The sequence below is a fragment of the Passer montanus genome, unplaced genomic scaffold, assembly GCF_014805655.1.
Source record: "Passer montanus isolate IOZ18808 unplaced genomic scaffold, ASM1480565v1 scaffold216, whole genome shotgun sequence".
NCBI classification, from domain to species: Eukaryota; Metazoa; Chordata; class Aves; order Passeriformes; family Passeridae; genus Passer; species Passer montanus.
This window is the reverse complement of record NW_024366770.1, coordinates 23,778-91,732: the sequence shown is the minus strand read 5'-3', so window position 1 is coordinate 91,732 and position 67,955 is coordinate 23,778. Positions and strand designations below refer to the sequence as shown.

The following is a 67,955-nucleotide window of genomic DNA, read 5'->3' as shown; positions in this document are numbered from 1 at the left end:
GCTGCCGCCGGGCCGCGCTCCTCCATGGCCTCGGTGGGCTCCTCTGCGCAGCCCGGGGTTACTGGCAGCCGGGCAGGGTCCGGGAGCGACCCCGCGGTCAGAGCCCGCGGGCCGGGGGCGCTCGCAGCGCCGGCATCGCCCGCGGAGCGCCGCGCTCGCCCCCTCCCCGAGAGCCCGGCGCCGCGCCTCCCCGCGACCACCCCGGGCTTGGGGCGGTAAATTAAAATTTATTTTTGAAAGTGCAGGATTGGGAGAGACACGGAGAAATCCCAAGCGGTGTAAGAAAAATGGGCAGAGGGGAGAGGCAGATGTAGCACCTCGAAGTGCTGGTTAATTTCTGGGCCGTCCTTTGCCTTGCAGCGCTGGCCGCCGGAGGGTCCGGCCCGGCCGGCGGGGGTCCCGGCCGTGTCCCCCGGGCAAGGGGAAGAGACCTCCCGGTCGTTGTGGATTGCGGGGAATGAGAAATGACAGGGAGGAAAAAAATAATAATAAAGCCCAGGCGTTAAAAAAAGGCAAATAAAAAGCCAGCGGAACCGCGGGAGAAGTTGCGAAGTCCTGCCGGGAGGGCGAGGAAGAGACCTGCGGGAGAAACTTGAACGTAAGCCTGCTTGGGAAGAGAAACAGAGGACGAGCGAAAAGGGGAGGATTGAGGATTTCCCTCCTGAGCGCTGCAGGGAAAGTGTTGAGCTTTACACGGGAAAAGGGGAGGATTCCCCTCCTGAGCGCTGCAGGGAAAGTGTTGAGCTTTACACGGGAAAAGCGCTGCCCAAAGCCCCGCAGCAAACCTGCACCGGGCAAGCGGGCAAAGCCCGGCAGCGGAGCGGGCTGTTGGAGGCGGTAACGAAGGAGGCTGAGGGGAAAAGCGGGGGTGCTGCCGCTCCCGAAGCCGCCGGAGCGAGTCCCGGGGAAGGGCAGCCCGGCCCGGCCCCGAGCTCCCCTCAGCAGCTCCCGGCCCCGGCCGCTGGCAGCCAGGGCATAAATCCGCCTGTCAGGGTGGGGGCAATTACGAGGCCGTAAAAGAGTCAGGAAGATGGATGTTTATGAGTGATTACTACGGGTTGTGTTGTTGTTTTAATAGGAAGCCCGAGCTGGAATCCCAAAGGCAGCGGGCCGCGGTCCTCGGAAGCGTTATGGGTTTCCAGGCTGTAGCTCCATCCAAAAGCCGCTGTTTCCTTCCCCAAAACCTGCCTTGCTCTCTGCTCGGGGCAGACTCCGGCCCTGCCCCTGGGCTGCCCAAAATCCGTCTTCACACGAGCGGAATCAGGTGCAGACCAAGTCTGTGCAAAGCCCCGGGTGTCCCGAAGAGCATGGACTGATGTGTTTAGCACTTAATATAAACCACGGAGAAATACAATCACCAGCTGTGAAGTGACAGAGCATTAAGAGTCAGGAAACGAACAGATTAGAAAACAGAATTTTCCAGCCCTCTTTCCCCCTTGCACATCTACAAATCACTAATTTGAGACAGATTTATAGCCTTTACATATTTATTGCTGCATCTATCTGGATATCGTGCCTATCATCCGGGATCTGAGTGTCTGAAATGGTAGCATTAGTGAAGCATACTTGGGATTTTTATTAGAAATGGGTCATAAAAACTGAGTCTGTCTTAAAATAATAGGTTTCCAGCCTAACTATTATGGAATATGGATTTATTAGTCATTTTTATGTTTGAAGCTTGGTTTGAAAACAACCTAGATATTGTTAGCAAAGTTTGGCTCGGAGGAATGGAAAGCCTCTGGTTTTTTTAAAGGTTAAGGGGCCAGATTAAGAACAGCTGGAAAGGTTTGGAGTTTATTCTGGTGAGACAGCAATCAGCAGGTTGCCATACACATCTAGAAAAACATAGCTGGTTCCATCTACCCTAAACATCAACCTCCCAGAGGCACAACCAGTATCCAGACAGTAATAATTACGTTACTCTTTTTCACTTTTTAAAAAAATAAAAATATGCATCTTTCATGTGTTTCTAAGTCTAGATGCATCAGAACAAAATGCAAGTAAATGGATACTGCAATACTGGATAACACACATGCAGCAGTTGCAAATCAGATCGAGCAGACTTTTGACCTAATACTCCCTACCAAGTAGCATTTGCTTACATCTTATCTCCACTTTGTTACTTTACACTTACACCTCCTGATACCAGAAATGTTGACACTTTAAATAAAATAATGAAAACAAAAAGAAGGACTAGAGGAATAAACATTCCCTACCTTAATTTCTTTGCTGCCACCCCATTTAGAATTATAATACATAGATCAGAGCAGATAATTGACTATATTCTTTTAATTCCTTAAGCTAAAACATTAATTATTCTGTTTAGATTAAAAGCAGCAGCATTTTTTTTTCTGGACATATTTTAGGTTCTTTCTAGTCTCACGTGAAACAGACCAGACCTCCCCAAGGTATCTGCCACTTTCTGCACTGAAGTTGACACAGGAAAGTCAAATTAAAAGTCCTTTTTCCTGGTATATCAATTTTCAGATCCTGCATTAGGTAGCATGATGGAAGTCAAAGCTCACAAGGTCAAGGCACAAATTCTCATGTATTGATCAGTACATAGGAAGATGAACTTTGCTGTGGCCTCTACCATGTGGGATTTGATAAAAATACTACTTCTGCATGTTTCTGAATTAAACAATGTTATTTTCAGTTATTCACCTACTATCTAAGGGTGTTTCAGGTACCTAAGTTGTGAAGATCTTTCACAAAAAAGGCAGCAGTAATTTAATTTTAGAGTCTTCATCAAAATCACTTCCAGGTGGAAAAGCATGGTGGGTGATGAGCCAAAGAGAACACGAATGCACAAAAAATGAGAAATAATGACCACTGAGGAGATTTCCTGTGCAGGGACACACAAAAAAGGAGGGAAGGCAGGAGGGTATTTGTGTTATTTCATTCTTCAGGATATGATTCCACTGGATTAAGCTGTCTACAGCTGATAGCTACTCCTTAAACGGTATGTTGAGCATACAGTCACCTAAAAGTTCTGTCTTCCTTCTCTAGAGAAGGGAAATTCTGGGGATTTCTCTTATTCTCTACCCCTGCAAATAGTCAACACCTCAAGACTTCCCTGAAGTTCTGGTGCCACATCTTTTTGGCAGTGGCAGACACAGGCTCCTTTTGATGAATAGGTGTCTAAAACAACCCAGAGAAAATAGGAACCATTCCATCTGGTGAGGTCACTGTATCAGTCATTCACCAAGAAAACTGCAGCAGTTCATACTGCAGTGAAAAACAGAAATTACCCCTTCTAATTTCCTCTTGGAGCACAATCTTCCATAGTGATGGTAGAGACTTCTTGGCGACTGCAAAGGAGACAAACCCAGGAAGTTTCATGGGTTACTGTCTCAGAAAGGTCAGTAAGAAAATAAAGGTGAACATCAAGTTAGTTAAAAAAGCTGAGCTGGCTTTAACTAAAAAAAAAATATAAAAATAAAGCAGTTTGCTCTGGACAACAAAGAGAAGGAAATGGATAGTGAAGAAAAGGAGGTGTAAAGAATTTTTGTTCCCCAAGACATAATCATCTCTCTCAGCATCACTTCATCCTTAGTCACTGGTGCAGAAGATGAAGTGAATTTTACATGTCATTGGTATCAGTACTTTTACCTAGTCCTCTCAGGGGACTCTACATGAGGCGCCCACACAAACCACAATTCTCCATCCACAGGGAGAAACAATGATTTCTCTGACCGTGAGGAGAGATCTCACAGTGGAAATGTTTAGCTCAGATATCCAGATCAAACACCCAGCACTTGTTTTGTGTTTGGTTTCTCCACACCTCCCTGCAGTCTCTTGTCATGCTACTGCTGCTTTGTGGTCACAGCTCTGGGAAACCAGAAACATGCAGAGCCGCTTCCCATACCAGATCCACACCTCCCTGCAGTCTCTTGTCATGCTACTGCTGCTTTGTGGTCACAGCTTCTCTGGGAAACCAGAAACATGCAGAGCCACTTCCCATACCAGGTTACACTGTCTCTGCCCCAAAAACTGTGGTGCAACACAACAAAAGTCCCAAATCCTGCAGAAATGGTGTGACTGAGCTGAAGTGAGATGCTCTTCTGGGGGTAAAGGAGCAATAGTGAAAACGAAGTAAATTCTGCACCACTCTGAAGAGTGGCATGGGTGGGGAAAGCAGAAATAGAAACAGTCCTCTTCATACATTTTCAACTTTACCACTCTTGGTCTATACTTATTCTTACATTTTAATTATTCTTACATTTTGTGGTTTTTTGTTTTTGGGGTTTTTTTTCTCTTATTCCTTGTCATTAAACTTTCCTCAACTTCTTAGGACTTTGCATATGGATAATTCTATATAGATTTTTATACTAATACTACTTAATATTAATTGACTGAGTAAAGTTAAGTTTGCCTAATTTGTGAAATGTATTGTGATTAAAGCCTACGCATGGTGGTAATGTGCTGGATTTTAATGCTAGTTTTCTGTGTTAGGATCACAAATTATTTTACAACATTTCTAAGTCATTAAAATCCTCAGTAGTTTGGGTAATGACCAGCACATTACATGACAGATTTATACATCTGTTTACTGGAGCACTTAAAAATATGCTTATTTACAAATATGAGCATTTTTTCTGACTTCAGTAGCATTTCACAGACTATCACATGAAATTCAATTGAAAGTTTTGAAAATTACAGATTTTTCATGTAACTTATTAAGCATCCAGAGTAGTATGTAGTACAAAAATTAATGTGAATTATCTCACTGATTCAATGATTTCAATAGAGAATGTGTCATTGAAACATATTTACTGTGTGAATTACATTATTTTTATACCATTTTCAGCAAAGAAGTAGTAAATAGTATTATTTTGGAGTTGAGTGCAGGCATACTCACAACACCCACACTGCATGTGCCCCATTTAATTCACAATTTCAAGGTTTTCTTCATAAGGAGAATGTAAAATACATTACTGAGGTATGTAATGAATAAAAATTAAGTCCTATATTGTGGAGAACATCCACTTGATGACAAATCAAATCAATTAATTTATTTTTTCTTCATAAGGAGAATGTAAAATACATTACTGAGGTATGTAATGAATAAAAGTTAAGTCCGATATTGTGGAGAACATCACTTGATGACAAATCAATTAATTTATGAAAATTTCCATTGCCTTCCATTGTGGCGTGCACAGAAAGAATTCCAATTACTGTATTAGGAAAACAATTAGAATCCTCATGCACTGTAAAGAATAGGATGATTCAGATTTTTTCCAAGCACACAAGTGAGTTTTCAGTCTCTAAGTCTGTTACACTTCCACTAGAGACATTTAAGAAAGTACAAACTTTATATTTCAATATAAGGATTGTTCAGAATGGAATGGATTCCTTTTAGCTTACATGAATGATCATGCTAAAGAGTAAAATTCTGATTTTGGAGAGGAAAGAGTGTGACTGGAGCCTTTTATAGGTTATCTTTTATAACTTTTATATATATATATATTTGCCTATTTATCTTTTGTCAGTAGAATCATGGAATGGTTTGGGTTGGAAGGGATCCTAAAGGTCATTTCCTTCCAAGCCCCTGCCATGGGCAGGGACACCTTGCACTACCCCAGGTTTTTCAGATCCCATCCAGCCTGGCCTGGAAAATTTCCAGGGATGGAGCAGCCACATCTTCTCTGGGCACCCTGTGCCAGAGCCTCATCACCCTCACAGTAAAGAATTTTTTTCCTAATATCCAATCTAAACCTACTCTCTGTCAGTTTGAAGCCATTTCTCCTTGTTCTGTCACTCCAGGCTCTTGTAAAATACACATGAATGGAAATTTTTTTGATGATGCCCATGGAGGGATTCTCATTTTCAAAGAGTGATTCCATTTTACTGCAACTGAGAATTCACATTATGCAGAGGTTTTTACTGCAATAATGAATCCTGGTCTGTGGAAAACCTGTGCTTTGGGTTGTAAAACAAACTTTTAGCAGTGACCTGTTGTTTTGAAAGAAGTGTCCTATAGCAATGTGATTACAAGCACTCTGGTTTTTGGGTTTTTTCTTAAAGATGCCAACCTTTATAATACTTCAATGACTGTCCCAAAATTAATTATGCCATAAATTTATCTCATAAATTTAGGTTCAGGAAAAAAGTAACTTCTAAAAATTCTGTATGTTATAATTTTGGAGCCACCTGAAGAACTGGTTTTGAAAGCAAATATTCAACTTCTTTTAAAAGTAATAATTACAAGTACACTGGCTGGTTCAAATCTGCACAGGACCCTCTGGTTAATTTGTGCTTCAAATAGTGTTTAGTGTTGTGATTACTGACTTAAATTTAACTCTTCCACTATTCCTTTTAATTTTTTTTAATATTCACTTAAAACTTCTCACTCAACAAATTTAAGTGGACACATAAATGTTTGTTGGATGGAGCTCTGTTTTTCATAAGCTTCCATTTGACTGAACTATCCAGTTCCTTGGTCCCTAAACACCAAATGTTCTCTCATTCTCTTTTTTTTATCTGGTGGTTGTTTTGGGTTGGTTTTTTTTCCTAATTCTTACAAATATTCTGTAGAAATACAAGGAAGTCATAAGTTCCTCTAACAGGAATTTCAATGCTTTTTCATATATGTTTTGTTACAGTTCTGGGAGACAGCACTGAAAAATCTATTTACTAACATGAATATTGTCTTTGGTGTCAGTTCCATTTTATCTTGTGTTCCAGAGCTAACAGTACCAAAAAATGTCAGCAAATTATTCTTATTTTTAAGTAGTTCTGTAAGCACACTAAGTTTTATGCTTTCTGATTTTGTGATTTAGAATATGCAACTTTTTTTTTTTTTTCCTAGGAAATGAGACAGATATTTTCAAAGCATCTTTTCCTAATGAGACTAACAACACGAGTTTTGCTTAAACAGCTGGGAAACAGAAATGTGGGCTGAAAGTGAATTTTAACTAGTGTCTTCCAAGGAAAATGACCAAATCTCTGAAAGTAAGTGAAGCTAAGAGTGAATACTTGTTCTACTGATGAGCCAAAAAAATTAATTTCATTGAAACAATTCTCACTTGACATGTGATGTACACAATCAAAGGTACAGGCTCATTAATAACTTATTAATGACAATCCCCCTCTGAGCCATGTTAGGAAGTTTCTTTTAGAGTGAAAAAAATGTAATACAAAGTCTTAATATTCAAGAAACAAATTCGATTTGGAATCAAATTATTATAGTTAGATAAGTATCTAAGATGCAAATAAGTATTTAGTGGAATTTTCAAAGATTGTTTACCTTAATGTGCCTGCATCCAAAAATTCTTCAGCTACCTCTACAGTGCTCTGCTTCTAGTGTTAAACCAGGTGCTAAAGTTTCACTTCTGGGCTTGTTCAGGAGTCTTGCAGTGTCAGCAGAGCTGAATTTTCCGTGTCTAAGTCATGCCTGGAAGGATTCTCAAGCACAGTTCCTCCACCTGTGTCACCTGAGGAAAAAATCCCAGAGGCATGTGGCGAGCACATGGAGCAGCTTCCCAAAATCACCAGTCACAAAGGATGGAGTGCTGGGTAGCAAATTCCTCTCATTCTTCAACTGGGCTTTAAAGTCCTGCCCGTGGAATATTTCATTAATCTTGCCAGCCTTGATGATGAATCTGTTTCACTTTGTATAAATAAATAAAGAATATCTGTGGTAAAAAGGGAGAAGCAATGAGTATGACACCACAGCCTTGTGGTAGGAACATTCAGTGAGGGGCACAGACACCTGGATCCCAGCCCCTGTTCCAGAGGCTGGCTTATAGAAGATTTATAGTGTAAATGTTGAAAATAATATTTAAAAAAATATTTAAAATACATAAAGTAACCACTGGAGTAGGGACAGGTGTCTCCACCATGAATATCCCTACTTTTCATGGCTGCCAGATTCCATAGCTCTATGAGCTGTACACCCAGACCTTCCCATGGCCAGAAGCCACAATATACATTCTTGCCCCATGTGCTGGGAAGCAGAAGCCATCAGCAGGAACTGCTTGTGGCTCCTCAGGAATTCCACCAGCCCATTTCCATCTTGGGCTGCATTAGCCATGCAGCTGAGCCCTAAATCAATGTTCTATCACCTTCAACAGCCTGGACAGATGTGCTCCACCCCACAACACAGAAATTCCCTCATGCTGCATCACCTTCTTGGGGATTTGGTCCCAAGTGGCTTGATGAGAAGCAAATATATCAAAAATACCTGTGAAATAATTCTGGCCTTTGACACTGAGACTCAGCAGGAGCTAAATCTTACAATGAAAGTTAGACTTGTGAACCTTTACAGGCTCCCTTTGAAATGTCATCCTAGATCCTGAAATCTTGATGTTTTTAATCAGTTCCTTTTAAGCACAAAGAGGATATAACTGAATCTATCACCAAAATATAAACCATTCATCCATTTTAATATCAGGTGGCTTTAATACTATCTCCCCTACCACCACCACAAGCAGCAAGTGGCTTTATCCATTTCCAAGACTGTGTGATCCTGTGCAGTATCAAAACATTTACGGATATTATGCAGTGAACATGTACAGATATTAGGAAATGTACAGATATTATGCAGTGAGCATTTACAGATATGAAATGTACATGTACAGATATTATGCAGTGTACATGCACAGATATTATGGAGTACACATGTACATGTACAGATATTATCAAATGTACAGATATTATGCAGTGTACATGTACAGATGTTATGGAATATACATGTACAGATATTATGAAATGTACATGTACAGATATTATGCAGTGTACATGCACAGATATTATGGAGTATATGTGTACATGTACAGATATGAAATGTACATGTACAGGTATTATGGAATATACACGTACAGATGTTATGGAATATACATGTACAGATATTATGAAATGTACATGTACAGATATTATGGAATATACATGTACAGATACTATGAAATTTACATGTACACATATTATGGAATATACATGTACAGATATTAATGCTGCTCAATCTTACACCTCTCATGAGATGATTTTCTTGGGGAAATGAGGAACTCACCTGTATGCTGAAGTGCCTTACAGACACATCACAGGGTAAGCTTTAGGCACTCTCATGAGATGATTTTCTTGGGGAAATGAGGAACTCACCTGTATGCTGAAGTGGCTTACAGACACAAGCTTTAGGCAGAGCACAGGTGGGTTTGACCCCAGTAAAATCAAGTGAACTGCAAATTCCCATCTCAGTCTGACCTGTCTCACTCAGACATTCACACCAGTACAAGAACACGAGGAATTTTCACAGCAGCTTTGCCGAGCTCAATGAAATTAATTTCCCAGTCCCACCAAGTGCTGCAGTTTGTTTCCAGGTCCAGCACAAGAACCATATGGAGGGAGGCACAGAAAAGCAGTGGGCGGTGGTGCCGTTGCTCACCATCTGTGCAGCAAGGCGTGCAGAGCCAAGGCAGGAGCAGCCCATGGCTCACACAGGCAGAGCCTGGCACAGCCAGCGTGCCCCACAGCAGCAGGGCACACACGGGAATGTGCTCCTGGAGCTGCCCTGCCAGATGAGGACACCAAAATGCCTGAGAGGTGAAAGCCTGTGTTGAGAGAAGGGGTACAAACTGCCTGAGTGGTGTAGATTGTAGAGGCATGAGTGATCCAGCAGCTCAAGATGCTGACACGGAGGTTTTTATTGCAATAGAAAGCCCTGTGTTTACTAAGAGCTGGAGATTTTGCCCGAGGCTTCACAGCCTTATAATGTAACATTATTCCAGCTGCTATTGCTTTCTCAGCAAAAAATTATAAAAATATAAACACATTTTAAATCCTATGGCGTGTGCAAGATTTATAGGTGAACCTATCCACTGTAGAGCTGTGTTCTCAGAGAACCTGCCCTGCACTTCCCTGCACCTGCAGAGGGCTGGGAGGATAATTGTGAGCATTGAGAGCCTACACCAGGTGTTCCAGGAATGCAGAAATTCCATCTTTGTTTGGCTGGCCTGGGGAGGCAGGAAAGCAGTGAGAGGAAGTGCTTGTGTTTGAGCTGGCATGGCCAGTGCCAGCCCTCTGCTGCTGGCAGCCTCCTTGCCCTGCTCCTTGCCCGGGGTTGTTGCCACAGACAGGCAGAGGCAAACACAGAATTTCTGGGGAAGGCTGAGGAGCTGAAGGAAACAGGGTTGTGGAAGAGGAGTGCATGCAAATCAAGGGAGTCCGAGGCTCAGAGGACTTGTATTTCCAACTCAACATGTTCCAGAGTGCTTCAGAAAGATTAGGTGTCACTTCTGTGCTTGGATTGTGAAGATTTTGCATTTCAGATTTTTATCATAAAGAGCATGCGATAAAATATTCAGCAGGAATGTTAATGTTTTGTGTCTTAGTGTTTTGCTGCCAAGAGGATTAATAATTTTCTTTTTAAACAAAAGGGACTAAATAATAGTTAGCCTTTATCCATTAAGTGACCAACTTTGGACTTATGTTTTCCCAGTATTGGAAACATCCATTTCCACATCCTCTCAGCATGTTAAGCAATACCAGGAAAGCAATCTTGCTTACAATTTACAGCAAGAATTTTCGCCTCAAACCAGAAGCCTTGATTCTTACAATTGTATCCTGTAGATTGAGGCACAGAATAAATTCTAAATCATACATTTCAAGAGCTTTTTTTCAGTTCCTTCTTCTCTTAATTTTCTTTTCAGAAGAGCAACATGAATACATGGTCAGTTTAAAAATAATAAATAAATCTTGGTCAACCACTTCCAAGTTCTTTTTCATTAATTCATACAAAACTGTCAACGTGCCACTGACTGCAGTGCTTGCTTTCAAAGAGGTCTGAAGGAGGGAGGAAAGCATTATTGCAAATATATTATTGAAAGCAGGAATATCTCTGCTGAGTTTCAGAGAGGCATTTTAAGATTTAAATAATGAATCCTCAGAATGAAAGGAAGCGCCTGGGTGACGCAGCAGTGACAGGCACAGGGACTGTTCCTGCCTGGGTGGCTTGTGCTCTGTCAGAGCTCACTCCTTTGCACTCTGATGTGGAAAAGGAGGGCTTCTTTATTTTCTGGTCTCTGCTGATCCCCAAGCAGTGCCAGCGAATGAAATGCCACTTGTGAATAGGTTTTCCTGAGTGACAATAAAGTATCCCTCCAGTAACAGTTAATTAATTTAATTAAATAGCAATTCCTGTGACATGGAACCATCCATCCCTTCTATCCCATGGGGGCAGCCTCTGGAGCTTGGACTGTGGGATACCCAGGGCTGCAGCTGTGTCTGGGCTCTCAGTGGCACCACGTCCCTGTCCAGGTATCCCTTCACTCCCAGACATTTGAAGGAAGATTTTGTGGATGGCCTTACAAGCTGGTGCCTCTTGTGCCCTTACCCAGATCCTTTCACTCCTTGAGGAGGAAGCTGATGAGCCACTTTGGAGGACTTTTTTGGAGGAACCATTCACTGCTCTCATCAACAGCTGCATTGCAGATCCTTCAGCAAGGCTGCAATGCACAGAAGGGCAGATGAGAGCTCAAAAACAGAGACAACCCTCTAAACACCCCATTTGCATTATTTATAGGCTTATTACAGCCTAATTAATAATGGCATATCTACCACTGTTGTTAGTAACTACTAAGGTTTCTTTAAGAGGTCTTTGCTGTTGTTTTCTTAAATTTCAGGAAGTTGGCAAAAGCCAATAAAGAGCATTTCATTAAGGACCATTAAGGATTAAGGACCAGAAAAACCCGAATGATTGATTAAGAGAAGGTTTGTAAGTAAGTGAAATAATCACCATGGATTGAAGTCCTTTCCCTCAGGATCAGGCTTTGTTAACTGGCACTGCCTGAATAATCATTTTTAAAATAAATTTAGGGGGTAGTCCAGCCTTACTTAAAAATCTGAAAATTACTTAGATAGCTATCTTTATTTTAAGTTCATCACCTCTATGAAGTTCTTGATAAGACACAGATAAGTGACACTGCTTAGTGTGCCCTTTGTTTCTGTTGCACACACCAGAGCCTGGCAGTTTCACCTCACTGGTAGCTGGTTCTTAAGAGCTCAGGATTTGGGTGCCTCCATTTCTGAAAAACACCTGAGTAATTAATTAGAAGCTGTTTTCTATCTCCTCCCTGGTGCCTCTGTGCAGCAGATTACTTGTTCTCATGTGGTGACCAAATGTGGGAGTTGGGATGTACCTGTGACTCCTGTAGCTCTGTAGCATCCCAGAGGGGTACAGGTGACACCCAAACTTTCTGGAAGGACACAGGAACATACCCACAGGAGGCAGGGAGGCAGGCAGCAGCCATCCCATATTTATCCCATGCTTACCCAGCCAGCAGGAGAGATGTCTGCATCCAGGGCACTGCATGATCTTCTTTTGCAGCCTAAAAATTTCATTGTGTAACTAAAAGAAATGTGAAATGACAGGCCCCAGTTTAGGATTTAGTCTGCTGCATTATTTAAGAATCCCCATTAATTTTGGAAGCTTCTAAATGTTTTCAGTGCTGTGTGAAAAGAGCCCAGAATCAAGAGAACCTGAACTAGACGTGCCAAGTTTCAAAAAATGTTCAACTTTCTTTGACTCTTTCACGTTTTTAAAAATTTGCTTGCAGCTCTTCTCATTAACAGTATCTCATCCCAAGAGAGTAACATTTGTAGTTTTTTTCCCTCTTAATTCTTTTCAAATCAATGTATCACTTTTTCTTGGTTTTAGGACATGAGCAGGGGTTCCAGCCACATTTCAGTTCATTGCTGGCTAAATGAACCTTCATGCCCAAATGAGTTCTGAGTCAAACCATCCCCACTCAGCCCAGAGCTCCAGGAAAACCCTGCTCACCCTGCTAATGCAGAAGGGAGGAGCTTGGATGGCTTTTGGAGCACTGAATGTGCAGAGGTGAGGCAGAGAAGGAGGAAATCCACCAGGACATTGGGCAGTTCTGGCTGCACAGACAAAATGATCAGTGGTTTCCTCAGAGGGCAGGTGCACTGACAGGCATTGAGGCAGGAGAACTGTAGCTTAAACATGAACAACAATTCCTCATTCCTAAATAAAGTGCAAAATAGAATCAATAAATAAGGCATTGGTTTGTCCACCAATGTCTGATGGTCTTCACACGGATTTGTTTCTTCTTAAGTATTCCAGTGATCCCAGAATTTTCTGGTTTTATTAAATAATATTTATATTTTCATATTAATAGTGGAGAATATGTGGGTTTTCCTTTGTCATGTTAGATATTCTTTTGATAGAAAAGTAATTTTATGATAAAACTATAGACAATGTCTGACCATTTGCTGCTTTTCAAAACTCTCGCAAGGCAGTGAAATGCTGAATAACTAGTAGCTGCATGGTACAATATTTTTTGTAGCTGATGTTTTCATTTCTATTTTCTGCCTTTAGAGTTTGAGTTCATAAAGTGTGTAGAGACCCTTCAGTCTGCTGTGGACTGTAAGTTTCTCACTGCTGTACAAATCTCATTCCAAGCAGCATTTAATGATTGCCAATTTATGTTAAATCTGGATGAAATGCAGTCTACTCAACAGCCTGCATTGAGTTGAGCATTTTTAAACCCATGTACAACAGAAAATAATTCTAGAGTTTTATTTTTGCAGGCAATCAGATTTAACACAATACTGGGCTAAGGTACAGAAGATCTGCACCAGGGGAATGCAGCAAATATCAGAAGGCTGGCAATGCACTACTTCAGTAATTTCCACCCCTTTCCATAACCATAATGCAGCTACATGAAGACATTTCTGGCAGTTTCTTACCTCTGCAGCTTCAGCATCCAGAGCAAGTACCCAAGCTGAGCTCTAGCCATGGATTTATTCCAGAGGTCTGAAATGCAAATAAGGAAAAAAAAAAAACAAAAAACTGACAAGGATTCGTCATAATTTATTTATTAATATAATTAGAGCATAAACATTCATTTTTGCTTATTTCCTCTAAATAACCATGGTTATTTCTATTAACTAAAACAAAGCAATGACATTTCCCAAAAACCTGTAGGTCAAAAATCTAAGAGGCACCGTGATTTTGCCTCCCACATTTAACAAACAAAACTTCTTCTCAGATTATAAAAGGAAAACAAAGCACATCTTAAACTTTCGTGCTTTTTGCACGTGACTATGCTGGTACAAATCAGTGCTGCTAGAGCTTATGAAATTTTTCATGCAGTGTATCTTTTTAGAAACTGAAAATTATATACATCATGTGAAAATAATGGTTTACCTCTTAAATAATAAGAAAAAAAGCCAACGACAACCGAGGCTGCATTTTGTTTGAGTAAAAGAATAAACTAGACACTTTTTTAAAAAATGAAATCTGCTTTACACAGGTGTACATTGAATGAGATTTAGGTTCCTCTTTGGGAATGTGAAACAACTGTGAAGTTGCTCCACAAAGACTGATGAAATAAAGAGTATCTGGGCAGACACTGGAACAAATCCCAAACATTTTAGTTCCCCTTTTTCCATGTATCTGCATTCAGTTGCTATAAACTGTGATCTCTTTATGATTGTGGCATGATTCCTTATTCCTCCCAGAGAACTCCTTGTAATATCATTCATATTTGAATATTTTAGCAATACAGCACACCCACGATAATTACAGAAGGACTTATTAGTTAAAACAGGGCCCTGTATAGGAGAAAAGCAACATATTCATTTAGATTCATGAATAATAATAATAATTGCATTTCAGTATTTTACAACTGAAAAAGAGATGAACAAACCTTGGGGTGGAGAGTTCAGCCCTTCCTTTCTGTGAACTGGATTTAAACCTTAAGCCAAACAAAACTGTGAATTGTGAGGTGGTTTTGATTTTACTCTGTAGTCAGCAGCTGGCTCTGAAATATAATCATAAATTGCTCAAGTCTATCAGAGATATTTTAAGACAACCTCTTAAATGAATCTGGGCCATTTCAAATTCGTAATGAAATCTTAATCCAAAAAAGTATCATAGGCAGCAGATACTGATCTAAACAGCATTGATTAAAAATTACATAAAATAAAAATAGGAATTTCAGTCTCAAAAATGAAGTTGCCGGCAAAGCTTGAAGCATGCAGCAGGGGTGAATCAGGAAGCTATTAGCTGTTCACTCTAGGTATGGTTTAAAAAGCTGAATTTGGCATCTGCTATCATACAAAGGAAAACTTTGAAGAGATAACTGTGGATTGAGGGCCAGCCTAGGTGCAGTTTGTTCCTTGAACAAACAAAATGTCAGTTTACACCCTCACTCTGGATGCCTTTGTTACCTTATCTTACAGAAAAACTGAGGGGACTTTTGCTAAAGCACTGAGAAATCAGAGACTGTTTCCTACCTCCGAATAGGTTTTCCTGAGTGACAATAAAGTATCCCTCCAGTAACAATTAATTTATTTAATTAAATAGCAATTTAATTACATTCCTAAGCATGCTCACAAGTATGTTTAATGGCACACAAACTGCGAGACAGGTACTGCAGAAGGTGGTAATTCAAAGTCTAAATCACAAAAATCTCTATTACAAAGATCTTTTAGAGAGTCACATCTGTAAAGCTAGTGAATTAATGTGCTGGCTGGGACTTGCATCTGACAGGTCCAGCTCATTACATTCAGACACCACTGGCACAACTGAGTCCACTGGGAGCCTGAAAGTCCCTGAGAACCTTCACAGTGACATTTGGGATAACAGGGCTGAATTTCAGCCATGCCCACTTGCTGCATTGTATTTTTGGCTCCAGGCACATGCCAAGATCAAATTCCCAGACTTTCTCCGTGCCCGAGCAAATATTGTTGGACCCAGATTTGGAACATTCACCAAACACAGACACGGCATGTCCCTGTGCACGGCTGCTGTCACACAGACAGGGCTGGGCACCAGGGGGCTGCTCCTGCAGCTCGGAACATCCCATGGCATGGAAGGACAGCGTGCTGTCACTGCTGGCATGTCCCAGAGGGTCTCCAAGGATACCTGGATCCTCAGGGATTGATCTCCAGTCAATCCTCCAGCCAGCTGGGGGAAGAGCAGACAACGTTCCTCCAGGCAGCAATGCAGGGACCAGCTCAGGCACTTTGGATGCCTTGGGAAGGACCTGGAACAGAGATTAGGCAGAGCTAAAGAATAAAGCAGGGATTGATTCAAAGGATCTCCTCCATGGATGCACCTTGGGCAGCACCAGAGCCCAGCCAGGGCTGCACCCAGGATGAACCCAAATGGCCCCAAAATGCACGAGCGCTGCCGGGGTCTCTCCCTGGGCTCAGCTCTGCTCCATGTGCACATTGCAGTTCAGTGTCCAACCCCAGCTGCAGCCCCTGCAGTCCCACCCTGCTTGTTTTTCTCTCTGCAGCCCACGGGGTTTGTGCTCCTGGGCTGAGATTGGGATCATTTGTCCTTGGTGCCCAGCTGGAGCAGGAATTGTTTTGTCTCCCTGCTCTGTGCACAGAGCTCACCATCCCCTCATGTGAATCTCAGAATTCACAGAATCTGAAAAATAGAAAAGATAAAAATTAAGGCCCCTCTTTAAATCCTGCAGTGCTGAACTTGGTTAATTAAAGCTAGGCTGCAATTTGCATGTCAAATCACTGTTCCCCTCTCCCTCCCCACCTGAAGCTGACCTGGCCCGTGTTATTTTAGCTGGGAAGGGGTATCAGGCACAGCCACAGGAGTTATGGCAGGCTGCTCTTGCAGTACAGTTTCTGAAATCAAGGCTGAAAGTAATACTGCTCTCCGGAGGGGCTCTAGGGGCAGGAACAACCCCCTCAGTATTCACTTTTTAGGAGATTCAGCCAAGATGATATACAAATGTCCAGGATGCCATCTAAATCTCATTACCCTTCCTGAGACAGATACTGCTGCCTTCCTTTATGAAGAGCACTTTTTTGTCATCTTAAACATCAAAAAACATTAACAAAAAACATTCAAAGGCTGCTTTTTGGTCAGGCTTTCTTTGTTCGCATACAATTTATGCTTCACTCTGTTTTTCAGAATACAAACTTTGGAAATATAAAGGTAATAGAATGGAAGATTATTGCTGTAGGTCAATGGGGTCAAAGCTTTTTAATTAAAAAAGATAATGACTTCTAGCTTAGAGAATGCTTTATGGTGCTCTAACAGGACGTCTGTTGCTGATGTCAGGATCAGGAGAGAAAGTGCAAAACTTCTCAAACTTCTCAAATGTCTTTTTCTTTTCCCCCTTCATTTCTTTGGAACAGGCTTGCTTCATTTTGTTAATATTATTTGTCTGGCTTAGTGCTTTAAAACAAAAAGTGGGATTTACAGTGCTTCATCAACTTCAGTTGAAGACCCAGGAAGTGAAAAAAGGAAGGTAAACAATCACATTTCCCCCAAAAGAAAAAAAATAATTCACCTGCTGGTGTATACTGATGAGAACAGAGGTTCCCAGCCAGTGCTTAGATATCACCACATCTGAGACTGAAATGAAGATATTCCTGGAGACCTGGAGACCTGCTTTGATATTATCTGGGATCTTTATTTTATTAAAAATGCAAAAAAGGAAAACGTGAAAATAAAAATGAACAGATAGAGATCCAGGCTGCAAAGCAGCAGTACTTTCAGAAAATATGGAAGTATCATTACAAAAGAAAAAGAAAAAAACAACAAAGCCTAAACATCCAGACCCCCTTCCCGCCAAAAACAACCATAAAACCCCAATAAACACAAACCAAAACAACAACCACCAAGCAAACTGAAAAATCCCAACAAACTGTCTTAAATGGTGGAAGAACTCACCCTCATTTCACCACCAGAGTGGAATTTACTGTCAGAGTGAAACTTGCCTTTCAAGATTAAAAAAAAAAAAAAACACAAAAAAACCCCACCAAAAAAAACAAACAAAAAAACCCCCAAAAAACCAACCAACCAAAAAAACCAACCAAAAAACCCCAAAAAACCCCAACCCAACAAAAAACAAAACAAAACAAAAGCCCCAAAACAAAACAATAAAAAATCCCATGAAAGACCCAACTATGAGTTCAATGCCAACATCACCAGAGTCACGTTCAGCCCCCTTTAAAATAAGAAAGGCTATTTAAAAAAGTTTAGAGAGCAAGATTGAAATACTGAACAGGCGAAAGATGGTAAAATAGTCCTGTGCAGCCTCTTTTGCTTTTTTTTGGGTTGTCAGTAGCACATCCTCATTAAATATTCAGGATTCCTATCTCAGTCTGGTAACATTCAGAATTTTTGTGTACACAGGAGATAGACAAGGAGCACTTTTCTTCCAAAGCCATTAAAATCCATTCAGGATACAAAAATAGTTCTTACATCACAGAGTACCATGAAATATTTCTGAGTTTCCTGATTATGCCAGACTGCAGTAGCACAAAGGGAAAATGAGATTTTGCTGCATCCTACATTTGTGGTCACAGGTACAGTTACTACCTGCATACACATTTCTGCTCTTGGACTGTCACTGCAAAGGAATATTCTAAGATAAATCATCTGAAGATATAAAGTAAAATACTCTCTCTAGATAATTGTAGCTGATCAAACCCACCTGTTTGTCCTGCACTTTCCATGAAGAAAAGGTTTCTAAGCACAATATTTGGAGCATACATGCCCAACAGATTTTTTAATCAGTCTACTTATAAATCTTAATTTATTAATAAAAGTGAAGGAATTTTCATCCAGTGTCTAATTTTTTCCCCTCAAATTAAGATAAGAGTTATGATTCTGAAAATGTATGGCACAGAAGTGAATAATATATGATCAGTTTACTTATGGTATCAGCTGTTATCATTCACTGATCATGAACAATTGAAATATATTCCCACTTTAGTAGAAGATCATAACAGTAATTTTTTCACATTTGATAACTGACAAAAATATACACATAGAAATTAATGTTAATGTAATAATAAAAATGATCTTTTACACAACATTTATATAAAAATAACTGTACAACACTTTAAACACTGACACTACCTATCTTTAGAATCAGTTTTGAGAATGAAAGGATGGGTAGAAGTAGGGGAAGAAGATATTGCTCCAGGGTATTTGAAATAAAACAAGCAGCTCAGTTACATGGCCACTGTTGCCCTTTTGCCTCTTAATATTTTATATGAAACAGATATTTTTTCACATCCAGTCTAGCTTAAAAGAAACCTTACATAGGCCATTCAATTTTGAACATATTCTCTCAATATTTAGTTCCCTGCCTTGCAAATACAGCACTTCAGTGCATGGGCAGGCTGATTGAACTGCATGCTTGAGTCATTAAAATAAAAATATTTACATACCTCTAGATGGATAGATAGATGTATGTATAAACACAGACATAGAGAAATGTGTGTATATTTATTTGTATTGAGAGATTATGGATGGAAACTCATTCCAGCCACAATTTCAGTAAGAGTAAACCATTTTCCTCATTGGAAATGGGGCAGCAGGTACTGCAAGGCTTCCACAAAATAAAACAGCACAAATTTTGAGTTTCATCATTATATTTTTTGTGCTTTGTGCCTCTTGTCAGGCAAGCACAAATATATTATTACAGAACTGGGCACAGCTATCTAAAATGAGATAATATGTTTTAGCCATTAATATATTTGTATTATTTATTATACTTTTCCTCAAATTAGTAGGTAAAAGAGTTTTGAAATTCAGATTATTTTGGAGCAACTCAGGAAATTACATCATCTCCATGGAAATATTAATTCCAGGTTTCCATCACTCCTCTGCTTATATGGGGGAAGGGGAGAAGGAGAGGAAGTTGTCAATTAAGAGAGAGACAATTAACAAAAAATGAGGCTTTAGTTGAGATCTAATCTTCGCCAGAAAAAAAAAACAACATTCTTCTCACTGATTAAAGAATCAACTTTGGTGCTGAGAAAATAGCCCAAATTTTACTCAGCTATCAGAAGGGAATGAAGACTAAGCTAATTATTGTAACTCAACGATAAATTGCCAAGAAGTTTCCAATCATTTAGGAGCAGCTCTTACTCACACTTTGGGGTTAGCATGTCCCAGCTGTAATTTACCACTGAAATGATACACAGATGTCAGTAATTCCAGGCTTAGGCAGGAGAACAAGAGGGAATACAATTTATTATTTCACTTCATAACTATAGTTAGAAATGTTTAAGAGAAATACATACATGTACACTGGCAGTTACAGCTCCTTTAAATTAGGAATAGTCCCTGTGGTTGGACTATCCCAGGAAACCTAGTAATTGCTTGCCTTACATGACTGTTATAATCTTGTGGCTGATTAGTGCAACAAAACTACGACAGCAATCAGGGAAACTCAGCAGCTGGGGTGGTGAACGTGGTGCAATCTCCTAAAGCCTCCACTGTTTGTCAAAAAAATTTGATTTATTTGATAACACAACTTCCTTGGTAAGAAAGTACCAGCATGATGGCATCCAAGTGACCAGATAAAAGGGAATTAAGTAGAGGGAGGATGGGAAATGGGACTATGATATGATTTTGATTTCCAAATCTGCATGGAATGAACAATAATATGCATGTCCTTCCCCCACAGGACGAGGAAAATTACATAAGTAATGAAACTATTGGATTAGGAAATGGACTAGAATACCAGAACTCTTTTGGGAATGCGTTCCAATCAACCAGATGATAGAAAACCTAAGAAATGACAGCGGAAGGCAGCAACATTATTATGTTATTAAACTCCTTTCAGCAAATATATCTAAGCACAGGAGAGCCATTAGGCCTCCTGCTCTTGTGCAGTCAAAGAATTGGGGTCAATTCTTCATTTAGCTTCATGCAGGAATACAAAGTTACTGCAGGGAAATTATACCTCAAATATCTATATGTGTGTACACATGAATAGCTTACTGTACGAAAACCCTTTCTGGATAACTGAGTGCACCAAAGGTGAGTTATATGACATGAAAAATCAATGAGAAAGCAGGGAGCATCGTGGTTTTTTGTTTTCAAACACATTTGTTTTATGAATTAAATTCCCTGCTTGCTGAGCAGTCACAGCCATAGTTTTTCCTGGCTTCTCTTTAAAATAATCTTACAGCTCTGTATTCTCTTTACCTTTTATGTAGCTATAAAGCACGTTTTCCAACCTGTGAGACACATTCCAGCTCGCAGGTGTCCCAACAATCCCACCAGTGCTGGCTGTGAAGGCCACAATTACACCTGGGTCACATGTGAGCTTCCCAGAACAGGACCAAAGACCAGAAGGAGTTTTCACAGTGGCTGGAAGGAAAATATGTGTGAAAAGTGACTTTGGGTAGTTCTAGAAAAAGTCATTTAATCTGTTAGCAGCACCGGTTGGATACATCACTGCTATATAATGAGTTTTTAAATAGAAATAAATGTGTTTGAGGAGTTATAATGGTTTTTTTTGTTAATAGAAATAAATATGTTTGAGCTGCCAATGATGCAAGGAGAAAACTGAGGGGCAAAACAGGGGAGCAACTCTCCTAAAAGGAAACAGCATCAAAGGCACAAGGAAGAAGGAGATAGAGACAGGGAGGTGCAGCACAGGGAGGAGAATCTGCAGAAGAGCAGCAGGCTCTGGGGGGGATGAAACCACAGGAAAATTGAGACCCACTGCTAGAAATTTCCCCTGAGAACTTTAAGAATAGGCAATTGTCATTGGGAGATGTTATTTCTCTTATAATTTCCTTCTAGAAACAGTATCCAAGTCCACATGTGCAGACAAAGACATGCTTTTTCTTGGCTTTTTGTCCAGACATATTATATTTTGGGTATTTGCACCAGAGCTTGCCAAACAGACATAATTTTCAAATTCAGAGTTTTATTTCAAGCATAACTTCGTTATACTCAAAATTTGTTTTAACCAATTTGAAACTGAAACCCCTGAAAGTTATGGGGTTTTTTTCACAGCAGCCTTTGCTCCGTGGGCTCCAGGAGGATCAGACAAAAGGCTGATTTCCTCAGGAAGCAGTTGCCATATGGCACTGGTGTCTATTGCCTGCACCTGCCTCCGATACCCACCGAGCTCTGGCCACCCTCAGAGCAAGCAGGCAGCAGCTCCCCTGCCTGTAAAACCTCACCAGACTCAGCTCATCTCGGCACCAACCCCCTCCTCTCCCCCCCAGCCCCAGCAAGCAAACCCCCACTGGATTCTGCGATGAATCCAGTGCAGATTCTCACAAATACCTGGAGTGACGTGGCTGGGACGGTGCTGGGTCTCTTCAGCCATTCTTCAGCAGGAAGATCTGGGGTTTTCTGTAGTTTTGGTGATAATGGCTTGGCCCTGGGGAGGGCAGCTGCTCCAGTCCATCCCCTCGCTGGTGCTGGCACGCGCCGTGCCAGGGTCACGGTGCAAAGTGAAGCGGCCTCATTAGCATCTCTTGACTGAAAAAGGATAAAACTTAAAATGAATCCATCTGTTTTCTGTGCTGCTTTGTTTATACTTTCTAATGCTGGGTTTTGGCAGGCCCAGGCACTATTTATTCATCACTGTTGTCACTTATCCGTTCATCTAGCCACAGAATTTTGAATAGGAGTGTTCGCTTACTCAGGCAAATTTTTCTCTGTGTATTTGTTTGTCTTTTTGGATACAAGTGCCAAATATTTATTTGAAAGTGAAATCCTGAACAGCAGTCATGTGAAAGCAAAGAGACTGGGAGGAAAAAGGAATAAAGGTATGTTTGATAGCACTCAAACTGCAGTTCCTGTCAACAGATCCCACTTTTATTCTGTATAATGAGCTTTCCTCACTGTACAAGGAGCCTTGTGCTGAGAAAAAGCAAAGCATCCTTGCATCTGTTTGAAATGTTCATGTTTGGCAGTGGTTTTTATTCTTAGAAATAAGAACCACAATCAACCATAAACAATAGGATCAATAAGAACCATAACCAATAAGATAATGATCATAGAATGGTCTGGGTTGAAAGGGTTCATCGAGTTCCAGTCCCCTGCCATGGCCAGGGCCACCTTCCACCAGAAGAGACTGCCCAGAACTCCATCCAGCCTGGCCTTGGACACTTCCAGATATGGGAATATGCAAACCTCTCCTATGAACTGAAGAAAAGAATCCTTTTAATTCCAAAAACATGGAAGAAGAGAAGTACATGGTTAATGGACACTCATTAAAGAGAGGGGAGCACCAGCTGAAAGAAAGATTCCCAGAGTTACAGAGAAATGATTGTGCCCCTTCAGTGCCTCAGTAACTCCCCAGTTAGGGGAGACAGCTCCAGCCATGGTCATCAGTCAGGGAAAAAAATGGCTTAACTGCCTGGGTAAAAGGGTCTAATCAGACACTGGGGTTGCTGAAATGATGCTTGGAAGCTCTTTACTCAGCACATGCATGATGAACTACCTTCCTTCCCCTGAACATCCTCATCATACAAAGGTCAAAACAGACAAAGTCACTATAGGATGGTGTCTGATCTGAAGGCTGAGGTGTCCAGTCTAATGTATTTATTTATTTACACGTACCTGACACTTCAGCTTGCAGAAACCTACCTACTTTCCTGACTTGTTTAATAACTGTAGCCCATATCTTCACCAGAGCTGTGGTCCATGGTTCTTTAATTTCCCCACACCATTAACTTCCCTTAAAACTGAATCTCTGCTCACTGTAAATTTAGTCAGGCAAGAATCACTCAGAGAGGAACATGATCAGCAATAATTTATATCGTGCTCAGCAGAAGAAATATTGTATGTATGACAGTCTGTATCATTGTGGGTTGGGAGATTTGGGCTGGCCAGAAAAAACACTGCTTATTTTTAAATAGGCTTTAATTTATGTAACCTTGACTCAAATCAGAGATGATTTCAATGCATTTGTAAAACTCCTTAGCACTGATGAAGTTGCACAGATACAGAAATGGAGTTGTTTATTCTGCCTTACTAAATAGTTGTGGCTGGACCTTCTAGCACCTAATCAAGACATAATGAATGCATTCATGTTTGCAAAATCACAAGAAGTGGAAGCTACTTGCTGCACAAGTGAGGTACTGTGAACAGAAATCAACTTTAAAGTAACAGGGTAAGGGTTAGAACAACTTAATTAAAAAAAAAAACCCAAAAAAACAACAAAATAGCATTGTGATAATTTTTCACTTGCAGAAGGATGCAGATAGTCATTATGTGAAAAAAGGGAAAAAATGCTTTCTGTGCCTTGGATGCTGACATTTGTTTCTGACACAGACAGAGGGAAATTTCACTTTTAAAATTACATCTGTAGATAACCCTGTAAAGGAGCCCTGGCCCCTCCTCCTTGCCAACAGAAGCATCATTTTGACTGTACACAAACAAAACTGGAAGGTCACTGGTTCAGACAGACAGGCCAAGCAGGCCCTGCTTGCAAATATACTCATTTATTTTGAAAGAAAGGAGTGGTGCACTGCAGTTATACCAAGTTCCTGCATCCTAATACGCCCTCACCTCCCCTCTCCCACATACGTTTTGCACTGTCAGTTTTCAGATGAATAAAATCACAGATATTTCTGTGAAAGCCAACTTTCAAAAGGAACAGGATAAAACATTTGAGGAGTTGTGTCAGGAAATCAGTTTTCAGATCATGCTGGGTTTCTGCCTCTGCTTGAAGCCTCAGGATGCCCTGCTAACCCTCCATGTGCAGTGTGAGAAGCCAAACCCAAAGCTCTAGATTTTCCTCTGCAGCAGGGCTCCTTTCCAGGTGTAACCAGGAATGTTCTACCTGGACCATGTACTTTGAGAGGACACAGCTGCCACACCCTTCCTTATGGAATGTAAAAATCAGCCCACATGTGATACACTGCAGGTCCATTGCTCTGGACAAGGGTGCCTGGAAGTACTGCCCTCCAAGTGCCACCTGAACACCCAAAAGTCATTTATCCATTAACCCTTTATGAAAATAATCTGTTTTAAAAATTCTCCATTGTGTTGACTTTTGCACTCTTTGCCAACATTGAAATGATCTCATCCTTAAAGGCACTAAAACTTCGCAGGCTGTGCAGGCATTCCAAGCACAAATTTTAGAGTTTTCATCTCTGTGACCTGCTCCAGCATCACTGATCTCCATTTTTCCCATCTGATTTGATCCCAAGCCTAAGCACCAGTGACATTTTCCTTTTCCACATGAGCTCAGCCAGTTATAGCTGCTCTCCAGATTATTTTCCTGACGGGTGTGTTGTGACCCTGTCTGACGTGCTGCTGCAGCTTTATCTGCTAGATAAATCTTCCTCAGTGAACTCGTGTGGGGAGTCCCACTTTGAACTAATTGTGTGTGCAAAGTAAGCGTGGCACAATGCACATAATCCAAAGGTACTTAATGTGCAGTAAGCTGCCCTACTTTTGGTACAATTGTCCTACTTTTCAGTCAGCAATTTTGCTTTTCTCCTCTATAGAAAACTGGCTAAATATTCTACTTTCTGCCATTACACTTCTCCTTCCTTGGGGAAAAATAAGGAAGATAAAGCATATAGGGAATGTGCAAAACACTTTCTCCTGTATCCCTCTTTTTTTTTTTTTATTTCTATCAGCATTCATCTCAGCACTAGAAAACACAGCATCAAAAGCAGGCCTTGCTTCAGTCATGCCTTGTATTTAAACAAACTGATCAAAGCACTTTATAGGAATTTACTGAGCCAAATGAAGTTCAGTAGAAGTATTGAAATTGTCTTGTCACTGCAGCAAGAAAGGTTAAAAGATTTTCTTGTGGTCCTGCTGGTCAGTCATAGAAACAAGAAGCACCTATCCAATTTATTATGCTGTTCCCTTTCTTTCCTGTCTCTATTTAATTGGGGGTTTTGGTGCTGTAAGAGCTGATGACACAATGCAATGCTTACTATGACTTCTATTGGGTTTTGTACTTAAATTTTAAGGGAAGATTTGTAACTAATACAGAAAAAAAAATGAATCAGGCCATACATAGGAAAAAATTATTAGCTAATAGCAGTTAACCAAATAGTGAAACCACCATACTTTTCTCTTCCAAAGTATGCACATATCAAGAGCAAATTGTATAAATGACTCAAATTACTACTAGTTGTGTTGAAAACAAGGTGTTGACAAAGTCAGCCTGACCACAGGACTGAACATTTCTCCAACCTCTCCCTGCACTCTACCTTTATTCCTTTAATTCTAGATTCCTAAAGTTTAGCTTTGGTTCCAAAAACAACCTTGCTTTCAAACACGCCCTCAAAGTAGATTTTAAGGTCTCTCAGCCATAGTCTTTGCTTCACTACTTATTGTATCCCCAATTCCCTTAGGCAACTTTCTGACAGGATTTCTAAGCACTCTGACTGCAGAATTTACTGCTTTGGGAGACCTCTGTCCCAAATATAATATATAAATATATAAAATATATCATACATAAAATATATAAGATATATATAATATATATAATATATAATGTGTGTGTATATATATAGTGTGTGTGTATATATATGTATCTATCTGTAGAATGTATATAGAAATATATAAAATTCATTATACCAACAACCTACAAACTCTGATCAAGGAGCTCCATTCATTTTCCTTACCCTACTAAGTTTTCTAAATTTTGGACACTCACTGGAAGACTAGAGTAGCCTTTTGCCCTTTCTTTTGCTTTCCAGCAAACTGACATATTAGGGCCCTCCATCCAGAGGCAAGAACTGCTGCAGTCAGGAATGGGGAGTGTGAGGCCAGGTTTTCATTCATTCCTACAGTCAGGACTTTGTTCATCAACCTGAATCCCCCTAATCCAACCCAAGACACCTCAGCATGAGTTCAGCCTCTTGCTTCACAGACCCACCTCAGCCAGAACTAATTGTGCCTACAAAATGACAGTTCAGCTAGCCAAAAGCTTTCAATCCTACTAGGATGATTTTTTTCTTTAATTTCCCCCCTGTTTTATCAGTAATCTGAGAAATTAGGTGAGTCATTCAGGCAGCCTTACAAAAACTGACCAGCACCTTACAGTTTTGGCACCAGGTTTGGGAGAATTTATCTAGGAATGGATAACTGGAAGGAGCCAGGATAAATGTAGGTGGAAGCAGCTTCTCCTGCAGACTCCCTTCCCCAATGTCACAGAGGATGTGACATTCAGGCTGCCAAACACAAGCCCAGCTGCAGCAGGGTCTGCTCACTTCCCACAGATGCAGGGGAGCCCCAAAGGTTCCTCATCTGAAGCCCAAAAGTGAGCAGCAGGGATGGAAACCACAAAAGCAGCAATTCTGTGGCAGATGCTGTTTTTCCTTACACCTCCCAGCCTCGGCTCCTTGCTCAGCTGCTGAGATCCCATTCCTGCACCAGGAGCATTTGACAGCTGAGCAGGGATGCTGCAGCTGATCACTGACATCCCTTCATCTGATTCATTCTGGGTTTTTCCCAGCTCCAGTTCAAGCTCTCACACAGTGCTTAACAGATCTATGGCACACATGGCAACTTTAGGATTGTTCCTAATTGTTTTTTCCTGTGGTTTCAACTTTGCTGCTGGCTTCCTGACAGTTTCAGTTGTTCTTTGTTTCCTAGCACTGGATCCTGCACGGGATATGTGCAGATAACCTACAGAGCTTACTCTGTGGTATATCACAATGTGAAAGCACCTCCTGAAAGTGTCGAAGATGAATTTCTACTGCAGAATTTACCAGAAAGGAAGGCTATAGATGCACACATCTCTTGCTATTCAAGCTATTTAAAACCTTTTAAACCTTTCTAAACATTTTCTAAAAATTTTAAATTTTTAAATCAGGAGTCCATTATCAAAAATCAAAGGAGTGCACCGTGCTGAGCTGTCCAGGCATACAAAGCTCTTGGAGAAGCTGTGCTTCCAGAGAGTGGGCTACTATTTCAACTGGAATTTGGGAAAAAGTAGGGAAAGGGGGGAAATCTATCTGCATATTGTCTTTGTCCAACCACACATCAGTAGCTTAACCAACACAGTATGTAGTCAGACATTGTAATTTTTAATTTCTTTATCAGCAAACCAGCTCTTAAAACCTATAAGTATTTTCCAGAGATGTCAGATTTCTGAAAACATCTGATGAAAAAAAACAACAAAACAAAGCACCATATAAAGGCCCCAGTGAAATCTTGCAGCCCTCTGCCATTCCCCCAGCAGGGCTGTGCCTTTTGTGGCCATGAAGTGATGAAATCTCATTGCAAGCTTCATTTCCGCAGAAGGCCCAGAGCCAGCTGCCACAGCCCACACAGTGGTCAGGCTTGGCAGGGGAGATGCTCTGCTCTGCACATCTCTGGGACAGCCCCCATCTCTTAGGGAAGCCTGGCAGCAGCTCCAAAATCCCCTGGTGGAACCTTGGGAAAAGCTACCAAGGTAGTTCTGCTTAGGATTTCCTTGTCAGTGCAACAGGGAAATTTGCATCCCTTCTTCAAACTCTCTCTGAACCCAGACTGGTGCAGGTGGAAAAGTTCTCTAACTTCTCATTCCCCTGTCAAATGGCAAAATTAAATGCTGACCTACACATCTAACATTTCCCAGCTAGATTTGTTAGGGAGAAATCTGCTGGGTTTAGTACATTTCTGTGCAGTAGCCAACACCCTCACTTCAGTGGCGATAAAAGGTCAGGAACTGCATTATTTAAGCATCTAAGTGCCCCCCTTCAAGGCCTGATCCCTGGGAATACCACCACTAAAAGGATCAGGGTACTAGGCAAGTATTCCCTTCTGCCACAATTACTCCTGTTTTACTCCTAGTCTCAAAAATCAAAAGCTTTTGATCAATCAAACAATCAAAAAGTGCAGTCAAAGGATTGGGATCCACAAATGTTATCAGTCATGCAGCATCTGATAGAGGCAGTGATTGCTAACACAATCTTTCCACTGCACTAAAATGACTGTGATGTCTCCACAGATAACACATTTCCAGAAATAATCCTTTTATGAGAGCTCTTAGTTATTTTTCCCTTGTCTTTCTGCATAAAATTCTTTAAAAGCTGTTCTCTTTTCTTGAAAGTATTTTCTCTTGCTGACAAAAGTAAGTAAAATATAATAAAGCCAAATCAAGAATACATCAATACAACACTCTGGGACTGTGTAAACTATTTGAAAGTGTGACTAAAACATAGAGAAAAAAGGAGATCATGGTTCAGTTTGGCATATAAAGAGTACAGGTTTATAGCTTTGAAAACAGTTGCCTAAGTTAAGTGAGACTCAAGATAATAACACAGTAAAAATGCACCCAAAATAACCACTAATCCATCATTTAAAACACACATTTAAATAGACAAGATAGATAATGCGATACTTCTTATTGGAACACGAATATTTTATAAAGTTCAAGCTCAAAGGCCCAGAAGTTCTGCTTCTGGATGCATTACTATATAAAGATTAGATTAATATTCTTGTTTCAATTAATGATATCATGTTATCTGTGCTGTCTTACATTGAAATTTCTTGTTCTTGGACCAATAATAATATATATATTCAAGTTTTCCATTATTTTGACTAAACCTCAGAGTGTTTAAAACACGTCTTTAAAAAAGCAGTGGTGAATTATACCTAAAAGGCACTTTTATAGAAAGACTCATGGCTGTTTTTGTGTCAGTGTACTCCCTAACGAGCAAAGCTCCCTACTAAAATCCAGAGAAATTAAGGTCTGATTTTTCTTTGTCAGAACTGTGGAGTAGAACCCAACCTATTTTCCAAAACTTTAACTTTTGTGCTCAGAATTACATTCCATCTTCTAACAAATCCATCAGAAGGCAGGGTGGGTGAGTGAAAGAAGTGCAACAGAAGTTTTCGTTTGTTAGGAGCGAGTCTTTTGCCAAATTGTGATTTGGGGTTTGATACACAAAGCTGGGGAATTTGGGGACTGCTGAGCTACTGATTGAGCTGCCTGGTAGATTTTTATCTCCTGCTGCTGCCTCCCCAATGAGCCTGAGGACTCAGGAGCTTTGATACCCCTCTGCAGCCTTACTGTGGGTTTCCCTTTCCTTCCCAGGCACAGGAGTTTGGGCTCAAAGATGGGTTTGGAATCCCACACACCCCAATGATTTAACTGTCTGGCTCACAGGGTTAGCCCACAAACTTTATTCCACAGGATAGAAAATGTCCTTAATGGTTCAGCCCAGCTAATTAAAAATCTGCCAGTGTTACCTGTGTAAGAAGTGGGCCATAGGAGCTTGGTAGGTACATTGAATTCAGTAATTATCAGGCTGGAAAATCCATCAACTATATAATCAGTAACATTTATAGGACTGAACTTTATGGTTTCTGTTTGAAGATAGCCTTGAGACAAGAAGGTTTAGAGCTGCAAGTTATGGACATATTTTGGCTCAGCTTTGCACAATTTTGACTTAAATTACATAGTTCTTTCTTCTTGTATAAACAACTAACAGCTGTATAGGGTTTCATTAAATATTTGATAAAACTATACTTTGAAGCTGCAACCAGTTCTTCAGGAAGACAAAAAATCTTCAGCTCCTGCTCTCTTAAGGTGCCTGCTCTTGGAAAAATCTGCCTAAAATCTATGCACGTGGCAACAAGGGATTTTTCTTTCCAAGTGTGCTCTTATGAGAAACGTAGAGGATGGTGTTGAAAAGTTGGACGGCACAAACACGTCAGGACTCTTTCCTCACCACTCAAACCACAGAGCAATTTAGCTAAGTAAAAAGGCCAGGCACATCATGATAATGGAGACCTAAAATGAACGTGGCCAAACCACACTTGATTTTGATTCAGTTAAGCAAATCAAGAACTTTCTTTGTATCCTTTCTGCTGTGGCATAATAGACAGAAAAGCTGGACAGATGAGCAGGAAAGAAAAGCTCTTACATAAAGATCTAGACCAGAGGTGCTCAGAAAAAACAGTGTGATGATGTGAGAAGAAAGCAATTTCTTCTGTAATTTCTTTCAATTGACCTCATAAATCTGGTTTTCAGTCAAAGTAACAGACATAGGGAACCCAAGGGGAACATTTGTGTGCACACATATTCATGCAATGGAATATAAACACATATAATATAATATATATAGACACATATCCATGCAATGTTTGCCTCTCGTTGGTAGCTGAGGCACTTTTAGCACCCTGGATGGATTTTGATGAAGGACTGACAGTGAGTTCAAGTTCAGTAACTGCTACAGCCATGCCAAAGAGGAGGAGGAAGAGGAGGAGGAGGATGGTGTTTCCCCAAGCTGTGAATAGCAGTAGTGTCATGACAAATAAGATGATTTTACAGAATCTTTGTGATCTCAAAATCAGAACAATGGCAGCAACTGAGCCAACAGGGAAGATGTGTGAATGGAAGCCTTTAACTGTAACCTTTACTAATTTCAAAATATCCTAACAATTGTGTTCTGTAAGGAGTGGGAAGGGTTTAGCACCACCTTGTTTTTAGCTCCAGGGGATGGATTAGAGCCTTAACCTTTGGGCTGGGAGAACATCAAGCCTCCTTCCTGGAGCTGGAAGTCCATCTCCCAGCAAATTCAGTTCAAATTCTCATTCTTTAAGTGCAAATAGGAGAGGTGAAGTGACTGCAGCCACAAGCAAACCAGTTAACATTAGCACAAAAGGACTGCTGCAGCTGTGCCTAAAGAGGGTTGAGAATTAAGTTTATTTGGTTTTCCTAGGCTTTATTTCCTTTTTTAATGTCCTTTTGACACACAGCATTGTGGGGTAAAGAAAGAACAAATTCCACCCTGGGCCATTTGACTCCTAAATCAAGGGAGCTCTGCTGCTCTGTGTTCCAGGCTAGACCTGTCACTCCCTTTTTTTAAATTGTAATTTCTTCAGCTATCTGTACAGTCACTACTAATCAAGTTTTCCATTTCTGGAAGCCACTAGGAAAGCAGCAAGCATCCAAGAACTAGAAGAACAGCAGCAAAGCCAGTGCCTTTCATTCAGATAACTGAGAGCATAAATCAGTTTTAGGCTGTCCACTGAAACATGATAAGGCCACCATCTTTTGCAGATGAGAGAACAAACAGACCCACCATTTCTGCTTCCTCTTGGAGTCTAATGAAATGATCAAATATGATTAGTCATTCAGGAAGAATTCATACCAAAGCTCTTTTAACTTCAGTGGAGTTTCCACTTATGTGGAAAACTCTTCAGTCCTTTGGACCATTGTTTTACTGGAGTTAAAAGCATTTAAAAATGGCTATAAGAGCACATGAAATTTATGGACAGGATATAACCTAACCCCTGGCTTGCTTTTATTTTCTTTTTCCAATTTTAAGTCCACTGTCCTGCTTTTATCATCCTGCAGCTTCACAAAAAAACCCCAACTTACTTCTACTCCATTCTTTGCTTCCAGCAGTTTCACTGACAGCACGTTCATGGGTTTAGTGTCCTGATGGGAAGTAGCTCTTTCTCTCAAACCCCAGCTTTTTATCTTCTCAGCCTTTATTGCTTTCATATTCATCACTTGTATTGAAAAAAGACACCAACACACGCACCCAAAAGAAAAGGGAATTGCCTCTCCATCCCTTTCATTGATCTTTTGGGCTGCAGCTGGACCCCCGTCCTCAGCTGTGACCACTCCTGAGGTGAAGTGTACAATTAAAAAAGGCACAGAAATGAGAACTACAGAACACTAAGGAAAAACATTAGGAAAAAAATCACTTTTAAACTTCCTTCAGATTTATAACCCTTCCTTAGGAGCTAATTTCAAACACAGTGTTGGTTTTATTGCACAGTTCTGTGCTTCCCTATAATGACCAAGCTGTACTGAGTCAGGACTTTTACTGCCAAGAGCGTATTTGCAATCCAATATTTCAGTAGTTTGTCCTGACCTTGCACGTCATGATCAGTAGGAGCGTGAGTTCATTTCACTTTTTCATATAGCTCAAGTCACAGACTCTTATCAGGTCCATAATGCTCACTGACACACAGCTTTTATTGCCAGCTGTGCGAGTGAACCAGCTTTCAAAGGTTGCTTCCCTGCTCCTCGAAGTCCTGATCACAGCAAAGCAGAGTCATGCAAATTAGAACTCTGAAGTGCCCTGTCATTCAAAAATAAACCTCTGCAAACTTCAAAAAGTGCAGATCTACCCATTCCAAGGCACAGCTTCTTTGAGAGGAAGAATAATCAGGGAATATGTGATGGCTATTATTACTGCATTATGTAGGTAAGGTCTAATTAATTAATTGATCTCTGATATTGCAGAGTTAATACTCTTCAACAAAGCAATGCCATGAAATGGGACATTGGATGCTCAGTGATGCTGAAATGTAAATTAGTGGACTGCAGTCAAAGGAATTACTTCAGGGGAGAAGAGTGCACGATTTGCATGGCAAATTTGGGTACAAGCACAGGATGTCTCACCTCCCCTCTCCAGCCTGGAGGACAAGAAATATCTCAATAAAAATTCACTCTGCTGTGGTCCCATTCACTGCAGAGAGTGCACTGAATTAAGGAATTTATGGTAGCCCTAGATCCAATGCCTGAAAGCTGCCTTGGGGATTTCCTCATGCCATCACCTGGGAGTGCCCAAGATGCTGACCCATCATCCCTCATCCAGCCTCGTGACTCCCATCTCCTTTATTTGCATTTCTGATGATAACATGAATCTTTAGGTGGACTTCAACCTTTTGACTTCTCTTGAGCAAGAGTACAGGAGCCAATTCTCCCACTAGTTCCATCCAAACAATCCCTTTGATATCAGAAAGGCTTACTCTAGAGTTTATGGAGAGAGACTGCCAAACTTGACCTTTAATCTAATCGGCATTGTAGAATAGTTCAAACAAACAAAAAAAAAAAAGAAAGAAAAAAGAAAAAAGCACAACACAAACCAGATTCAATAGTAACAATTACCACCAGAGCAGGAAAAGATGGCTTTATCTCAAAAGGCAAATGGAACCAGCTGACATCAGACAAAGAACAGTCCACAAGCCCTCATCACCGTGACACTGAGAAGCTGTCAGGGCACCCACCTGGCATTGCCCTCAGGCAGAGCTGGCAGAGGTAACTGCAGCAGCTCTGCCCCACAATCAATAGCTGGGGCTGGCAGGATCACCCCTTGCTAAGTGTGTTTGCCAAGTGCAGTAGAAGTTAATATTCAGTGGAAGTTCAATAGGCACCGTTGATTCAGTGTTTGAGCCCAGAGCAGCTTTCCCTGTTCTTCTGCAAATGCACCCTGACAAAACCAGAGAGCCAACGCCACCCCTGAGCTCCTGCATCTCCTAATCTGGGCTCTCACTGCCCAGCAGATGCTGTGGAGACTCAACCTGTGCTTCTCCCACCACGTAATTCACATTTGTGGTCGTTTCTGGGTTCCCCAGACAGAGGAGGAATGATTAAATTACTCCATATTGTTAGAAGGCTAACTTATTATATTTTGATATATATTATAAGAAAGCTATACTAAAATAAAACTATACTGAACTGTAGAGAAAGTATACATCAGAAGGCTTAAGAATGAGTAATAAAAACTGGTGACTGACTCCTCAGAGACCAACACAGCTGGACAGTGATTGGTCATGAAGTAAAAAAACCATCTCCAGACCACATTCCAAAGCAGCCAAACACAAGAGAAGTGAATCAGATAATTATTATTTACATTTCTCTCTGAGGCTTCTCAACTTCTCAGAAGAAATCCTGGCGAAGGGATTTTTCAGAAAATATGACAGTGACACACATGAAGGCACCACAGTGAGAGGACCAAAGCCTCTGTGCACAGGCTGTGCCTGAGCTGGTTTGCAGCATCACACTGCCAGTGCTGTCACCCCACCAGGACAGGTGCATGAAGAGTGGAAGAGCAGCACACAAACTGGCACAGTGCAGCCAGCACCCCAAGCAACCATCATTCCAAGGGGTATCACCTGGTTTTGACTGCAAAATGGATGCTGTGAGTTTCTGGAAACAACGAGAGCTGCAGGTTATGCTCCTTCAGCTGAATGAGATCGACCCCAGCCAGAATTACAAATAGGTTCATTCGTTACCTGTGAACTTCTGAGAATATTAAAAAGCTACTGAAAATGTAAAATGTGTTGATTGGCGTTTCAAAGGCATGACAGATATGCAAACAGCTGTCTTCAGCAGACAAAGGTTAGTGCAGCTCCCACGGACTCAGCTAGAGGGAGGCTCCTTCCTGGATATGAACCATCAGGAGTCCCCACTGCAGCTCTGATAAACTTGCTCCATAAAGGAAGCAAAGGTATTCATCCAGGCAATACTACCTGTTCTTCCTACAATAAAATGTACTCTCTTCTCCACCCTGGAAAATAATTTGGCCAGACTTGGAAAAAAGTGAGAATTCCTTTCCAACTCAACTCAAATTTTCAGAGCACCTCCACAAAAGAAGATAGCCAAGGTGCAGTGCCAGGATCTCCTTCTGTTAACACAAAAGAGCCACACTGGGATCTGTTAAAAGTAACAGGTGAATCACAGGTTTAGTCTTTGGTTATAGACTTAAACAAACCTGTAAGGTAGGACACAGATCTGGAATTTGGCCAGGGCTCCAGTTCAACTGAAAGGGCACCAGGTTGCTCAATAAGATTCATTCCAAATGGCACAAGGCACCAGAGGTTATGATTAACAATCTTTTTGCTGTTTCTCTAGCTCCAGTTTGTATATATTTTTCTGCTGAAAGACTCAGCAGGCCCAGAGTCCCTCACCTGTGCCTTGCTTACCCAAACTCCCAGCAGTCCTGCCTTTCAGACTCTGGCACTTACTCTCTGTGCAGAAATTGATGAAATTACAGAAAAAAATATCAAGGCTCTTTGAAGATTACTAAAAAAACTCCAAACCCAAAACCTTAAAAATGTTCTGTCAGCAAATAACACATGAAACTTTAGTGTAGAACCTTTCCTCCAGCTCTTATTTGAAAGAATAACCTTATTTCCCTTCACAGAATTGACTTTTCATTATTTTAACTAAACTCTCAAATTACACACGCAAGGAAGATCATTTCTATGTACAAGCTGAAAAATATTTTACCTTCTAATGTGAATAATAAACTTTGAATTTTCACATACATCAGTACCAGCTACAAAGAAATACAGTGATGAGTTCAGTTGACTCTTCTTGTGGTTTTCTAAAACTCCCACAGCAGTGTGTCTCAGCAGAGAATTTGCCTGAGCAATGAAAACTAAATGTGTGCAGAACTTGATTGATTTTTATCTGCTTCTAAAAATTTCCTCAAACTTAGACCAGATTTAAACAAAGTAAAATGGGTGTGCATGACACATGTGGAACCCAGGTCTGCTGTATTCTAAGGGAAAGGTCAGCTCCAAAGTTAAAAACTTTGCTATTCAAACATCAGTTCTGGAAGGGATAAAGCCAAGCCTGTGGAGGTGAAATTCTAGTCACTCTTGGTAAACCAGTGTCTTGCATGACAATAGTTTGCTATCCATGACTATAAAATCTCATTTTTGTCAGTAATTTGCAGACAAAATTTTGCAATACCACACAGGGGTGCAATTTAAGGAAATAATATAAAAAATTTGTTCTGCTCTACAAAGATTCACCCAGAAGTACCACAAATAAGAAAGGACTCAATAGTGGCCTCCCAGTACCTGAAAGGAGCCTACAAAAAAGGAGTGGGAATTTCTACAAAGGACAGGGGGAATGGCTTCAAACTGACAGAAAATGGGTTTAGATTGGGTATTAGGAAGAAGTTCTTTACTGTGAGGATAATGAGGCACAGGAACTGGTTATTCAGAGAAGATGGGGCTGTCTCATCCCTGGCAGTGCCCAAGGCCAGGTTGGATGGGCTCTGAGCACCCTGGGACAATGGAAGGTGTCTCTGCCCATGGCAGGGGTTGGAGTGAGATGATCTTCAGGGTCCCTTCCAACCCAGGCTGTTCTATGATTCTGTGAATTCAGGCCTAACACCACAGACTGCATCTGCTTTCAATTCTGAAAACACCCAGGAACAGAATTAAATGCAGTCATCATTATCCTGCCAAATTTTATAGGCAGTGATAGGCAGTTCAGCCACTTAACAGAGAAGTCTGCATTAAATAATAAGTCACAAAAATGACTCAAATTATCCTAATTGGAATAAAACAAAATGCATAGACCAGCTACCACACAAAGCTTGGTGCTCCAGACATTTAGTGCAGAGAGGGAATGGGCATGCACAACTCTGATTTCCTTGGAAGCAGTGGATATCCAGCACCACCCAGAAACAGGCCAAGAAGCTTAAAATTAAAAGAATAATCAGTATATTATTATTATTATTATTATTATTATTATAGGAGGAATTGCAAGACTGGAAATGGAATTATACACCTTGTATTAACTTTTAATCCCTGAAACCTGTCAACACCTAGGGGGAAGTGATTTTCAAAATGTTACTGTATATTGGTTGGTCATCAACCTCTGATATAAGTGCTGGGGCTTTGTGACAGTAGCTCCATCTCTTCATTTTGATTCATAAACAGGCTGTGAATATAAAAAGTGAGACATGCCCCAACTGCCCTGAAACACATGGGAGATGTCAGCAAAACTCAGAGCAAAAAACATAAAAAAAAAGAAAAAACCCAAAGTAAGTATGTAGTAAAAGCATATTCCCAGTACTACAAGCACTACCTTTCAAACATTTCAGAATTGTTTATAAAACATTGCAGCATGTTCTTGCTATGCCACATTTTATCCTGAGTATGACACTTCTCATCTAGATTTGCAGGTATTTGAACACAGATGTTATCCACAGTGAGAGAGCTGTGACAGCAGACACCTGCCTCAGTGGCTCACAGCAGAGCAGTAGCAGAACCTGGAAATTATTTCAGATCTCCTGATATTCAGAGATGCCTCACTGAATTCTACTCTTTGTGAAAATAAGTCTTGAAAATTAATTTAGGAAGTGTAGCATGTTAACACTATTAATTTATTGAAAATGGACCATATCAAAGCTGTCTAAAGTTGCTTTGAACATTGTTCTTACAGCAGGTAAGTTCAAGAAAAGACCCAAAATATCCCTACTGAGCAGAAGATGAAGGAAAAAAGAAAAACTGTGATAGCCCATGGGAATAGTGGAAAACAGGAAAGCAAAGTAGAGCAGCTGAGCATGCAGAGCTCAGGGCTAAAACCATATTTTCCTGAGTAGCCTCTGAGTCATGGCTACTTCATCAATTCTCCAAAAGAAAAGCTTTCCAACACTTCAGTCATATTTTACAGGGATGTGCTTCATATCTGCCCTTGCTGAAGGAACACCTTTTTTGGGAGTGCTTAGCCTAGGTTGGTCACCCCAGTTTACAGCAGTGAAATCTGTCATTTAAACTGAGCTCTCAGTAGAATTCCAAGCCTGTGGGAGAATCTGACCTTGAATTCATCTGCTCAAATAGCTAAAAATCCAATAAACTTCTTCCACTGCTCTTTTAACCCAGGTTAACCATACTTAATTTAGCTGCAGGACAAATGCACCCCTGATATAAAAACACTCATTTTGTGCCTCAGGGTCAGCCCCTGAGACCAACTCAGGACCATTCTGAGTTACATGCAAGAGCATCAAGCTAAACCCAGGCCCTGCTACTGCTGGAGCAGCCATTATTTCGCTTTTCCAGTTGTCTGGGCCTGAGGCCTGCTTTGGCTAATTTAGAAAATTTTTTTCACAAGAAAAACTTCATCTCAGTGGCCAATTTATTGGGGAATTCCATCTGCATCCTCAGAATAAAAAAAAAGGTACTACAGACTGGTGCCTGTAGGTAGTAAATTCTATAGATGATATGCCTGAATTAGTCACAGTAGCTACCAGGGCCATTTTTAAACACCTTTCATACAACCAGAGCAATGTCATCTCACCTGGTGAAAAAACAGTCTCTGTTCATTGGCTTCATCTTGGCTAAGCCCTGGAAGTGTTCAAGGCCAGGCTGGATGGGTCTCTGAGCAGCCTGGGACAATGAAAATGTCCCTGAATCTATGATTTCATTTAAAGCTTACAGAAACCATCACTTAAAAAACAGCAATTACTTATGGGGATGAAATAAGAAGCCAAGTGCAACTAAAACTTTTTTTGCAATATATGATCCATTAATGTTCGGAGAAAATTGAAGGAAATCAAGATTAAAGAGCAAAAGCATTTCTTTTTTTCCCCCAATAAATTTATGCTGGAAGTCCAGCAGCAAGTCACAGAACACTAATTTTTAATAACCACAGTACACCTAGGAATTTCAGTTATGCTGACTGGTTTGTCGTGAGCAAATTGGTAACATAACCTATTATTAAGATTGCATAATACTTCCGATTTATGTGGTCTTGTTTGAAGTCCAGGAAACTCATAAAAAACTGAAGCCACTAAGACTCAAGTTCTCCAGACTCAGGCTATGCCTCAGGCTGAATGTGTTTGGACATTTTCAACCAAAATTATTTGGTCATCCTGAAGCACAAAGTCCGTGAAATTCTTGGTGTTACTTGCCTCACTACTGATTTAGAATTGTTCAGTACTGAGTATTTGCCTCCTTATTTAGATTTCAGTATTGACACCTCAGCTAAGAGTGGAAAAGATAAGAAAAGGCCTCTAGCATAAGAATTTAAGACAAATCTATTGGCAGACATCTTGGAGTTTAATTTTTTTTTAGAGTTCAAGAAGTTACTCAGGAATATTTAAGTTTTATATAACTCTTACAATATGATAATCTGCTCCCTAAGCAATGAATGAAAATTCTAATCAGATCTGCTGCAAGTAAAGTCACCACCTTTTTTTCATATAAACTTGTCAAATTATTTCTTTCAACATGCACTGCACACCTGGGATTTCATTAAACAATGTCAAACATGAGATTTTTGATGTTTTCACCTTAAAAATTTTGTTCTAATGGTATTCTAACACATAAATGTAATTGTGCAGATTCCGCACAGAGTAAGAAAGTTATGTATATTCATTTTGCTTCTCTGATTTATTTTAGTCTATTCAGTCACTAATTAAAATTGTGGGGAAAAAAAATCAGAGAAGTAGCTGTAACATAGAGTGGGTGGTGGAGACAGCCCTTTCTGAAATATTTGAAATTATCTAGTCAGCTAAATAGAAACATCAACTTTCTATCTTCTAATCTTTCTTGCTTTTGTCCTAGTCTGTGATGTTTTCCATATGGAGAAAATCTGGAGAGGAAGAAGAAGTGTTTTGGTGTTTGGTTTCAAGAGGAGAGAATACAATTTATAAACATGAGGAAGACTGTGTACTGTACAGGAAGTTAAAGAACAGAGCTTCACATACCTTCAGGGGATTTTATCTGGCCAGTAAAACAATCACTTTATTATCAACCTCACCTCAAGGCCTTGTTCCTTTCTGAGCTGGAGTTCCTCAAGGGGTAAAATGGATTTATCTGTGTGAATGAACTTTGCAGGACTGAACCTACAGCCCCCCCAAAGTTGATAACACAACTCTGAATGACTTTGCACATGGGAAGAGTCCTCCTGATCTCATTTCAGCACTATTAACAGACTGCAGAGGAAAAAGTCCAATGGAGTCACCCCAGGAGTTATTGAAATACAAAAGCCTTTTCAGATCAATGCATGGATTTGCAGTCTGGGAAATGCCATGGGTTGACCTTCTACATAATCTCCTGAGGAGCTTCAATATGCCTTTGTTTATTCAATTAATTTATGAAAGTACAGAATCTTTCGTTTTTATGCAAGAATAGTTCCCCCTCCCTAGTCCCAGATGTTTTCCTGGATGTAATTTCAATGTTGTGTGTCTTCTTTAATGCTTTTGATTAAATTTGTAATGCATTTAAAATATCAGTATGTCCAATCAAGTGCAAAGAGACATGTGCAAATGAAGTGATTCATGCAATGGGAATTAAATCTTACACTGCCTTGTCACCTATTCTTTCAGGAATGAATTTCATTTACAGCTTGAGCTTCCATCACACATCACCAGCCTTGCAAACAGACCAGAAAACACATTGCATACTCATTGAATGTGGATATGGATTGCAGAAAATCTATTATATGTTTTTTAAACAAATATCTTTGGTTTTGTGGTTGAGCCACAGCTACTCCTTCCTCTTGAAAAGTAAGAAAATGCATTAAATAATACTTCAAGGATTTTACAGAAATGTTGTAATTAAAATTTGTAAAGCTCCCTCAAAAAGAGAACTAATTGGGCAGCAGACTCAAGGTCTGTCAGAAGCCCTTCTTTCCAAAGCATCTTCACACCAACAAGTAAACTTTAAATTTTAAGCAAAGGAAATTTTAGAAGAGGAAAAGCCTCTGTTAAATTGAGGGCTGGGATATAACAGTGAGCCAGACCCTAAGCTTTTCTAAGTCAGGGCAATGGGACAAGGCTGATGTCAGTGGAACAGAGTTCAAATATTCTGGCTGAAGATGTAATTCAGCATCTAGGGAAAACAAGCTTCAATGACACGGACATGAATAGTAAGAATAGTTCTCTATAGTTCTCTGGGCCTTATTTCCACTTGCCTTCCTCTCCATCAGTGTCTCTCACTGAATTAAAATAACTTCCAGCTTTCAATGTTGTTTCTCAGTGTGGTGTGCTTGCCCTGTGTATACAAAAGAATGACAAGGGCAAGATAAAATCCCTGCAAACCAAAACCTGGTGTGATGACATGCTGAAAAAAACATTTCAGAAAAATTTCAGCTCCAGAGCTGCTGGAGATGGGCCTGCTCTTCCTCTGGGAATGCAGGGCAGAAGAAGGCTGCTCCTCTGGGAATGCAGTGGGCAGAGGCTGCTGTGCAGTTCCAGGCTCAGATTGGATCCAGGTAGGAATGCTTGGCTCCTGCCCTGGGCGGAGCATCTCCCCATGGGATGCTGGAATTTGATCAGCCCTGCAGGGACACTCACTGGCCATGAACAGAAGAGATCTCCTGGAGGGAGGATGGGCTGTGGAAGAGATAAAGGAAAAACTGCCCCATGGACAGCAGAGAACTGATCCATCAGATAGGGATAGAATACAAAACCCATTTCCAGCCTAAGACAGCCAGGAAAAAAAAAACCCAAACATTCACACATTTCCAGGTTGGAGGCACTAAATGACTTTTGCAGTGATCTTTGGTGCTGCTTGCAGGGTTAATTAGTAACAGCAACACCCTCGAGCTACTTAAACCTCATCACAATTTTAATGTATCTTTTAGGTTGATAGGAACTATGATACATAAATAATCATGATATTTGTGATCCTTCGTGAAACAGCCATTTTGATAAGAGCTGGAAGTTCTTGCACTTAGTTCAATTGCTGCATTGTTAAAGTAATTTTTTGTAGTCCTTTCTTCAAATAATACAGTAAATAAAAATTTAACACAAACTTTCCTTAGTTATGATGCTTCTATATTTTAGTTAGGTTCTATCCTGTCCTGAAATAAAGGTTGTCATAAAGAGGCACCATTGGGCCGGACAAAGACTCCCAAAACAATCAATCTGACAGTAATTTTCTGTTTTCTTTTGTTATTATTGTAACAGCAGTTGCCTGATCACAAGCTTTTCCTCTTCTCAAACTAAAATTCTCTTCCTCTTAATAAGGTCACAAGAATGTATTTACAACCTCAGATTCTATTGTCTCTGAAATGTTTTTGTGGATGCTCGTCCTTGTTAAAATAAAAGCTTTTATGTAACAAACCTGTTATGAACAAATGCAGGGGAAGCAGAGCCCCAATTATTGTCACTAAAAACCCATGGCAAGTGGAAGATCACTTGCTGTGGCAAACTTAAACCCATAACAAAGACATGGCTACAAGATTCATGAGGAATTTCAGGACCTGCTATGCCCATTCTTGAAAAATTAGCATAATTTCATAATTTTAACATCCACTAGTATCCGGTAGATATTCACAAACAGTAATTGGTGTTTTTGTCCCCAGTTTTACCTCTGGAGACCTAAAAGCAGGGGGAGGCAGGTAGTACCCTGTGGTTGTAGGGTGAATTTCCTTCTCCCTGCTCCCTCCACCAGTGTCAGTAGCTGTCACAGGACAGGCTCCAAAAGAAAAGTCACCAAAAGCTGCAGGAGCCCCCAGGGTATTTTTTCCATCTGTGCCTTGCTGCACAGCTTCTGATCACTCTTCCCCTCCCATTGTTTTTGTAGCTTTCAGGATTTATTGTGATATTCTTGACATTTGTTTTATCTTTATTCCTGAACAGCTGGAATAGAGAGAACCAGCATTTCACAGCTTCCGTTTTTTAAGGAAAGCCCATTACAGCACAGAGCATCAGAATGGCTCAGAAAAAGGAAAGAAAAAACCTTGTTTTTCAGGCCAATTTCACAATTTGAACAGGAAGGGAGCTGGGAAGCTGGTCTTCATCTTGAGATTTTTCTTAATCCACAGGCAAGAAACACATTTTTGTTATTGTTTGGAAAAAATACAGTTGTTCTTGGTATGAATAAGCCCCTGCAGAGAAAGATGCTGTTTTCCAGTGGATGAAAATTCTTCCTCCAGAACTCCTGGAAACTGGAGACATGAAGATTGCATATGTGATGCTTATCTGCATCACAAAAGAAAGTTTAGATCTGATTGTCAGAGTGCTTTATGAGACTTTAAGATAAACCCTGTTTAGGAAAGTCAGATTTACTTGGGCAATTTTGAATATTTCATTGGATTAATCACAACTTCAGATATGTGTAAGTGAAAATTAAGGAAGCATTAGAAACTACAGTTGCTGTCAAAAAGAATCTACAGTTGTTCTTTAACTGGAATATATTTTCATCATTCATCCAGATTTAATTTCTTCAATGGCTTCAATGGGTTAGAGAAGAAGTAAATTATTTCTGAGGGTTATGGCTCGTGTCCTCAGAAAACACAGACATATATTCCTGCTATTTCACATGCCAAGAGAATGCATTCAGGGCTAGATGATGGGGAAGAAACATGTAGGAAAAAATCTGTACCTGGACAATTCAGAGGCCAAAAGGGAGTAATCCATGAAATTATTTTGGGCCAATTTCTTTGTTGATGTAAGAAGAGGAAAGCATGTCCACCAATTGCAGCAGCATACACACCAGGGGAAAAAATAGTCTAACCAAAACAATCCACTAATAAATAAATACAGTTAGCACACTGGCCTCAGAACAGCTGCTGAGACAGAGAGCACTGTGCCCTTTCTCATGTCCTAACAGACAAAAATATATAGCTCTGTTTTACACCACAGCTATCCCTATCTAAATATGAAAACAGAGGGGAAAAGGTGAATAAATAGATTTAAAAGTATGTGTCCGGAGAGGCCTGGGGCTTTTATGTGTAGAGATTTATTTACAATCTTTTTTTTTTTTTTCACTAGAACTAGTAATGCCCTCACAGTCCATCCTCAAAAGAGTCGAAGACCTGAACATTTGCACAAAGGCAGCAAAGAAGAACAATATTGATTATAAACTGTTTAGTGTAATTAAAGATAAATTTACTCCATTTCTTCCCAAAAGACTTGAATGAGAAATCCTTGATCAGGGAGAAGACCTCCTCTATCTCCTCTCTCAGGCCATCTAAAGGAAACTATGGGAGACTTGTCCTCTTCTTATTTCCAGGCTGAGTCCCACGTTTCCAGCTTGGCACAGGGACTGCAGTGCCTGAGACTCTGAGCTCTGGCAGCAAATTTCAAATGGTCTCAGATCTTCCAATTTCCCCCCAGCCCTGCACATCCCACTGAGGGTGCACAGAAGCCAGCCTCGTGCCACCTTCCCTGCTGCAGCCTCTTCTGGTGCCCACATGTTAGTCCTTTTGTCCCTTAGAAACCCCAGAACTTTTCTGTTAAAAAGTTATTCACATGCCCCATGTTCGTGTGTCCCTTCAGGCAAATCTTTTTCTGGCTTGTTCAGAAAAAGCACTCTGGAAAATTTGTGACACAACCAGCAGAGCCTGTGCCCTTTCCTAAATCCTACGTACACTCCAGAGAAGTTCTGCTGATTTAAACAGCAGAGCCTCGGGGTCACGACCCCTTTCCTTGTCCTAAAATAAGGTTTTAGAAGTTGCCCTTGTGCCTGGGGTTTGTTTTTTTTGATAAAGCAAAAAGAGGTTCAAAAACTCCTGCAAATGGCTGTGTTCACTGAAAACAAGAAGTGTCCTTCAGTGCCTCCCCTGGCAAATGAACTGGAGAGCAGGGGAGCCACAGGGAGGAGCTGGCTGGGGCTCTGGGATGAAAGCTCAGACACCCCAAAAAGAGACAGGCACTACATCTATGTCCTTAGGACTGAGACTGCTGGGAACCTCTGTCACAGCTAAACAAAGCCTGCAAGAAACTTTGCAAAGTAGCCCAGAGAAGATGAGTGGTTTTTCTTTTGTTTTGTCTTGGGAGATACTAATCTAATATTCAACAGACAGGAATACCACAGCCTGAGAATTTTGGAATCACAAAAGTGGAAAGCTAAGCAATTACTTCTAATGATCCTTTTTTTTTTTCTTAATGAACAGCTGGTTTAACTGCTGATATTAATTACCTCTGGCCCACACCAGCCCTTTCCTTTTGCTGAGGGATGTATAAACATTGCTTCTTGTCTGACTTAAAGGAGTCCAGGCAACCTGAAGCTTAAAGAGCTCTCCTGGGGTGTGTTGAGCTAGACCTAGAGCCATTTACACCCCACACTTCCCTGGTGCTCATTCCCCCAGCTCCTCATTCCTGAAACACAGGCCATGAGCATGGAGAGAAGCAGACCAGGTTCAAGAGGAGGATCAGAAATTCATTTTCTGACAGATGTTTTTATCAGCCTACCAACTTGAACAGCTGAAAGGTGATTTTCCAAAATTTGAGGCTAAAGCATATAAATTCACATTTTTACTCCTTAAGGAAAGAACTCATTTAACAAAGCTCAGCAAATTTAGAGAAAAGCAATTATCCTCCTGTTCCAGATAGCACTGGATATTTTGAACTAGGAAAGTTTAACAGAGTTGAACATAAAATGTACCGAGCAGGTGGTTTTTATTAAGATTTCTGATGTCATGCATTACTTGGAAGCCACACAAAGCATGCAGGGAACATTGTGAAATGAAGTTAACAAGAGGGTCACACACTCTGTAGCTTCTGTAGGCTGAGCTTGCAGCATGCCAGAGAGGTTTCTTTCCTTCCTCCCAAACCTCTCCTCCACACTCCCCATCTGTCCAAACCAACTTTTATTACAAAGCCTCCTTCCCCCTCCCCAGAGGTGCTGTGTCTTCCACATCTCTGTCTCTTTCCCTCTCCCAGTTAACGTGCAAAATTCCTCCCCCCAGCAGCACCTCCTGGTCTCTGGCACAGCAGGATCCTGCAGGTCTTTGCCCCAGCGTTCCCTCGTTCCTGGCAGCTCAATCTCCACTTTTTTCTGGTCCACAGGGACCAGAGAAATTTTCATTTTTTGGAACCCACCTGTCCCCAGTAACAGAGGCCTCTTTCCTTGGCTGTGCACGCTCCTGTGTGCTGTTCCTGTCCCTGCTGATGTTTGAGCTGGTTTTTTTTCTTTCCCAGGATATTCTCACTACACAAACTACTCCTCCACCCATTCTCACATCTCCCTTTTGTCCCCCCATTTCCCATCACCAACACTTCTGTAGGAGGCAGACCATCAGAACAACACCATCCTGAACAACTTCAGGAGGAGGGGGCATTTCTGCCCTGCTGTGCAGGAGCCATTCCCAGGCCTCTGATCCAAAACCACTCCAACTGCGGCTGTATTTGAGAGAAAGAAGCAGCTGCTCTTGTCTCCCATTTTATTACTTTTCTGTGAAACCAAGGTCAAACCTAGAACTTGCCCTGAAGTCTCAGAAGCATTTGGGTGTGATGTTCAGAAGCTGCTGCGTTGCAGACATGCAGAGAAATGCCACTGGGTTGAGTCTGTTCCTTTTGAGCTAAACCAAAAACCAGACCAGAGGTCTCCTGAAATAATTCCACTCCAGCTGCAGAGTAAAATAGACCCTGCTCACTTCCAAGACACAGGCAGTGAGGTTTCTGAAAGTGCACTTATGTAAGAGATGGAGAAAAATAATGTAGCCTCTACCCCATGATCAAAGCTGACAATTAAGTCCCACTGAACTTTGTGTACAACTTTTTTCCTGGATCCAGTTGTAGGCCTTTATATTTACCAGGCTTTATATTTACAGTTCTGTGTAGGTCAAAGCCTGAGCCAATCATCTACAATGCTTGGGGGTGATGGTTGTTTTTAGGGTTACTTTTAGGGTTCTTTGCCATCCCACTTCATAGGTGGAGACCAGCTACAAGCTTGTAAACAGACACATATATCATCTCAGAACTTCTGGGGATTCTGCCTCAGACCATATCTGTCTGCTTCCTTTAATTAACAGCAAAAAGTTCATAACCTTTAATTCTCTTTTTTTTTCTATAGAACAGAAAAGGAAATTATGGCATGATTTAGAATTTTGTTTTTGAGCTTGCAAACAAAAAGGAAAAAAAAATAAACTGTAGCTGAGCACTTCAAAGACACTTTCTTCCACACAGATTTTTCCAATTTGTTCTTTAGAAATGCAAAGACTGTCAAAAGTTACATAGAGCTGTTCTTTGCAAAGAAAAGACTACTCATGAGATCCCTCATCCTACATCACTAAATTCACTGCTTCTAGACTTTGTATTGTATGTATTGATTATTCTCCATAATGAGGAAGAGAAGCTGAACGTTAAGCATAGTTCCAGTTGCATTGAGAAACATAATTTGTTTTGCACATTTTCATTTACAATTACTTCTTTCTCTCATTCATGTTCAATAGAAGACTTGCAAGCATTTATTCTGTGCTCTGGGCACATTTGATATTCCTGCAGACAGACAGCAGAAAATATCCCCCTCAAATATGCTGATGATATCTTAAATGAAAACAAGTCCATGAGACCAGAAGCAATTTTCCAAAGTCCACAGATGCTCATAGGACCTCTCAAATTTAAGAAAATTCAACTTGGGCATTTGTAAATCAAACTGGTATGAAAAAGATCAGTCAATTATCAAATTATCTCAGAGCAAGACCAACATCTCAGACTTTGCTGAAAACCTCAGAGTTAGCAAATCTAATGACAATGATGAGAAAAAGCTTCAGTTAATACAACCTATCTGCTTCCAAGTATATTTAATATTCCCAAGCAGAAAGGGCTACATCAGTCAGATTCTCAGACAAAAGACACAGTATTCAACATAGATGGAAAAATACCTCAATCACTCTGGAATTAAAAACATTCTTAATGGCCTTGGAGCTGTCCCAATGTGTAAATGCAAAAGAAAATAAAGCGTATCCTCTATAAAGAGCCTGAGTATAGTACACACAAGGAATAAGAGCTGAAGTGCTCTTGAAAACTGTTCTCTAGAATCTCTCTTACAAGGCACAAGAATGAAAGCACATTACACTGACTTTGCATTTCCCCCAGTCCTAAAGAAGAGATAAAATAACATCCACTTGAGATCAGAGGTAAGACAACAGCTCTAAAAATACCATCAAGGTTATAAAAGCTCACATTAAAAGATCAAACTCACCATCTGTATGGCACCTGGGCTGCTACACAGAATACCTGGTCCAAGAAGTGCAAGTAACTCAACTGGAGCTTGCTCATGAGCTTGAACAACAGGGAAATAGTGGCTCAAAAAGGCCCAGATTTCCCTGAATCCTGCAAACACTTCACCAGCAGCAGCTGGCCCCACGTTCCCTGAAGAAAAGCTGAGTTTCCTAAAAGGAGAAAGTAATGGCAGCTGATGAAATTATCAGAAAAGATCTGGTTTCCATGTTTCTGAAAAAGAAACATGAAAAGATCAGGTTTCTGCTGTTAGCAGGGGTTGCTCACCTGTGGAGCCAGAGCCTGGGTCAGGGCCAGAGGGTCACTGTGCAGCTAGGGCCACCTTCCTCTGTCTTGTACTAAGCTTGTTGGTCAACATTTATTTTTTTAAATTCAGCGTGTCTTGTGCCATCAGAAGTAGAGAGTTGGAAGGGAAAGGGGGAAAGAGAAAGCAAAACCACTCCTGCCCAGAAAACATCAAATGATCACCATCACCTGTCTCACCTTTCCCTCTGGCAATTACTGTAATTCCCTTCCATGCCACCTGTGTTTTTTTATCTTTACCAATTAACTGCTGAGGCTGCATCAGCTCCAGTACCTGCTCCTTGCACCCATAAAAGTCAACACAAAGGGATGAGAGATGGCAATTCTAAACCTATAAATCCCATTTTCATTTGCTGTGGTCTGAAATTACTGGCTTTACCATATATCTCTTTGCAAATGTTTAGCTTTCAGGCAGCCCAGCTGAACTAATTGTCTGTGGGTTTTATCTTTCATATGCTTGCTTTATCTTTTATATATTTATGTTCTGGTAAACACTACCTACATGTTAGAAATTACCCTAATGATGCATTTTAAAGCTGGGCTTTAGCCCTGTGTCCTGCTGGAACCTTTGACAGCCACAGGAAGATGAGTTACTGTCCACACAGAGGTGAGCTTGGGCTTCACAACTGAGGTGTTTCTCATGGCACAGCTCTGTTGATTTTTGCTTTCCTCGTGGTGGAAAGTTAATATTAGCCCTTGATTGGGTCCTCCTAGTTAGATCTAGAGAGTGGTTTTGGTTTGGGTTTTTTTCCCTGAAGAACAGAGGTGGCTGATCTCACTGAAGTTAAGCATAGCCAGGCAAAAGTTGTGGTTTATATTAAAAAAGAGCCCAAAAAACCAACAACATGAACCCACATTTATTATACAAAATCAAGAAAGATAGTAGAACACCTAGCCACCTTCCCATTCTAATGAAATTTGCCAGCAGTTTTTCAGTCTGATCTTGGGCTTCTCATGTGTGCCATGCAATCATTCATGTCAGCTAAAATTCATAAAAGCATCTTTCTTCTGCTGCAGGGATGGTGACAAATAACTGTGCTACCTAAGCCATGTTACTGGACTTAATCATGTACCAGGGACACAATTATAATTTTGAGATAAATAGCATTTTGAGAGCCAGACAGAAATGCTTTCCTGAGTAGCCCCATAAAGAAAAAGCGTTGTATCCCCAAAACTGAACATTTCTCTGCAGTGAAAGTTTTGTTGTTTTTTTTTTTAAATAAATTTTCAGGAAAACCAAAAAGAAACTTCTTACAAAAAATATCCAATTTAAAAAAAAAATTCAGTTTATCTGAAATGTTTTCTTTACTTAATTTTCCTTTCTGATGCAGCACACCACCTTCAAAGTTGGCATTTGCATCTGGCTACCTTCTGCTGTGGTACTGAGAGCTGACATCCACCAGAATTCCATTTAGGTGCTGGAGACCAAGCTCCAAGGCAGTCAACTCATGGCACAGAGTGTCTTGGGAGATGAAGCCCAGACACCAACTATGATAAATCCATATTGTTTTTTCATTTATCATCCCACTGCTCATAGCTCAATGGTGGAGTGAGTTTCCTTCAGACCGTGCTTCTGTCCTACTATAGAAACTACAAAAAAAATTTAAAATGTTCATTAAAAATTAAAAATTTTTCATTAAGAATTTTGCTGTGATATCTTTGTTGTTAAAAGGGATAGTGAGACCTATGCATCTGTAAGAAAAATATGTCCAAGGATTGTTGGAGTTATTTCAGGAACTGTTTCTTTTCCCCAAATGATATTTGAATATCATAAAAAAGCTGGCTATGTAATTAATTTACTTACATGGAATGTTGCATAAATGTATGAAGTTCTTGAAAAATAGATTTGTCTGAGAAAAACACATTTTAATGAGCAAAGTGGTAATTTGCTGTTCTAAATTTCCATTTAAAAAGCATTCAAAAAATCCATAGTTTTAAATAAAAGCTGTATAAAAAGCATCTGTCCTTAAACAGAAACAATTCCATCTGTCAGTAATATAATTTGTACTTGTCAAAATTTCGCCATGACTCTGCAAATACTAAAGTGTGGCAGCAGACAACAGAACAACTCTCCAGTTTATAGAGTGTTTAGCAGGGTCTCTGCTTCTCTTAGAAACTGAGCCCTGTATTTCCACTAATAACAGTCTTGGGGTGTGTCTTCAAAAAAAAAAAAATCCAACCACAAACCAAAACTCAAAAAACCCCATAAAACAGCAAAAAGAGCACAGCAAGATACTTTCTCAAGCTGAGCCGAAGCATAAAAAAGTCAATTTTAATATTCCTCGTTTCTTCTGGAAGCACTAGTTGCTATCCCTTGCCTGAAGAGCTCTGCTTTTATGTTTTCCAAGGCTGGGTGGAAAAACATTGTTGTTTCTAGGTCACATATTATGTGGTTTCTTATCCAGCAGTGTCCTGCTCAGAGATCAGCCAGCTCTCCTTGTGCCATCAGGATGCTGTGTCCTGAATCTGCAACAGGCAGCTCAGAGGGAATCAGCAGCCATGCCTGGTGCTTTTACTGTGCCATTATCTGTGCTTGGTTTGGGCTGCTTAATATGCACAGGGCTCTGAGCGTGGTGGAGTGTCTCAGAATTACTGCGTGCACTACTTCATGGCACTGTTGCCACCTTGCTTTCAGTTTGTTTCAGCTGTTCAGCAGCAATAATAATTTTGTGTCCCGTGGATGAGAACTGCAGTTGGCAGTGTGTGCTCAGCTGGCCTGGCTGGCTGCTTTACCAGACTCACTGCACAACTTCACCTCTGCCTTCTCCAGCAAGTCCAGCTCTGCAGTGGCATCTTGGGGTGCACCTTATCACTGTTCCTTTTGTGTCTGAATTTTAGACTGTGTCCTTTCACATATTCTGTTCTCGGTTTTCACATCTCTGTTTATGCCTAATAGCTGCACAAGATGGACTCCAATTGAGTAATCAAGCTTTACTGCAGAAAACAAACACAAGAGAGGAACACTGAACGACCTTCCTGTGCAGTTTCCCTGGTGTTGGGCAACAGCACCTCCCAATTCCAGAAGAAACCTCCAGCTACAGAGAACCCATCTGAGTACAGCCCTTACCCAAAAAATGTCTCTTGGAGTTAGACCATCAGTCTTTCTCTGCTCCTCTGGGGCCAGAGTGTGATTCAGAGTTCTGATAAGAAGTTCTATATTTGTCCCCAGCAATGTGTGCTCTTTCATTCCCAAGGGGGCTTGAATATTTGGACAGAACTTTAAAAGAAGCTGTTCATCTTGCTGCAGGCACCATCAGACAAACAGCTCCCAGAGGTGCCTCTTTGGGTACCAGGCTCTTGGCAAATTCAAAAATAACCAAATGCTATGATTTTGATAGGAGGGTTATCTTGTTGGACAAATTCACAGAACAAAAATTATTAAGAGCAACCAGCCAAAAAGAAAAGCCACAAAACAGCCCTGCTGCCAAAGCAGTCAGGCTGCCAGGGTGTTCTTTCAGTCTCCTGTAGGTTTGGCACACATGTGTGTACATTTGCAGTGTTCTGGACCAAGTTTTGGAAATGCAACTAAAGCAAACATCCCAGCTGCCTGGACATGGCATCTGCTCCATGCTGGCCTCAGTGCCATGCAGGAGCTCCACCATGCCATGCAGTCCCAAGACTTGATACTCTGGGAGAAAATATCAATATAGTCCCATTGAAATAAGGTTCCATGTTATATCCTTCTAAATAAGAAAAAAAAAAAACCCTAAAATTTGCTTTCATTTGGAGCACTCTGGAAGGCAGAACTTCCGTCCCAATATCTCCAGGCTTTAAAAACAGAACACTAAATTATATTCTCAAGTCCCAAGATAAATAAAATTTTCAGCACAAGAAAAAGATGTAAATTTTTAAATGGTCCACATTGCACAGCATCTCTAAGCATTCTCACCACACATCAGCTCACTGGACTTAATACTGCCCAATAACTTGTACACAATATTTTTGCTGCTGCAAAAGGTATAATGGTGCCATCATAATTTGCTTGATTTTTTTAATGAGTTATTCTAAGACTCTGATTATCAGAATCCAATAACTACTACCATAATCTTCACTTTGAATACTTATCCAGGACCCTTTGTAATGGATCCTGATCTAGCACCTTTGTTCTGAACTGGAACTCCTTTCTTGGGATTTTGGACTCCACTGGTCTTTTGTATCACAAGTTGTTAATAGATTTGTTGAGTTTTTATTTTGGTTTTTTAAATAAGAAATGCCATAGAAAGCAGCCTTATCTGAAGCTCTCAGTTCCCAAGAGCATCCTGCAAACCAGCAAGGTCTAACCACAAGCTCTTCAAGCCTTCACCTGAGCTGAGCCCGAGGCAGTAATTAGTCACATTAACAGCCTCTACCTGGTGTTTCAGATGTATTCTGTTAGCTTGTTACAAATTAATTTTAAGAGATGCCATGTGGCTTTACAGCATTAGTAGTCCAAAGCATGTCACACAACAACTAAGTGGCTAAAGATTAAACTTTAACAGGTGGGAACTGAACTGCAGTGCCCCTGTGTTTAATCACTTTTGTAACAAGACTTGTGGGAAACAAACCCACACAGAGATTTGTTATTACTCCATAAAATTTAAAACCAGAGAGAACTTAAAATGAAAATACCGTTCATAAAACCAATACGTTTACAAGAAACCTTACTTTTTCTTCTCCAAACAGGATGAATTTTCTGTGAAACATTATTATCTGGAAACAATATCAATTTAGCAAGCTAATAATTCAACACAACATAGTCAAATATCTCTCAGTGAAAATCTTACTAGAAATAGTAAGACTTGGTAAGTAATAAGATAATAGTAAGATTTTAATAGAAAGAAACATCACATTGTTTCTCAGCGACTCTGACACCTCCAGATATTTTTCTGACATCCTTCCCTCTGTAGCAGATCACTTTATTTTCTGGAGCATGAGCTGGTTGTTCCTCCTCGTTGTTTTCCCAGGAAGCTAGGCTGGCAGGTATCCATACTCTGCCCTTTACACTCCATTATTCTGCAGTGCCACAAAGCTGAGCTGGAAGGATTCCACTTGCAGGGAAACCACTCACCTGCCAAACAAGTGAGAGCTCCCATCTGTTCCACACTGCTTCTGCTGTAATTTACCAACACCTTGGGAAGGCAGCAAAAGGCTTTGATCTCGTATTTACTTAGTCAAATTACCACAAAAAATGTAACCTGGTCAGCGATATCACCCTGAATGAAACAACAACAAAATCTGAAATTAAACATCTCCAGTGACAGCATAGCTGAAATTTGTCTGAGAGCTCCAAGTCCTGGCACATACCTAACAGCAACACTGTAATTGCTGTCAGCACTAGGCAAAACCTTAAAGATGGAATAGTTTTCTGGCAGTCATTGTCATCTAGGCATTTTTAGCTGTAATGCACAGAGGAAACGTTTGTTTTTAAGAACTCTCTGTAATCTAAGGTTTAAAAGACCATGGTTATAAAAATCCTACATGTAAAATACATTCTTTAAAGCTCAAAAACCCAAAGTGACAGATATTAGATAAAAATGGAAAGGTATTCTTAATTTATAAACTAAAGGCACATTGTACACTATTGGTATCAGATAGTAAGAGATACACAAATCCTGGAATACAGAGATTTAAATCACCATATACTCTGAACAAAGGCTGTCCTCCTTGACTCAAATAAGAATATGGAAAATGTAGCAAATGCTACAGAGAAACTGCTCTTTACTGGAAAGCACCATGTATTCGTTTTAAAGGTATTAAAAACTAAAAGGCTAAGCAAAAAAAAAACCACCCACACTCAGTACTCCACCAGTGATTTCTGCTGCCCCCAAGCTGATGCTGACCACATCTTACACCAAATGTATATAACCACAGGGTATTTTAACTGGCAAGCAGATTTCTCAGTAGCAACTTTTCTGCAGTGTTTTGAAAAGTTACTGAAATTCCACATCCTAAAAAAAAAATAAAATAAAAAAATTCTTGGTTGCAAGGTTTACTCTCAGAATTTGGCAAGTGAAATGAACTCAGAGTCCAGTAGAATAACTTGCTTACCAAGTAGTCATTTGGATTTGAAAAATCTGCAACCTATTATTGAGTGCTAAATAGTGACAATCAAGAGAAAGTAATAAATTAGGGACCTCCAACACATGAAGGTTGCCATGGTCACCCATGATGACCCCATGGTCATCTTCACTCCCAAGAATTCCTCCTGGTCAGTGAGCTTAAGAGAAGCATTGGAGCACTCTGACACTTAGCTGAGGAAGGTTATGGACTAGTGTAAACAAGAAAAAACATTTAATAAAATTATGGGGCTTTAATAAGACAAAAATACTGCTGTCTCACTGTGACAAAGCCTCAGTAGCTCTGTGGTACTGACTGTTTTTTCAGGAAGGAGCAGGTCTGTGTTGTGTTGAGCACTGCTGTGGAATAAGGTGCTGCTGGCCCAAGGTTTAAGTTTAAAAGGGTGTTGTGTCTTGGTAGCTCATACTTGGCTGAACTTTGAAAGCCACATTCCTGATGCTTGAGGTAAGGGCCCTGTGATCCAAGCCTCTCTTTCTCCCTCACCAGCAGGGATGGACACAGAGAACCAGAGGGACGTAAAGAGGGATGGAAAGACCTTAAAGGCCTGCTGGTGTTGTCCTGTCCCTCAGCAGCTCCCCAGCCTTTGAAGGCTCCAAAGCTGAGTTTCCACAGTCTGTGCAGAAACTGCTGGGCAGGGAACAGCACATCCCTGACAAGAGAGGCAATACTTCCAATACTTTACAGCTTTCCTTTCAGCTGAAGGAATAAGCAGAACAACACCTCCATAATTTTCATTCCACTCTTAGCTCTGAGAAGGAAGCTGTGCTCAACAGCAAGAGTCAGGCTGACTAAATGAATGACCAATGCTAAAATAATCCTCTTTTCTGTCAGCATTTATGGATTTCACAGCTTTTTGAGGATGTTCCCCCTGTCTTACACATGACTACCCATGAAATGTAGACAGGATGATTTTTCTGCCTGGTGTTTTTAAAGGAACTAAAAAATCCCAACTAACTACTTAAGAAAATAACTGATAACGTGTTTTAGCAGTTTATATTGATGTGTACATGTTTCCCTTTAGTGAACAGATTTGGTGGTTTTGGCTGCACTCTTTGACCATGAAGAAGGTAGTTATGACACCAATTTATGACTATAATTTAAGAAGAGGTGGTTGCTTTAAAATTTTAACTTCAAACGCTTAAATCACTAAGGCAGGCAGAGAAATTTATTGCAACTTGAAGAATGTTATGGGAGTAGTGCATATTGTTTACAGCTGCCACAGCAGTTGTGAGGGCATGGAACTTTGTTTGCAATCCCTGCAATTTCTGACAAATTTGTGTCCGGAATCTGATTCTAAACAAAGGCTGCAAAATAAAATTTAAAATTCGAAATAGGCATGAGGCAAAGTGTTAGATAGGAGATCACAAAGTGAAGTTGTGTCAAATTAAAAAGGCATCACTTATTTGGAGGTTTTACTCAGAGACATCTTGTTGCACTCATGGGAAGAGAACATTCCCTTGGGAACAACAGTGTTCTGTTCTTCAGCTGCAACAGCAGAGCTGCTTTCATTTAACTATCAGTCACAGTAGTCCAGTAAAGGATAAAAAGAAACAGCTGCACAGTAAAACTAATGAAGGTATGCAGGTGAGAAATGGAGGCAACATAAGCAGGAATAAGAAGCCCAAAATGAGGCACTGAGATTTGTGGTAAGAAAGCCAAGTGAGTAACAGGATTTTCAGACATTTGTGCCACCCTACTGTTCATGGACTCAACAGGATTTCCAATTCCCTCTCCTGTGGGCTGGCCATCCCTGTTGCTGTGAGACATTTCTGTCTTTGCCACACTGACTGTCTGCACCTGCTGGAGGCGAGCCAGCCCCATGCCCAGCAGGGCAGGGATGTCAGTGCAGTCATGGGTACCAGCTGGTGAGCATTCCAGGCTCACAGCAGCTCAGCTGAACACCCCCTGGGACAGCCTGAGTCTGCAGAGCTCACACTCTGAGTAAAAGGAGTGCAGGAGTGCTTGCATCCAAGAGGAATATGGCTGCAAGAGCTTTGCTGTGTTATGGAGACCTCATCTGGCATCTTTTCCAATGGGATGTCCTTCTGAAAAATATAAATGCTAAAACCTGAGGCATCACTGGGGTGCATGAAACTTGAGCCCCCAAAAAAGTGGATCCAATCCTGCTCCTCAGGCCATTGCCTTCTTAGGTATACTCACTTAGAGATGAGCATACCTTGTCCTTGTAATTCTCTGGTTTCTCGTTAGATTTTTAAGGGACAATATGACAGATTAACAGAGAGCACTACTCGTTTCTTAGCCACAGACAGTACATGCTCAAAAATGACACCAGATCTGCAGACCCAAGAGTGTTGCCAAAGCCCTGACCTTGTTCTTTGCCAATCACCATGTCTGATTAGCAAATGATTTTTAAGGGACAATATGACAGATTAACAGAGAGCACTACTCGTTTCTTAGCCACAGACAGTACATGCTCAAAAATGACACCAGATTTGTAGACTCAAGAGAGTTGCCAAGCCCTGAACTTATTCTTTGTCAATCACCATGTCTGATTAGCATACCTTCCTATTTATCCTCACAGACTTCTTTTTTCCCCTCAAACAATGCTCAAACTTCCCAGAAAAGCTCTCAAAAATTTAACAAGTGTCACAAAGACTTATAAACAGCCACCACACACAAGAAACACCTTGGCATATCCAGTCCCAGGCTGGGTCACTGTGCAAAAGTTGCAGTGTACGCAGGCAGTTGTATCCAGGGAAGACACCTTTCTCTTCTCCTTCAGAGGAGGAGCTGTGCCTCAGAGCTGCCAGGCAAGCTGCCCACCACAGCCAAAGTTAAGCAGATTTTGGGTTGTAACAGGACCTTTTATTTCCCTTCCCTCTCAAAGGAAGTATGAAACCAAGAGGCATTTGCTGTGTTTATGTCTGGGGACCATCAGAAGGAGTCAGGAAGCATCCACACACTGGGAAGTGCTGCCATGACCCTCTGTACTCCTGGCTTTGCAGAGATAGAAACAAAATTCAATATTGCTCAACACCAGCAACAGGTCTATAGATGAATATTTTCACTGACCACAAAGCAAAAGTATGTAATATCCTCTACAAAGCGTGACACTTGTACATTATGTAAAAATTCCTGTATTTACAGGGTTCCCATGCAGCATGGGGCTGCATAAAACACTCCTTGTTTTGATAAGGATATTATTACACTGTGTACACAGCACTGTAGGGCTGAAGGTAGCTCACAACTACTGTGTATGGTTTCTTTTTTCCTTCCAGACTTAAAAATCTATATAAATTTTACTATAGTTAATCAAAAAAACACCCACAAATGATTAGCTCTCCTCCTTAGGTGGATAATTAATTACCTACTTCTGTTCCTTGAGAAAAAAATTGTTGTCTATTGTTTCTTTGCTTGTTTTGGAATTTGTTCCCTTGAAATGATCTAAGGCACAATATTTGTTCAGGTTAGTTATGCAGTAAGGGAATCCAAGCTGCTAACCAAAATAAAAAGCAAAAGGGTTGTGGAGTTTGTAGCCTGAAATGGATAGAGGAAAGTATTTTATTTTTGATTTTTCCAGAGAATTTTTTGTAAAGAAGCGATTATGAGAAGCAGAATATTTAGTATTGGGTTTGGTTTTAAGACAGTACATTTCTTTGAGGATTTTTTAAAGTTTTCTTTTCAATATCTTATAATTTGGAGTTTCAAAGCCAAAGACCAGGGAAAAGAAGCTGAAAGCTATTCTTGTGCAGCACTTCCCTATTGTAAATGTCCTTTATAGCAAATAATAACACCTCTCCCCTTGTGTTGATCCATGAGAAAAAATTGCTGTTTTATTTTACTAGCAAAAGAACATGGTAAAACATCTTGGATTCAGGACTTTGTATTTTATTTGATAGTGAACAAGGCCAATTTTCCTGATTTAATCTAGATATTTAGTGGACACTGAGTCAAATGCCTGCAGACTTAAGGTTTTACAGTAAGATGTGTGTTACAGACCAGAGATGGCCATAATTGCTTGAAGCAATGGGTGAGAGAAAGGTTTTTAGAGACATGTGATTAAATTAAAAAGTGTGTCTTGGACATACTGGGCTTCGGGTTCATTCCTGTGTCCTGATGTTAATACTTACAATATGTTAGGCACCACTCACACAGAATTAAAGAAAATAGAAAAGAAGTTATTCAACATCCCAGAGAGTTCAGAAGGGCAACAAACAGGTGAAAAGAGAACTTCACACAGGAGTTGGCTTTCAGGAATAACTTGGCACTCTTCTGAAACATTTTATTGAAAATATATTCTTCTAGTTACTGGAGGATAACTGCACAAGGCAGCACTGTGTGAAGAAATATTATTTTATTTTTCTTTTAAGAGAAGCCAGTTGTAGAAAGGGAGGCAATATATCCTTACACACCTTACTTCCCTAAAATCTCCATACCATCACTGTTACAAAAACACTGGATAGATTGTTCTAGGTGAAACACTGGTGTGCTAAAATATTAAATAAAGTTATTATGAGTTTTTGGAACTGGACAGTGAAACTTTTACATGACAACCAGGCAACTCTTCCTCAAAAAGTGAATGAGAAATATTATGGCATTCCAGGCTCTTGGAAGAGAAAACAAAGAATCGGCTTAGAATTGCCAGGAAATAATGAGTCAAGAAAGAGATTTTAGAGAAACTTCTGGCTTGTGAAAAATCATCTGGGGAAAAAAAAAAAAAGATTACACAACCTGGATCAGCTTTTTTGAAGAACTAATGGGCTGTAAGGTAACTACCATAAAAGCTGTAAAAGCTGAGTTAGGGACAGATTGTACTGAAGTAAAAGAAATCTTTTTGAAATACCTTAGTATTTCCACAGCACATAATCTCAAAAAAATCCAATGAATTAAATGGATTTAGTAATGTTATAAACCAGGTCTGGTAAATAACACTCAATAAACACCCTGAGGATTTTTTGCTTGAGCTCTGGTGCATGAAGCATCTTAGGTCTGTGAATCAAATCCACCACATCATCCCTGCAGAGGATCTGAGCCTCCCTTTCATGAGAATTCCGAAGGGATTCAGTGTGAGACCAAAATTCTGGACTGGTGTAAAAAGAGGTGGTGTTCAGCCTACAAATTTATGGGTCATAAAGATGCTGAAGAAAAAAAACTAAATTTCATGTAGTATTTAAATATCCAGATTTTATCCTTTTTCCATTCTGGTCAGCTTATGGCAGTAGGAAATTCCATGCAGTACAGAAAATGCAAACATTTGGCTTCTCATAATACAGGCTGGTTGAAGTTCACAGCTTTTGTTGAAGCTGGTCTTTCAAAGCATTCAGGGTCAGTAAGCCACCAGCTCTCTATAAAACACTTTGGAAGACAAATGCAGAGTTGGTTCAGGTTCAGACAAGGCAGCCCAGCTATTCCTGCCAGTGCTTTAATTCCTGCTGCATGTTCCATGTAGACCAAGCAAGAGGAAAGCCCCACACCTACAGGAGGAGCACAGAAGGCTCAAAGCCATCTCTCAGTCAGGTTGTAGAGGAGGGCAAGAAAAATTTCCCTTTGCTCCAGGTTCCCTTTGCCTCCAGTCCCAGAAAACTAAGGACACAGCTTTAGTTTTCTCATGGTTCTTAATTTTGTCATGAATATTTGTGATCATGAAGTTCCTCTTATTTTCTACAAGTTTTTCTTACAGTTGTGTTTATGGGCTATGCTAACTTATGGGGCATTGCTTTAAAGATGTGTTGTTTAAAGGCAAAAGTTCTTATTATCTATCTCTAAATTCATCTTTGATGAAAGCACAGCTTTGTGTCCATTGGTTCCTGACCCTCTTCGCTATAGTCTTCATCACCTGCACCAGACATTCATTATTCTCATAATTTTTAGTGCTTCTGGATGGGTTCAGTATCTTTTGCCATCTCTCCCATTTTCACACAGTTAGGAGTAAAATGGTGAGAATCAGCCTCCACCAGTCTGCATGTCATTATGGGATCATGCTTGGCTCCAGGCTGCCAAGGCAGTACATGGATCATTTTATATACTATCCCACTCATATTTTGGTTTTTTGGTTGTTTTGTTGTGGGTTTTTTTTTAAGTGAAAATTAAGCAATGCCGTGAATTAGCATCTGATATCTCAGTTAAGCTCTACAAGATCAGCAGGGTACCTGGTCTCATGTAATAGTAAGTATGCAAAGGGAAAAGGAGTCACAAACCCTGGCTTCCTAGATCCCCCAAGAGCTGGCTAAGTGGCTGCAGTGATTTGGAAATGGTGATATGGCTTGGACCACTATTTCCACATCACTGTGTGTGAAAAGTCTTTTTTCAGATTCTTTCACCTCTACTAAAATGGTCTTCCACCATACTTGAACTGGGTCATCAGTTCACTCTTCATTTTATCAGTGACTTTTTGTATTTTGATCCTTTCTTCTTATGGCAACACCAAAATTAGATTGTTTTATGTTAAACCATCTCATTTCACCACAAACCTGGTCTGGCAAACACAGCTAGAGTAAAGGATACACAATTATAGGTATTTCCAGCTACTCTAAAGTTGCTTGAAAGGATATTAGAGCAGACAGCACGCATTTAAGGTTCTTTGGACTTTCTGTACCTCTAAATGAGTTTGAAGAACATCTGGCAGCCCTATTTTATATTACACAAGCAGCCTCATCCAGTTTGATTATACACTCAGGTTTCAGTTGCTTTCCCTTAAATCTGACAATTTTGTTGTATATCCATTTCTCCTGTTGGGTGGAAATTCACCATAAATTCATGGCAGATGAATGAGGGGTTCTTCCTGGATCAACATCTTTGAGTTGCAGAGGCCTCAGCCCCAGCCACCTTCCTCCATTAAATCAAACATCAGCTGCATTTCCACACTTTGTGTTTCTACAAGTTTACAGAAAAGGAGTCATGACTCACTTTTAAATATTACCTTTCCAACTTCTGTACATCCTTCTGTCACTTGAGTGAACACTGAGCATTGAGTGTATCAAACATTTAATATTTCCTGCAATTTGCATCCCAAAAACCCATAAAAAGGCTCTGGAGGTCCCATTACCACATTTAGTTCATCCAAAGACCCTTCGTGCTTAGCCTGTTAGGAAGACTGACAATATTCACTGGAGCAGCTGTTCAACATTCCTTTAATCTGCATGACACATGTTGAACAACGCTCTCCACAAATGTATTTCCATTAGTCTGGCATTCCTAATAACATCCTTCCCCTCCAACCTTATCCAAGCTCTTTTTAATTCTCATTTCTTCTGTTACAACTGCAATATAGTTGATGACCAGAGCAGTGGGTGCCCGAGCCAAAATTCATTATAGCCTGTTGAGCTTTTGCATTGACTGGACTTTGGACTGCATGCTTCAATTCTCTGTTCTTTACAATTAAGAAGTTAATTAAATAATCCTAAACACAAATAAGATCTGTATCCAGGCAACTTATGAGTTGCCATCAGTTAGTACGTCGCGCACATGACTTGTAAAACGTGCTCTTTATTTGTCTGCTGCAGGACAATTAGTGAGCATGTCTGAGAATGCCAGATGAAAGCTCAGTAATCTGAGACTGAGAGCATGAGAAAGGAAATTGGTGGCTAACCAAATAACCATCATCATGTTTCTTAATGCTCCGTGATCAAGCTGCATTTAGGTCTCGCAACAGAAATTGTCTTGTTGAGCTTAACACCACATGTAAAACCTGGAATTAGAACAAGGGGCAGGAATTATACAGCCTGAAATAATAATAATAATAATTTCTGCTTCCTCTTAAAAGCGAGAGTTGGAACTAATGCCACATTGTGGTATGTTCTACAGAAAAAGTCAACCCAGAGAAGAAAAGAATTTAACCTTATAGGACATCTGACTTCCTGCCTCTCTAGGGTTTCTTATGCTCATCACTCTGGTATGTGACTTCACAAAAGTCACTGGAACAAAAAGCATTCCCTGTTTTGAAGATCATAAAAGCCTTGATGGACAATACATGGGTAATTCCAGGTTGTGATTAAAACCAGCTTTTTTAAAATAAAGAAAATTACTACAATCCCTTACTGTCCTCATGGAGACAGTGTTCTGTACCATTTCCTGCAAAAGAAAGTAGGAAATATTTCTTGTTCTTAGAGTCATTGAACAGTTACAGAATGGCGGCAATGAAAACCGTAAGGGATTGGGTTTGAAATGTAAGCAAGGAAACTCTTCTGTCATATAAGAAGAAGATCTTTATGTCTCTGAACTAAGTAATCTTACTCCTTCATGAGTTATAACATAGTTATAACACACTGAGAGCCACCTTCACAGTTCTCAAAAAAGTCTGAATGCTCCTTGCTAAAACAACAGTGGGACATCCACCAACAACCAAAAAAAAAAAAACAACCAAAACAAGAAAAACACCCAAAAAACCCAAAGCAAGCAGCATACTAGACAATCTGCAGCACTATAAATCATCTCTCAAAGAAACCAGCAAGTCAGAAGATGCAGAGGAGTAGCTGAAAAGTGGACAAGAGCCAGCAAAGAGATGGAAGATAAGAAGTGGTATTTCAGCAGATAATACTTGCCAGCCAAAACAGAACAATTATGTACAGAGCTGACGTGAAAGAGCTGTTTTAAAAGTGCTGCCAGTTTATATGAAAGAAAAAGATGAAACAAAGTTCTTTCCCTGTGCCTCTGTTCTAAGTCAATGTTGCACACAAAACTAAGATTTTTTTTCAGCATGTTCACATATGTACTTAATATTTCACACATCTGTAAGAGTAAAGAACCATCTACTAACTTGTTAATATTTCTCCACTTAATATTTCACATGTTAATTCAAAATATTTCAATCTCTTCCACAAAGGTTGTGTTTATAATAACTCCTGCAAGTGAAACAAATCTTGTGTCAACTTTTCAGCTGATGCAAAATGCAGATAGTTAAGAGCAGTTTCTTAGTGCAGAGTTAATTCCAGGTGCCACTCAATCCAAAAATGACATTTATTACTCGACAAAACAGTGGTGCTGCTAGTTAAAAAATTGTCTAATTCTCATCAATACGTACAAATTCCAGTAAACCAATTTTAGTTTATACATTAAATTGAGGGCAAAGAGACTCCATGAAAGCTACTAGTTATGATGAATAATCTGTAAGTTAGCTACAAAAGCAGTAAAAATACTGAAATTTATGTAAATTAGAAAAACACAGCAGAAACTGAAAGGACAATGAGCTGTTCAATACAGGTACAGCAGAACCTCCCCAAAAATACAAGGGTGCAGTTGCCAGAAAATTCTCCTCTGTCTTATTTTTTTGTTTTCTCCCAGCTGATGGAAAAGAAAGAGAAGAAGAATCACTTTTGGGAGATTTTCACTGATGCTTTTCCATGAATTGAACTTTGAACCAAGTCAAAGTAATCCAATACAAGTTTTCCAATACACCCAAACCTGCAGCTTACAACTTTGAACCAAGTCAAAGTAATCCAATAGACCCAAACCTGCAGCTTAGTTATTCCACCAGGATCACAAATATATTGCTTGGTAGGGCAGCAGCTCTGTGGCCTGTAAGAGTCCTGAGATGCATCTGCAGTGAGCATTAACTGGCACCAGACCAGAAATGTGTACTGTCAGCTCATGGCAGTGCTGAACCCAATTAAACACAATCTGCTGAGATGAGTACAAAAACATGCTATAGACTTTCTAGGGGGGAAAATAAAATTATCATATTTTGCTGACATAGGATCACCTCAAAGCATAACAAAAACTTTATCAGTTCTTAGCCAGATAAATATGGTCTTGTTCGACCTTATCTGGTTAAGCCAATAGTCTTTAAGCAAGAATAATTCTTTTATTTATGGAAATAAAGATTTAGGCTAGAGTGGTGCAAGGGGGTCCTGCTGTTGAGTCGTGCCTACTGGCTCTAATGTTAGATGTGAACCCAAACTGCAACCTTGGGATCCAAATGTGAGACCACTTGGATCCACCTTACTGTTTTTAAGCTCTCTGCCAAATTATCCCCATCAACAAAGGTCAGTTTGGCTGTAGAATTTTACTGCAAATTTATTTTAATTCCTTAATTCATGTCTATTCACAGCACCACTTCCACATCTCTAGTTATGCCTGGGAAGGTGGGATTAAGTGTTCTTGTATTTTTACAAATCTCTTCTACCTGCTCCCAATATCAGAAAATAACTTTTTTTAAAGTGTAATAGAAAATGTATTTCTAGTTATTTGCATGTTTGCTGAGCAGTTTGGTCTGGTGGAAGGTCTCCCTGCCTACCACAGGGGTGTTGGAACCAGATGATCTTTAAGGTCCCTGACAATCCAAACCATTCTATGAGTCTATGATTTAAATAAAATAGATAAATAAATAGATCAATCCCTTAGTGTGATTTTTTTTCATAGTAAGTTGTGTTTTTCCCACACTGGAACAATGAATCAGATCTTGTGTTTGCTTTCTAGACATAAGCTTTATATAAAAGTCCAGCTTGTTTATCCACTGAGAATCAAAACACAGCTTCCTGTAAATACTTAAAACAGTCTTGATTACTAAGCAGAAATTAAACATGCAAACAAAATACTCCCCTTGTTGTTCAAGGGAGGTTTAGCTAATGCCTAAATAGGTACAACCAGAGCTTCTCATCAGCAAGTGAAAAAGATTTAATTTGTCCCCAGTCAGCACTATATTTTATTACAGGACACTTAAAAAATAAAATAAAAAACAACAAGAAACCCAACCAAACCAAACAAAAAAACCACAAACCCCACCCCTAAAAAATTTTAAAAAAAATTTAAAAACCAACCTAAATTTAATAAGAAAGTATTAATATATTTTATATTTTCTATCTTTATTTCTTGCATTGATTGTCAAAACAACTGTTTAGACCTCAGTCATCTCAGGAAAGAGTTGCTTTTCCTGGTTTATTTTGCCAGTTCAGTTTCATCAAAGAGCAAAGTCATGGACACAGAAAGAGCTGCCCAGTCTCCACAGCATGCTAAATGTTAACCTCACAGTCTTAGCCTCACACTAATAGAAAACAAGAATAAATCTGTTAAACCTGTCAGGTTTACAATCTGGAAACATTAATGCTTGATATGGAACATAGAGAGTTTTATTGGGAATGAATTGCACTTGAGGAATGTAAGATATCTCTGATCCTGGAAAAAAAACCGTCTTAGAACAGAGGCACAGACTTTTTAAATGAGCAAGATAAAAAACACTTTAAAAAAATAAAGTCAAATAAAAAGGAAATTTTCCCATTATCTTAGTTTTGAGCCAGTGTTTGATTCAAAGCCAGTAGACAATTTGTCCTTGATCTCCCTGTAAAAGCAGAGTCAGCTCTCCTGTGCTGGAGTCTGGAGTTGCACGCCTCCTCCCTCTTGCACAGTTTTATATCCATGGTTTTGGGGATGTTTTCTGGCTTTTCAGATCCCTTTCCTGGATTTTGACTGGTAAAGACAAGTCAGCACTGCGTTTCTTGAGAAGACCACTTCTTTTTAGTTAATCTTTCTGTAAGCTGTAAAAAGAAGTGAAATAACCTCCAAACATGCACACCCTCCACTAATTGAAGTTCCTCTAATCGATGCTCATGGGCTGCATGGCTTAACCAATCTGTGCCCAGAGGATTGCTGGCCCAAATCAAGCTGCATTCTCACCTTTTAAGGTTTGTTCTTAGGACACCCTGAAAGCAATTCTCACTACTCCACCAGGTTTCCACCATCACAAACAGATAAAATTAGTGTTTGGGAAGTTTTCAAACACTTCAGTGATTATATAGCCTGTACTGTACTTTAAAAAATCCTTCAGGCACTGGGGAGCTCTTGCCTTGCTAGAAGACAGCAGGGCATGAACTCATAGATCACTGGGGGAGTGTTTTTTATTCACCTATATAAACAAGAGAGAATTCACCTTAACCATCCATGTAGTAGACCCATCCTTTCTACCACTGCCTTTTCTCTCATGATGTAACTACAGTGCTGCCACACCCTAAATATCCATGAAAACACCCCCAGAAACCCTCAAAACACAACCCAAAAACCCCACCAAAAACTAGAGAAACTACTCGCTTCTAGTATTATTACTTGGGATAATATTTACTCCACTTTAACAAGGTTCCTTTTCCCCACAGCTTGTGTTTGTACCCCAGAGGGATCATGAGTGGGAAAGGCAGTGGTGTGCAGCACAGGGTGGCCTGGATTAGAGCTCTGTATTATTATTCCCTTGGAACCAAACCAACTCAAAAATCAACCTACGTGATTTCTGCAGAAGTTCACAGCCTTTTGCAGTCCTGGACATGCCTGGGAATATGGGGGTTTTTTAAAGGGTGGTAGAGTCTTAGTCCTCCTTTCCAGGTGTGACCAGAAGTGCTCAGCCTGCATAAAGCAGATTAAAACTCGAGCAATGATTTGGATCACTACAAGACCCAATAAAGATGAAATACAATTACAGGCTTTTTGCTGTGCCATCTGACTCAGCCATACATGAAGAGGTAGGAAGCAGGCAGGGGAAGGAGGGGAAAGCAAGGCAGGGAAGGGAAGGAGCATATGCACAGAAGTGGTGCATGAGAAACCATTGCCAAGGCCAGCAGGGCAAATGTCCCCAGTGTGCAGAAAACATTCAGTGCTGTGCTCTCTTCCTGACCTCTTTGGCTGCGTGCTCTGTCTATTCCAGTAAACAGAATAAGGCCAGGCCACAGGCTGAGAGCTGGGCCACACTCCTCTTTACCTCCCTGCTCCTGGCACGTTCCCTGGCACGGCTGGGGCTCCCTCAAAGGCTTACCCTGGCAGTCAGGGCTTGGCCTGGCTTCAGGGGGAAGCTCATGCTCAGGGCCAGCATGCAGCCACCTTGTCTGGGGGAGCCTGAGCGCTGGCACGTGGGCAGGGATGAGAGCTGGGGTGAGCAGGATGAGTGAGCCACCTGGCCAGGGAGAACCTGCTCCGGGTACTGCTCTGAGAAACAAGGCAACCCCAAATGAGGGAGGAATGATGAGGAGGGCTGTATTGATATCCAAAGGCTAATTAGCTACTTTATCATACCATATTACACTACATTACACTGAATTTCCACAAGCTCTCAATTCAACTGAACAGCATCTCGTGACTGTCAGACAATAGTCCTGACACACACACGTGGATTTAATTGGTCAATGAATCCAAACACTCACACCAGAATCTAATCACTAATTCCCTTCAGGTAAACAATCTTCTACAATGTATTCCACTTGTGAACAGCAAGAGGAGCAGCAATTGATATAAAAATTGTTTTTCCTCTGAGGTCCCTTGCTGCGAGTCCCAGAAATATCCGTGGGAAGTTGTGCCTTGCTTTTCTCTGTGAAGAGAAATGCGGCCACAAACAGCCATTGCTAAAGCTGAGAGACAAAGCTTTATGTTTTTTATGGCTAAATCAAACTAAAAAGCAAATGATGAAGCCTTTATGTATCCATACATGTGGCAAATAGAGGAATGTCACCGGGGTGTGCTCTTCTGTCACCGTGCTGGAGCAGTCTGTCAGCAGTCACTGCATGATGTGCCCACCTTCTGCCTCTCTTGGCTCCAAAGTG

The 67,955-nt window shown here is 40.4% G+C and overlaps 1 long non-coding RNA gene across 1 annotated transcript; it reads right to left on the bottom strand.

The window, feature by feature from the left end:
- Window positions 1-19,943: 19,943 nt before the first annotated feature.
- On the bottom strand, window positions 19,944-48,256 carry LOC120502295. Its single transcript, XR_005627499.1, has 3 exons — window positions 48,086-48,256; window positions 22,040-22,237; window positions 19,944-21,109 (listed from the first exon to the last, which is right to left on the bottom strand). It is a non-coding gene; the product is annotated as an uncharacterized LOC120502295 (long non-coding RNA).
- Window positions 48,257-67,955: the final 19,699 nt, after the last annotated feature.